Consider the following 72,089-nt stretch of genomic DNA (forward strand, 5'->3'; position numbering starts at 1 on the left):
CATTATGTTCGAACGCTTCCGGCTTCCTGTATGCAGCACCGAGTATCAGTGTTCAGAGCAGGTATGAGTAGAGGCTAATAGGCTGCCTTGACGTTCATTTTTTAGATTGTTCAAAATAGCACTGCAGAGAATTGCGCGTAGGTGTCAGTCGCCACCTTAAGATGATTAGAGAACAGGTACTGAACACGATTGGGGATGTTCATGGAGATTTTCATGTTTTTTGATGAAAGGCAAGAGTTCCGGATATTTGCTCTTCTGCACAGCTGGTGCGCAGTAATGAATTTTTGGTATTTCAATAAATGTAAATACAATCATAGAAAGCAACGAAATGCCATTGCAAAGACAGCGGCTTCTTCTGAGTCCAGGCTATATACTGTTTATATGGCTTGATTTGAAGGATTCGACGCGGAGCTAATCATTGCCCAGAATTATGAACAACTTAAAAGCACTGTGACCTACAGAAAACCAAGCGAAGCTTCGCTACAAAAACATTCCCTCTCTGCCTTTGGCCCTCCTGAGATTTTGAACAGCAGTCTCTAAAACACACATGAACCCGAACTACCTCCAGCAGCCACAACCTTCATTTTTCTTGCAGCATATTTTCGCTGCATCTATGCATCTATCACAGCACATTTATGCTTCTATACAGCGCGGCTGCTGTCACGGGATCATCAACCTACAGAACACAGCGCGCCCATGCAGCCGATGACCGATGAACACGATTGTGTGTCGCTGAAAGGCATCCATAACAACTGTTCCCCTACAAAAATAGACTCGACTGACCTTTCAAGCATGCTTTAAACTTGCCTCCAATACACCGCTAATGCCAAGAGTCGGCTGAAAAAGCACCCTGGCGCACGCGGCCGCAACAATGAAATGTAGGACCCTGCTAAGAAAGGGATAGCGGCGGATGCTCTGCAGCTGATGTACGAAAAGCAGAAGCCTCCCATGCGTTTTTAGAACAATCCATCGCATCCGAATTCGAAGGAAAAATATCCGAGTTTTCTTAATAGGCTGTCGACTGTGCTCGGGCAGCAAGGAAATCAATTCTTTGCTATTCTTTGCTATTCTTTGCTATTCTTTGCCGCAGAATTGGCAAGCGCCAAAAAAGAAGAACAGTGTGCATTCTTGACCTTCCGGACAAGGGAAGTAAAGAGAACATATCGGACAGCTAAACCAGTTCTTCTCAATTGGAATTTATTTCAGCATATAGAAGACTGAACATTTTTACATTGAAGGAAGTCTCAAAGCCGGTTCATATTCCTCCAATGTACCCTATAACTCATGGCTGCAACTTCCTTCTGCATTTTCGTCCCCATGGGTTCAAATGCGCTAAAAGGAACACTTGCAAGGATTCCTTATACCATGTGATCCGGCCTCGCAAAACCAGAGTCCGCGGTCTACTAAGCAGAACCTACTGATAAACGTTCTCCTACACAATAGCGGCGACTGCCCAGAAACTGGTGAAAGGTTAATGGTGAAACAGGTGAAATCGCTCAAAAGCTGAAGATATATATATCATTCGCCCAATCTATAAAAAAATGTTCCAAGCAGGGCGCGAATTATTATAGAACAATTGCTACATTACGAACTGTAAGCCATGAACTTTACACCTTGTTCCTCAGATTATGGTGCTGTTCCGTGGGAGATTTTGTGCCCAGAACCCGACCCAGTGTGGTTTCGGTCTTGGGCGTAGGCCTATAACTCGCCTTAATGATTGCCTTCATTTAATAAACAAATACTCTGATGACGACGTATAGTATTAGGCCTTTTTCAGGCCTAACCAAGGCGTTCAGTTCTGCTGAATATGAAATTATGCTTTAAAAACTCCGATACTTCACATGAAGTGGCCGCATAAAAAATTCCACACAAGCTACTTCTACAACCGCCTCCATGTTATGAGACTCGGAAAATCTCCCAATTTCGCTGATTTATATTATGGTTTTCCACACGGGTAAGCCATCGGCGAACTACTACAGAGGATGACGCCAGTATGGGGCTGAGTAACCTACTGAAGGTATTGTAATCATCTGGCGAGATGCAATGTTACCTCAAACTTCACGAGTCCATGTGCTCAGAATTTCTGAAAGCCACAAGTGTGTTACAGGAGCAGAAATCGCGAACATATTGTCAGAGAGCCACGGTGGACCCGACGATCAAAAGATCTTAAGACAAGGAAACAAGAATCTCAGGTCGAATAACTGCACGACCAATCACGGATCTGTCACAAACGGATCTAGTAACCCCACTCCTCTCCTATTGGTCAGTGTGTCCGCCAGGCCGTGGAAACCTATAGAAGCCGATATTTGTGGCCGTTTTTGAGTTTGTGCCCCTTCCACAACGTGGCCCCTAGAAGTGTTCTACAGGCTCCATTATGAAAGTAATGCCCACTTTCTGGGATAAACAGATTTATTCACCCGATCGGTACAAATTGTTAAAATTCTTAAAAATATTCTCCCCCTGCATCAATACACGCATCTACCACGCCTGGAAGGCACCCTGAAAGTCATCGACGGGATAGTCTCTCAGGGACGCTGTAACATGCTTTTGGATGTTTTTCACGCTCTCCCAATGCTTTCCTTTCAGCGTTCCTTTCAGTCGGGGAAACAACAAAAAATACTCGCTTCAAGCCCAGTCCGGACTGTAAGGGAGGGGGGTGACCACCAGCGTGTTGCTCTGGCCCAGAAGTTGGTAACGATGAAGGACCTGTGGCTGGGGGCATTGTCATGGTGGAGTTTGACCGCGTCTTCGATGCCAGCACTCATGAGGGGGACCCGGCGTTTTAAACTCTTGAGGACCTCCAGGTAAAAGGCTGAGTTGATAGTTTCTCTTTGCGGTACAAGCTAAAAATGGATGATACCTCGTTCGTCAAAGGAAATGAGCATCGTTTTTTGCGAGACTTGCTCATTCGTGCTTTTTTGGGGCGGGGAGATGAATTTGTGCGCCACTCGCTGCTCTGTCTTTTCAATTCTCGGTTATACTCCAATATCAGGATTCTTCTCCGGTTACGACAGAGTTAAGAAAGTCCGGCTCATTTTGAATCAGCTCGAACAATTCTTTCCAGCGCAAAACTCGAAGTTTTTGCTGCTAATCCGTCAACAATTTCGGCCGAAGCTTCGTGCAGACCTTGCGCATATGCACATCCTCGTTCACTATCCCATGTACCGCAAATGTGGACATTTATGAAGTAATGCACCTATCTTGCGACTACCTTGGGCAGGGCAGTAAAACTTTTCAGGAAATGTGCCGAGAGTTCTGCCCTGCGAACGCAGCCGGTCGCCAGTTTACTCCGAGCAGTATGAGCAGTTTATTCCCCTAGTTTACTTCGAGCAACGTTCGCTTGAACAGCGATACGCTGTCAAGTTTTGCATAAAGCTTGGAAAGAATGCAACCGAAGTATCCCAGATGCCTCAAGAGGCCTTCAAAGACGAGTGCATTTCAAGGTCACAGTCCAGGAGGTGGCACAAGGCCTTCAAGAAGGGCCACGAGGAGGTCGCCCATGAACCCCGTTCTGGACGCCAAACAACAGCTAGAACCAACGAAAACGTGTATCGTGTGCGCGAAGTTTTTGCGTTATGACTGTTGATTCAGCATCCAGCAAATGCAGACATCCTACACACGTCCACATTTGCGGTACATGGGATAGCGACCAAGGATCTGCAAATGGGCAAGGTCGGCATGAAGCTTGTGCCGAAAGTGTGGACAGATATCATAAAAAAATTCGAGTTTTGTGCTACCAAGAATTGTCGGATTTGATTCAAAATGATCCGGACTCTCTTAACTCTGTCGCAACCAGAGACAATTCCTGATGTTTGGGTACAACTTATAATCGAGAAGACAGAGCAGCGATAGGCACACAAAATTATCTCCCCGCCCTAAAAAAAGCGCGAATGAGCGAGTCTCGCATCAAAGCGATGCTCATTGTCTTATTTGACACCCGACGAATCATCCATTTTGACTTTGTACCGGACGGAGGAACTGTCAACTCAGCCTTTTACCTGGAGGTGCTGAAGAGGTTGAAAAGCCGTCTCCCGCGCATGAGTTCTGGCATCAAAGACACGGTCAAGCTCCACTATGACAATACCCCCAGCCGCACGTCCTTCATCGTTAACAACTTCTCGCCCGGAGCAACGCCCCACTGGTCACCCATCCCCCTTACAGTTCCGACTTGGTTCCATGCGAGTTCATTTTTTTTTCTTTCCCCGAATGAAGATAGCCCTGAAAGGAAAGCATCCAAAAGCATGTTACACCGTTCCTCAGAGACATTCCTGTCGAGGACTTTCAAGGTGCCTTCCAGGCGTGGCAGATATGTCTGCGCAAGTGTATTGATGCAAGGGGACAGTATTTTTGAAACGTTTAAACATTTGTACAGGTCCGGGCAGTAAATCTATTTTTTCCAGGAAATCAGCATTAATTCCACAATGGACCTGTGTGACGCTCACCGAGGGCGCATTGTGTGAGGGGCACAAATTCAAACACGGCTACAAAGCCCGGCTTCTATTGGTTGCCACGACCTGGCGGAGAGGTCGACCAATGGGAGTGGAGTTACTGCATCCGTTTGTGACAGGCCTGTGATTTGCCGTGTCGTAATTCGGCCTGAGATCCTTATCTCCTTGTTTGAGTGGTCTTGTAATCGTGAGGGACGCAATGGCTCTCTTACATTATGTGCGCGATTGTAGCCTTCACAAATTATCAGACTATGGCCTCGTGAAATTTGAGGCATCATTGCGTCTCGCCAGATGTTTACAATACCTCCTGTAGATTCGTCAGCACCATACAGCCGCCATCCTCCGTGGCCTAAGCGGTCATCCTTGTAACGTCTATAATCTTTGGTCACAAAAGTTTTCAAGCAGCTTTCTTACCGACATGAAAGAAGAGGGTAAGAATTCTTCGAAACACGAGAATGGCCATTCTGAATTCTGGAAGAAGCAATGACAAAATGTCCATAAACAAGTTCAAGCTCACCCGATTCCAAAAACGCCTACTTGCCGAAAGCAATGCATGGAGCGGCAGCACAAGCACTTTGAATTCGATAACGAATTCAGAAGTGACGGCGGAGTTTTCTTATTGTTTGGGTTGTTAGGCGTCTCCGAGCATGAATATATGCATGGCTGGTCGCCTGGTGAGCATTTTAATATTTCCGTATAGAGTTTCGGACAACTTTGCAAGCGAATAAATCTTTACAAAGACCAATCTCTCGCAAAATGTCTTAGTCTTGGGCTGAAAAGGAAGTTATCGATTCTGATATTGCAAGATTTTAACACTTCACTGTACAAAAAATAAACCTCTCCCAATATTAATTTAGCACCGCTCTCTGGTTATGATTTCTACATAAAGACGGATACATTCACTGACCGCGAAGTTTAAACAGAAACCGTTCACTGAGTTTTCACGAATCCGTTTTGGGTCGCCACGAAAAAATATGGACTTAAGATTCGTTTGTTGGTTCGTTTGAGAAAAAGAAACAGACAGGTGCAATGAGGCCCGAGACAGCACTTTAAAACAATAAGGAAAGGAAATATTTGTGTGATTGTGCCGGCCGCTGCTTTGAAACCAAATCATGCGTTATAAAAATTTTATAGTCATGAAAAGAAATTTGCACAAATTGTTCAAAATGAAGCTTATCTAGTTTGTTTTCATAACGTACAGGCGCGGCCATAAGTAAACGGAGCACGCTATTGCGTTCGAAGTGCAATCACGCTTTCTCCATTGGTAATGACGAAGCGTTGTTTATCTACAAGAAAGCCCACCAACCTCCTCCACCAGCATGCGCGTACCACTGCTGGAAATTTCAATTATGTGACGCGTGAAAAATATTCGAAGAAAGTTGCGTGCTCCGTTTACTTTTGTTCACGCCTGTACTCCTCAGCAATTGGCACGTTCAAGTTTCCATATCTTAAAGCCTAAAACTGACAAAAGTTGGCTATATCGCCCCAAAACACATGAGCTTTCGGGAAGCTTCCAGGCAAAGAAACCTACCGAGAGCGCATATATATATATATATATATATATAATGCCACGCGCCTAACGCGCCGCGCGGCCTCCGCGCTGAGTCGAAGACGACGACGAAGCGGCGGTGGGCTCTCGTGGCGCGCTGTTCTGTTCTGTGTCGTGGAAGCTGGCTCGATAATTAAAAAGAAGGCTCCCGGTCTTGGGTTCTCTCCGACGTCTACCTTCACGGCTCCTCTGGTCGTGACACTGGTGGAGGTGCGGCCGATGCTCCCTACTCCTGAGGACGACTCGACGCGTCCGCCTCTTGTGACCACCCCTGTCCATCGTGCCAGCCGGAGGATCCGCGGCCTGTCCCCCGAGGCCCTTCCTATTGTCAGCGCGCCTTCAACTACCACTCCACTCATGGCGACGCCACTGCCCGCCTTGCCTACGACTGTCCCTGCAGCCAGCCCCACCTATCTCACCCTTCAGACTCCACGCACGCCTAAGCCCTTTCATGGCGACCTGTTTGAAGATGCCGAAGACTGGTTGGCTCACTACGAACGGGTCGCGACCTTTAACTGCTGGGACAACGCTACAAAGCTGCGTAACGTTTACTTCAGCCTTGAAGACTCTGCACGAACGTGGTTCGAAAACCATGAGACTACTTTCTCTACGTGGCCGGACTTTCGACGTCAGCTCCTGAGTACGTACGCCAACAGCGACCGCCGGGAGAGCGCAGAGCGTGCACTGTCCTCTCGAATTCAGCTCCCCAATGAGGGTGTTGCCATGTACGTCGAGGATGTGAAGCGCGCTGTTCTGTTCTGTGTCGTGGAAGCTGGCTCGATAATTAAAAAGAAGGCTCCCGGTCTTGGGTTCTCTCCGACGTCTACCTTCACGGCTGCTCTGGTCGTGACACTATATATATATATATATATATATATATATATATACATACATATATTACGATGAAAAAACTTGCTCGACTGCTGATAACATAAGGAGAGAGTTGAAGTACACTTCTTAGAGAAACATTTATTTACCGACGGTTTCGGACGGTGGGCCGTCCTTCATCAGGGTAAGGTTGTTTGTGACCTTAACAACCTTACCCTGATGAAGGACGGTCCACCGTCCGAAACCGTCGGTAAATAAATGTTTCTCTAAGAAGTGTACTTCAACTCTTTCCTCATATATATATATATAGTTGTAGCAGTTCTTGTCGTTCATTGTGCCTGGAAGACTTGTAGAAGAAGGGGTCACAACTATGCAATTATCTTCATTTAATACCGACAGTTTCGAACGGAGGACCGTCCTTCCTCAGGGTATACACCCTGAGGAAGGACGGTCCTCCGTTCGAAACAGTCGGTATTAAATGAAGATAATTGCAAAGTTATGACCCCTTTATATATATATATATATATATATATATATATATATATATATATATATATATATATATATATATATATATATATATATATATATATAGCGAAGTATATGCTTCGTTAAAGGAAACATATTCGACTCGACGTTTCGATCGGAAGACCGATCTTCTTCAGGAAGATCGGTCTTTCGATCGAAACGTCGAGCCGAATAAATATGTTTCCTTTAACGAAGTGTATACTTCGCTATATACTCTTGTAAGCAGTCAAGCACTTCACGCTTTCGCAACCTATATATATATATAGCCGTACAGCGAAAGGCAACTTTCTCCTGGAATGTTGCCTTCTCGCTGTGCGGCTGCCAGGCGCTTCGCGCGTGTCGCCACAATGCGTCTTGAGTGCCATTCTGTAAAGTCTTGTGCAGTAAAGGTTTCTTTTTTTTTGTCACAACCCTGTGGCAGCTGTACGCTGTAGAGGTTCGCGCTTGTCATCGACTTTTCTGTCGTTATCTCCCTCCGAACACCTGCCGCCGTTTCAAGTTGTAACCAACATTTTTTTATTTTTTATTTTTATTTTTATTATTTTTTTCTAAACCTCTCCCCTCACCACTGTTTGTGTTTTTGTTTTGACACTTTTTTCTGTGTTTCGCGGATGCTACAAAAGCTGCTTTTTTCAAATACTGTAATACACTCGAAAAAGGCTGGTCCTCCAGCCGAAACGTCGTGAATTAAATCTTGTTATGTTAATCTTGTTATGCCTCTCAATATTTAGGGCGCCTAACAGTAACAGCTGAAAAGATAACTCTTCAATATTAGTTGGCCAGCCTGATAGTTAGCTATATACTGATGCAATACCTACCGCTCACAGTGCTATGTCGAAAAAACGCTGCTACTCAACACGCCTATTTTTAAAAATTGTGTAGACTTAGGTGGAACACCTTGTATGTACAGAAACAGTAACCGTAACCCAGGAACATACGTCAACGTTTCTTTTTCTCTGCCAAATGACAATTTATTTGTGCACTTATTTTATTACTGAAAGGGAACTAATTAAAGAGCAGAAGAAAAAGCAACCAAATCCAGCTGCTTGGATCCAAACAAGCGACCTCGGAATTTCCCCTCCTGTGCTCTATGCGCTGAGCACATAACTGCTAAAACGTGCTAACTATCAGGCTGATTAACTAATATTGAATAGTTAACTTTTTATCTGTAACTGTTAGGCGCCTTAACCTTTCGACCCTGGTCTGTCAACTGACACCACAACATAAATATTCTGGTCGCGTTTGAGTCATGGACGAAAGTACTATAATTCTTAATAGGATGCATCCTCCCGGATCCCTGTTGCTATCGACATCACTCTGGCTCTGCAGCTATAGACATCGACATCACTCTGCCGATCTAAGGAAAAAGAAGCAGAAGCACGGTAGACATGTAGTGTGGAAGCCGAAGTATTACAAATTTATAAATTTAAGCTCACTAACCATTTCCTCTCTCCCTCTCAGATTTTTACATGCTTCGTGAAACACTTATCCAAGCTCATATTCACGTCGCAAATAATATTGAATGCGTGAGGGCTGAAGGAGAATGTCCTCCTGAAGGAGAATTTCGCGCCCAACACGACTGTGCATCTTCTTATCGGTCCTAAAAATCTCAGAGAAGAAATTGTGCAGGCATGTCATGGTGAGCCGACTGCAGGGCATTTAGGGATTGCTCGCACGTTGCACAACATCCAGGACAAGTACTATTGGCCGCGGCTAGCTGCCGACATTTTCCATTAGGTGAAAACGTGCCGTAGGTGTCAGCGACGGAAAACGCTTCCCATTACACCAGCCAGACTCCTCACCCCCATAACGCCTCCAACTGAGCCCTTTCAGAAAATAGGGATGGGCCTCCCATTCGGACTTTATTATCAGGTAACAAGTGGATCATCGTGGCCACCGACTACCTGACCCGCAACGCCAAAGCAAAAGCGTTGCCTAATGGTACCGCGACAGAAGTTGAAAAATTTTTCGTCGAACGAATTCTCCTGGGACAAGGCGCCCCCAAAGTGCTCATCACAGACAGAGGAACGGCGTTTACAGCGGAGCTGACACAATCCATCATAAACTAGTCAGACAAGCCATCGGAGGACGACTGCCTATCATCCGCACACCAACGAACTCACAGATCGTCTGAACAAGACCATCGCAGACATGCTCTCCATGTACATCAACGCCGAACACAAGACGTGGGACATCCTTCTGCCCTAAGTGATCTTCGCCTATAACAGTCCCGTCCAGGAGACAACTAGGTCTACCCCATTCCAGCTTCTATGCTGTAGGAAGCCGCGACAACGCTCGACACAATGCTCCCGCACGTTTCAGACGAAGACAGCCTCGACGTCACCGCCTACCTTCATCATGCCGAGGAAGCCCGAAGACTTGCGCGGCTTCGCATTAAAGACCAGCAGCACACCTATGCACGACGCTACTATGTGCGCCGACGAGACACACATTACAAGCCAGGTGATAGTGTTCGGATATGGGCGCCATTTCGCAACCTTGGATTGAGTGAAAAGTTGCTGCGATGCTACAGTGGCCCGTACAGGGTTCTCCGCCGCATTGGTGACCATCACTATGAAGTCATCCCCGACGGCACGACCGCATCTCAGCAACGACGCACACGCCCGGAAGTCATACATGCAGTCGTACCTTGTTATCAACGGTAAAGGACTCGAAGTTTGGATTCTACGTGTTTATTTTCATTTTAAGTCATCAAGGCAATGCTTCTTATAGGGGGGCTAATGCCACGTTTCATTGTAGTGTCCGTTCGTTCGCGCTCAAGGCCGCAGGAACGAGACATTATCTTTATTGTTCGTGGAGCGAGAAGCGACCTGACTAAGCTCGATTGATCACAGCCTTGAAGAACTGCATCTACGTTTTTCCAGATTACTGCAGTTGATTTTGACCTTTTTTCTTGAAGTATCCTTGCTGGCTTTAAATTGAGCGATCCAGCGAGCGGCGGGCATTCATAGTTCTACGACGGAAGAGCAGCACGTTTGTTGCTTACGCCGCTGCGTGCTGTATAGTTGTTTTGCGGGCGCAAGTCACCCAAAATAAAACGCTTCGTTTGCAAGCCTTCTTGCTGTCTTCTTGACCGCTGGACTGCCTCACTATAATGTGACAGTATTCAGCAGTATTCAAACCCTTAGTTAGGGCTGAAAAAGATCTAATGTCTTCATCAGGGTATTTGTTTAATAAATGAGGGCACTTCTAAAGGAGAGTTATGTGGGTGAGACCTAGGCGGAAACCGTACTGTGTCGGGTTGAGGACACCAAAATCTCCCTCAAAACGACCCCATAATCTTTTGAACAAAGTGTAAAGTTCATGACTTCCAGTTCGTAATAGAGCAATCATACTTACGAAACACCGCGCTGGCGGACAACGGACGAGAATGGAGGCACCAGGAGACACACAATCCCTTCATTCTCCGCCAGCGCTGTGTTTCATAACAATGCTTTACCAACTCGCCCAGCATCATGCACTGCTATTGCAATCGCTCTACAATTACTTGCGTCCTGTTTGGAGCCTTTTTTAAAGACTCGGCGAATTTTAGATATCTTCATCCTTCTAGTGATTTCCACAGTTTCACAATTCAGATTTCGCCAGTTTCGAGGGAGTCGCCGGTATTGTGTAGGAGAACGTTTTTTAGTGGGTTCTGCTACGTAAATTGCTGACCCTCTTTCTGTCGTAGCTTGACTGCATGGTATAAGGAATCATTGCAAGCGTACCTTTTAGCGCATTTCGATCCATGAAGGGGAAAAGGGAGAAGAAAGTTGTAGCTATGAGTTATAGAGTAGATTGCAAGAGGATGAATCGGCTTTGAGACTTCTTTTACTGCAAAGATGTTCAGCCTTCGCTATGCTAAAGTACATTCTAATACATAAGCACTGGTTAAACTATCCGCTATACTCTATTTACTTCCTTTGTCAGGAAGTTCGTGAACTTACACTGTTTTTTTTTTTACCTCTGGCCAAGTCTGCGGCAAATCAAGGCTTTTCTTGCAGCCCGAGCGCAGTCATCAGCGTATTCAGAACACACCGTTATTTTCCCTTCAAATTCGGATGCTAAGGATTCTCCTAACAACGTATTCTAGGCTTCTGCTGTTCGTACTCCATCTGCAGGGCCTCCGACGCTATTCCTTCATCAGCAGGAGTCGTACCTTCCATTGTTACGGCTGCGTGAGGCGGGGTGATTTTCAGCCGTCCCGTGACATTAGCGGTGGATTGGAGGGAAATGTATAGCATGCCTGAAAGGATAATCGAGTTGGCTTTTGTAGAAGAACAGCTCTTATGCCTGCCTTCCAGCCACCCACAATCGTGTTCATCAGTCACCGGCTGCGTGATCACGCTGCGTTCAGTAGGTTTGTGATCCCGTGACAACAGCCGCTCTGTAGAGAAGCATAGGCGGGCTTCGCGTAAACCGGTACGGCCTACCATAGTCGTTCTATTCGAATGCCTCCAAACAAATTTTCTGGAAGCAGAGCAGCACATCATAAAAGAGTTTGATTTTTTTCGCGCCCTTGCACAATTTTTCAGGCAATTAAGCAGAGTAAGAATGGGAAATAGGGGCTTATGACATATACAGGGCTTTTCACCTATAATTTTACACAATTTTTAAAAATTGGCTTAATCAGTTAGAAGAAAGCTCTTTTCGACAAAGCATTATCAGCGGTGTGGGTAGAAAAAGTCCGGAAGGGAACAGTGAGGGGGTGCTGTATGCCTGAGGGAAGCAAAAAAAAACAAGTTTCCGCGTTGTACTATGTACTGTACATGAGAAAATATTCCATATATTGCACCATTACAAAGGAGTGAATTTATCTGATTATACAACCCTGTACGCCTATATCTTGAAAACTGACAGACGCTTTCATAAGCCTTTGCGACGTCAAGAATGACGGCTAGTGTGCAAAAGCCAAAAGCACTCCGATGTTCAATGTGGCTTACCAAGTCCAAGACGCTATCTTGCGCACATAAACCTTGGCGGAGGCAGTCATACATGTTTGTAGTGCCCTGCGGTCCTCCAGCCACCACGGTAACCGTTCACTTGGCAGATGTTCTAGCAGCTTAGCCACACAGGATGTCACTGACACACGGCGATACGAAGTGAGCTGCGCCATCTGTTCTCCAGGCATCGGTGCTGGGACAACACAAGCTACCTTCCATGACGAGGAGCTTAACCAGTCTCTCAAAGTGTATTGAAACAGTTTAGGAGCACCTTCCTCTGTTCCACAGACAGGTTCCGGAGCATATCGTCGGTGATGTCGTCAAGAAATTATGTGCACCTGCGCCATACAGCCCCGAGCGCTGCCTGGAGCTTTCCAAGCGTCAAGGGGCGTCCATGACAGACGTGCAGGAAGCATGAAGAGGACCGAGGTGAACTGCAGAATTTGCACGTACAGACCGATCTGCCAATTCCTCTTCCCAACACGCAAGGGGTTTCAGCTTGCGTATTGTAAAAGCTTCGAAAGGCTTTCCAGGACAAGATTCTCCACCAAGACTGCCAATGTCTAGCCACATTCTCGTCGCCGATGAGAATACTGTCAAGCTATCACACAAGGAGCTTTTTGTGCGTCGTCAAAGGACCGAATTCAGCCTACTGAAGGCAGTCTTCCAGCCGACACACGCAGTGCCGTTCAGAGGCAATGAATCGTGGCCGTTAGTTCTCGTGTACCCAGCGACAGGCAAAGAGAAATGGCCTCGTACTTCACAACGGTACCGAAAACGACGGCCCAGGACGCACAGCACGAAGAACCAGCTGTACTATTAGACAATCTACCACTACAGTTACATGATGGCTGGCAGGTGGAGAAACTTGGTCTGATATCCTGTGCACGTTGGCGGCCTGGCAATTCTGAGGTATGGGGGATGAGTGAGGAAAAGAGTTTCCATGTAGCTGCATGATATGCCCTACAGAAGCGAGGTTATTTTTGGCAATGCCGTGAAAATATGATGCAAGATAAATGAAGGTTGTGGCTGTAGGAGGTAGTTTGAGGCTAATATCTTCAGGTTCATGTTTGTTTTAGAGACTGCTGATCAAAATCTCAGGAGGGCCAGAGGCAGATTCCCTGTGTTTGTAGCGAGGTAGCTTTGGTTGTCTTCAGGTCAGACTGCTTTTAAGTTGTTTCTCATTCTGCACATTCGTTACCGCCGTGCGCCGCCGCGGTGGCTCAGTGGTTATGGTGCTCAACTGCTGACCCGAAAGACGCGGTTTCGATCCCGGCCGCGGCCGCTAGAATTTCTTTGGAGGAGAAATTCTAGAGGCCCGTGTACTGTGCGATGTCAGTGCACGTTAAAGAACCCCAGATGGTCGAAATTCCCGGAGCCCTCCACTACGGCGTCTCTCATAGCCTTAGTCGCTTTTGGACGTTAAACCCCATAAACCAACCAATCATTACCGCCGTGCAGAATCTTTCAAATCAAGACATATTAAGAGCTTCTATGTCTGGTCTCAGAAGTAGCCACTGTGTTTTTAATGGCATTCAGTTGCCTTCAATGACTTTAGCTACCTTTATTGAAAACCGTCCATTGATTAACGAACGCCACCTCTGCAGATAAGCAAATAGCTGTAACTCCAGCCCTTCATCAAAAAACATGAATAACTCCATGAACATCCCGAATCGCATTCAGGACCCGTTCTTTATTCATCATGTGGTGGCGACTAATACCTACGCGTAATTCTCTGCAGTGCTATTTTAAAAAAACTAAAAATGAGCGTCATGGCAGCCGATTAATCTCTACTTATATCTGCTCTAAACACTGATGCTGGGTGCTGTATATGAAAATTCGGAAGTGTTCGAACTTAATGCATATGCTCCGCTCGACTACCTGTCTTGTCCTAAAATGAGAGGCTCAAAGAAAGCAGAAGTCCCCTTGAAGCATTAGTATTTTGCTTGTCGAGGATAACTTAGCGGAGAAAGTCACTTGCACACTATAACGTCGCGGAGTGTGGAAGAGAGAGAGATAGAAACAAACTTTGCGTTTAACGTACTCTTCGGCTGCTTATGATGAAAATATTACCGGTGTTTAGCGATTAAATCTGGCTGCGAGCACAGTCTGCCGTAGCCAAAAGCGAAAGCCGTAAGCAAATTTAGGAAACATGGTCAGAATCGTTATTAACAAATAAGCTCCAAGTGTAAGAAGTCCTCACCCATTTCAAAATCCGTTTAAGAAAAAAGAATGGTTAGACGCGATTCACTGCGGCGCAACTAAAGAGCACATATAGGCTAAACACTCAGCGGGCTTCCAAATGACTGTGCTGGTCAGAAATAAGTCAGACTTTTCAATATATGAAGACAAGATGAGGAAAGTGAGGCCGAGCGCCAATTGTTTTTGTGTTCTTTTATCATCCCACACATGTGTGATCCTGTCCTTTAGGTCGCTATGACTTCCGTTGCTAATATTAAAGGTTCTCGTGGCATTCCTGAGAGGTTATCACATGCAAGGAGTTGTGAAACGATGCGGCAATCTTTGAGCCCAGTTTTAATCATGATAATTCGAGAACTATGATCTACTGATTCGAAAGACGTTGCTTTGCTTTAAGACCCCAGAACTTAAGACATTTAACCGAGTTCCCTGTCTTATGGATGCTTGCACATTTATGTGGAGCTCAGGTCATAGAGCACAGCACGCGAAATTCCGAGGTCGCTTGGTTGGATCTAACTGTGCTGGATTTCGTCGGTTTCTCTTCTGCTCTGTAATCACGTACGTTTGAGGCGTAAAATAATTACACAAATAATTTGACATTTGATGGAGAAAACGAAACATTGACATATGTTCCTTGGTTCCGGTCACTGTCTCTGTACATACAAGGTGTTTCATCTAGAACTTTACGCAATATTCAAAAATATTGTAAGATAAAGATTTAAGATAAACATATTTTAGATATATAGTAACAAGAGCGGCTTTTTTCAACATAGCATTGTGAGTGAGAGGTAATGTATCAGAATACAAGTAAAACGTGCTAGCTATCAAGCTGATTAACCAATATTGAGTAGTTAACTTCTGGGCATAACTGCAAAGCGCCTTAAATATTAAGAGGCATGTAGCCAACCGTAAGCAATATCCATAAATGTTTATGGAATTTCCAAAATTCATTTACCCTCGGCGCTGTGGCCCAACAAATGTTGCCTACTTCAGCGAGTGACATGCGGTGGGGAAGTTACTTTCAACAGGATAGTTAAGCGGGCGAGTTGGTGATACATTATGCAATAAAACACAACGCTTGTTCCTGTGTATTCTTCGTCTCGTCCCCGTTTGTTCGCGCTGTTTTTTTGCATGAAGTTACTTTACCTGGAAGCTTCTCGAAAGCGCATTTGTATCAGTGCTATGTAACCAAAATGTTTCGGGCCACAGTGCAGAGCGTAACCGCGCTTTCGGAATTTTAAAATCTGATATGGATATTACTTAACGTGGGCCATACGCCTCTCAGTAACTAAGAAGCCTAAAAGTTTTTGTTAAAAAGTTTACTTAATCTTAACTAACCACCCAGCTAGTTAACATGTCTTAGCTCTATGCTCACGTACTACACCGCTGACAATGATTTGCCGAAAAAAAACCCGTTCTAACTGTGAATCCTATTTTTTTAAATTTTTAGACACTTATGTCAAAAACCCTCTATATGTCATAACCCTTATTTCGCATGCTTTCGCTGCTTAATTGCTTAAAAATTATTTTACAAGAGCAAAAAATCGCACTTCTTTATCAGTTGCAGTTCTGATTCCACAAAAATTCTTTGAGACATTCTTATAGAATGGTTGCGTTACATCGGACCGGTTTGCGCGGAGCTCATTTGTGCTTCTATACAGAGCGGCTGCTGTCACGGGATCATCAACCTGCTGAATGCAGCGTGCTTACGCAGCCGATGACTGATGAACACGATTATGGGTAGCTTAAAGGCATCCATAGCAGCTGTTCCTCTATAAAATCTCGCTCTATTGACCTTTCAAGCATGCGTTAAATTTTCCTTCCGATACACCATTCATGTCAAGCGTCGGCTGAAAAAGCACCCTGGCGCACGCGGCCTTGAAAACAAAAATTCCTTCCCTAAAACGGGAACCAAATAATGACGAAGTTGGAAGTTCAAGAGAGAATTTAGCGATAACTTCTTGAGATTTCGCTGTACCTCACTGAGGGTGCTTTTAAAGCACCTCACCCCCATTCCAAGAGTGCCGCTGTACAACTCCACTTCGGAGAGATTCAAGGCAAAGGTTATCCGCGATGGTTGTCCTCGGGAACGTAGAATAAGCTGAACATCAAGACGTTTTGGATTGCGGGACGGAATATTATAGCTACAACGATTATCAGTAGTATCATTACGCTCCACAGTGACGAGCTTCTGCAACCTCATAGCATTGGTGTTGCTCAAGCGCATGGCTTTCGCGGAAATTCGAAGCATTGTTCATAGTTGCGCGGCATCTTGAGATATTTTGTTGTCAGGGAATGTAATTCGGGTTTCTTAACTCGAGGTTCTGAGATTTCTTAACACGGGTTTCTTAACTCTGTAACTCGAGGTTCTTCACTCTTAAGATGACTTTCGTCAAAGAAAGTTTAAAGGCCGCAGAAAATTCCAGCCTACGAGATGAAACTTGTCATGAAATTGAAAAATTAGGCCTGTCCAAATCTATTTTTCTTCAGCCAAACGTCAGTGATGTGGGCTTAGTTTGTTTCTCTTGATTTATTCTGTGAACATAGCGTGGTGTTATGTTGGTCGGCCTATAAATAGGCTACTGCCTTAGTCAATCTTATTCTGTTCACAGGCAAAGAGGTATAAACAACGGGACCTCTTGTGCTCTAGAAGGAAAAGTTTGCTTGATCGCCTCGTAAACTTCCAACTTAATCCAGAGCAGTGGTGAGCACATTTCTTGTCTACCTGTCGATGACGCCCACATGAACTTATCGCCTCCTAAGCGCTATGTCCGCTCAGAATTATTAATATCGAATTGGTCGAAACAGCACTGTCAAATGATTATATGTGCCTATCTTTTTAAGAGGTTCGGAGATAAACAACAAATACGTTATATTATGTATGGTCCCATATGAGCCTAAAATTAAAATTTTACATTTTTTGGATTTGGATTTATGGGGTTTAACGTCCCAAAGCGACTAAGGCTATGAGAGACACCGTAGTGGAGGGCTCCGGAAATTTCGACCACCTGGGGTTCTTTAACGTGCACTGACATCGCACAGTACACGGGCCTCGAATTTCTCCTCCAAAGAAATTCAGCCGCCGCGGCCGGGATCGAACCCGCGTCTTTCGGGCCAGTAGCCGAGCACCATAGCCACTGAACCACCGCGCCGGCAATTTTTTATTGTTTCTGCTTAACTCATTATTTGAAGTAAAAGTCTTGGGCACACCTGACGTCCGCCTTACGGGTATGAAGCGACTTCTTTAGTGTGCTCATTATCGTAATGTCAAATTAGTGGCACATTCAAAGATAAGGAAGTAAATGAAAAATATCGGACAGTCCGAACAAAATAATTTTACCAAAGAATGCAGGTGCAACAAATAACATGAAAATCCGTGCAGCCATTGTTACAGTATGCTTACTACGAACAGGGCAGTGAAGTCAAAAAACACTTTTCAGAAACCTGACACTTTCACGGAGATTTGCGCTCCATTTCTTACTAATAGCGTAACAAAATATTTTTTAAAATCACCTTGGGCTTTACTGGCTGTCCTATATATGTGCAGTAAAGGAATCTACAGTGTATAACAGTGCAGATCAGGAAGTTCGATGACTAAAGGCTACGGCTCTTCATCTGCTTTCAGGTGCTATAACAAGAAAGCGTAGTAACGGGCGTACGATAAGTGAAGGGGTCAGAAGGTACGAAGTATCTTAACAGGATCTTATCGCCCACCGAAGCCATGAAGGGCCACGACATTGTACGGAAGTATTCGACAGCGATTTGAACAGTTATCGGAAATCGACAATGTCGTGTTCCTGTTTCCGTTCTCAACGCAGCTGCTAACTGCTTTAAGCGCGAGTATGCCTAGTAATCCCCTTATATAATGGTTCACAGGCGCATTTGAAGTGACGTTAAGGTTTCCCTCTTCGAGCCCGTTTCTGTCGTGATCAGTGGCAAAAAACAGTGAAAACTGTAGCGACCTCGGCAAATGACATCCTTCGTTAGGCACATTTGCTTCAGGCTACGGTGGGAACGTTATTATTTAGAGAGACCCGTGCTCTCGTAACGGCACTGCGCTCAATATTTGTACAGAAAGAAGATGTTGAGGAACCTTACGGCTCTAAGGAGAAGCGCCAATCATTTTGTCGGGACGGCTCCTATTACGGTATTTTTTGTGCAAATGGGAAAAAAATAACAAAAACTTGGCTGTCTCCAGTAGCACAAATGGGGCTCTGAATTGCGGGCCCTCGTGAGCCCGGAACGGGCTCCCCATGGTTGCCAGACGTGGGATATGTGCGGGATTTGCAACTCGGCATCGCGCGCGACCCTCAAGGGCAGCCCAGTGGGCTTGGTAGATACACCAGAAGGGAACCTCTACATTCTGCACGCATAAAAACGATAAATGGGTCCTTGCTGGGTCCTGTGTGGGACCCAGATGGGCAGTAACAGGCTTCTCAGGGGGGCCTGCAGTGGGGCTTAGGTGGCAGTGCCACGGGGACCCACATGGGCTAACCCAAGGATACCCACATGGGCTACCCATACAAGGCCCGTGCTGGCTAGGCCATGCAAGGCCCACAACCAACATGGTCCACTTTCGCTACCCAACTGGTTTTGTTGGACAATCGCTCCCCTGCCCCATTTTCTCTCCCGATTAGATGCGACTATTGCTACGTGAAGCAGTCATTCTCCTCCCGATTATAGCCCCCTCGATGCGCGCTATCATTTCCCCATCGGACCAGAAACACGAGCTCTGGTGACTTTTATTGGAAAGTCGCAGGTATTAAGCGACACCGTAAGGATCTCGTTCTCCTCGGCGTCACCCATCAGAGAATTTCCGCAATTTCTGTAACCAGAAAAGAGAACAACGAAGTAGCGAGCATTTGGGTTCGAACTCAGCGCCACTGCATCAGGTGGGCAAGCAACACATATGCAACGAAGGGTTTTTTTTTTTATTATTGCCCGTAGGCCCCGAAAGGTCGTTGGTTCAGAAGTATTTGAGGGGCACCCAGTGAACGCGTTGTGGAGTGTGTGGCTTGGTGATATATGTTTGAGATAAGTTCTGATCTTATAATAATTAAAAAAAGAAATATTAATATCCTAACTATGCATCACAAATTGCACGGAATGAAAAGGAGGTGTTATGGTGTTTCACTGTACTTCCGTACACTGTATGCCGTGGATCGTAACCTAGATAGTGATTGATGATTTGTAATCGACGATCGTGATCGTTAATGTGCTTTCGAACTGGTAATCGCTAAGAAATAAGGAAATAAATTTAAAAATTAGAAAAAGGAGGCGCTCGTCCAGATAGTACAAAACCTCTGCAAGCAACGCGGGTGCTCTCACGCTTTTTAAGCGATACGTGCCTATAATGTTAGCATGTGTGCCTTGTCTTTTTTCATCTCCCTCATCCCATCATCATCATCCCCCACCGTGACCCTCTTTTTTCTCCTCTTCCTGTCTCCGAGTGTCGAGTAGCAGGCCAGTTATTCATTTTTGTGGCCAACGTCTCTGTCTTTCCTGTCATTAAGCCATCTCTCTTTCTTGGTGGAGCGGGACTGGGCGCTGCTACGTGATGGAGTTTTGGAGCAGAAGCATCACAACAACTACGTGTGCCGACGCAAGCCAGTTATGTGCCCCTTTGCCTGCACCCGTCGTTTGCCCTGGCGCTGTTTTGCAGGGGACCCGGCGATTTTTACCGGGTGCGATGACCACAACGTGGAGGATTGGCTGGTTTCCAACGAGCCGGCAAGAGGCCACAGCCGCTTGGGGGTGAATGAAGCTAAACAACGTGGTGTTTTTACCTGTCTTACGTGGCCAGCCTATGGATACCTTTAAACATGCCTTTTCAGATATCTTCGGGCGTGCTGCCGTAAGCAAGCTGTGCGTCGAGCAGCGCACGCGAATAACAACCCAGCTGTAGGCTGAATCGTTCACCAGTTACAACAACGCCGTTATCAACCTTTGTACACGGCTGGACTCCTCTATAATCAAGGCGGACCATATCGAGCACGTCCTGAGAGACATCGAAGCTGATGCAATTCAGATGCTTATCGCCTGGAGCCATACCACTCCTGCATACATGTTCACCTTGTGCCAGAGCTATGATTGGCGCCGCACGCAGCGCATTTTGGTGCCATTGCCTTCCGTGCAGCCTGACTCGCTTTCCAGCGTCGCTGTAGCTGGCTCTAACAGCTCGCTGCTTGACCACATCAAAGACTTTGTGCATGAGGAGGTGGCAAGACATTTGTCACTTCACGGCGTTCCTGGACATCCCTCCAACCTGGCTCTGACCCTTCAAAATGTGATTCTCGAGCGAATCTCTAAAGCGCTGGTACCTACCTGTTCGTCCGAAAGCTCCTGCTGCAGCCCCGTTCCCATACGGCGACGCCTTCCGAAGGCCAAGGGTCGGCGCGTTTGACTCGTTCTATCGTCCTACGCGGCCTCTTGCCCTTCCAACCCAGCCGCTCGCTACTCATGTGAACCCTTGGCGTTCCCGTGAGAAACTTCTGATTTGTTATGCATGTGGTGTCCCAGGTAACTTTGCGCATCTTTGTCGTCGCCTTGTGCGACGACCCGGCAACCTACTTCTACGTGGCGCCATAGTCCCCACCGCGTCCACCTTCTCCTGAGTAGCTTGATGTCTCCGATCACCGCTCGTATGCTAGCCATTGTTCACCATCCCCACGACGCCGCTCGGTTTCGCCGCTGCGTCGCATACCCGTACTTTTCTACAGACTACGCCAAGTGACGACGCTGATATCTGGATTTTTGTTTCATACAGTAAATGCGCAGCAAACCTCTCCTTTGACCACCTGCATATCAAGGGTGATCGTTCATGGTTCGTTACATACTCTCGAATTCGTCGTTCTCTCATCATGCTCGCATGGCATCAATTTAGGTTGGGACTTTCTGTCCCACCATGAAGTCCTCATCGGCTGCTGTCGTGCAGAGCTGGAACATCTCCCGTGCAGCGCTGCCTCGCGTGATGCTTCTTCTTCGTGGAACAAACTGTCTGTGGCTGACGCCGCCGATATTCCTCCGTACTCACCTTTCTACATTCCTGCCTCACTGCACCTGATGCTCCTCATGCACCGTCGTGTTTTCAACATCTGGCGTCTTCATCTCAAGTGACGGTCTGCCTCTGCCATTCGCTGTGCTCACTTTCCAAGACGGATGACTCATGATACCGGTCTCGAATAATATTCTGAAGCCTTGCTTATCTCTCCCTGCAGGATGCCTTGTCCATTTTCAGCGCATCAACCCCTTGTTCGCACCCGACCGTTGCACCGACTCCTGTTCTCTACGTACGTACCAATACTGTGACTTCGCTCGCATCCCTCGCTCGGGACACAGTCGGTGCCTTTGCCGACTCCATCGACGCCAGTCTTGCCATACCGCAGCGCGACGACCATCTTAACTTACTGGACAAGTATCGCTCTTCTTTCGACTAGCTCAAAGCCGACTGGGTGGCACGTCTACCGTCGCCCACTAGATCGACACCGCAGCCCAAATGCCGTTGCGCCAGTGCCCGTATCCCGTTGCGGAGGCCGAACGACAGATTACTGACAATAAGTGGATGAAACCCTTCAGCGACGCGTAATTCAACCTTATAGTAGCCCGTGCGCCTCTCCTGTCGTCCTAGTGAAGAAAAAAGATGGCACATTATAGTTTTCTGTGGATTATCGCGACCGTAACAAGATCATCCGCAAAGCCGTTTGTCCGCTGCCTCGAATCAATGACGCCCTTAACTCTTTATAGGGCACAGAATTCTTTTCATTTTCTGACCTCAGATAGGGATATTGGCAGGTTCCTGTGGCGGAGGCTCATCATTCTAAGACAGCTTTTGTGACACCAGACGGCCTGCACGAATTTCACGTCATGTCTTTCGGCCTTTCTAGTGCCTCAGAGACTTTCGACTGCATTCTAGACTTTTTTTGCTCGACCTGAAGTGAAAAACGTATCTCTGCTACTTAGACGACATTATCGTCTCTCCAGATTCCGAGATGCATTTTCTTTGCTTGGAGCACGTGTTGACTAGATTAAGTGAAGCGGAGCTCAAACTTAATCGCAAAAAGTGTTGTTTTGACGCCGCCAACTGACAATGTCCGTTCATGTCGCCGCTAAATACGGCGTGTTACCTGGCGCAGGCAAACTTCATGCCGTCGCTGAGTTCCCCAAGCTGTCAACACTGAAGGAACTTCGAAGCTTTCTCGGCCTGTGTTCTTGCTTCGGACGTTTCGCCCGAAACTTTACCTCTATGGCGTTGGCCTCGATGCCGTACTTAAGAAACGTAGACCCAGAATTGAAGAGTGTGGCATTGCTTACGCGAGCCGTGTCCTGTCAAACCGGAAGCTAACTACTACGTTACCGGGAGAGAATACTTGGCCATCGTTTGGGCGACCAGAAAGTTCCACCCTTACGTTTACTACCGCCCTTTCAACGCCGTCACGGACCATCATTCCCTGTATTGGCTAGTCTCCTTGAACGACCCTTCAAGCCGCCTCACTCGCTGGGCCCTACGCCTAAAAGATTACGATATCCGTGTCATCTGTCGCTCAGGCCGAAACCACAGCGACGCCGTTGCTTTGTGCCGATCTCCAATGCCACCTGCGGATGTCTGCCATTGAAAAGTCAGTTACGCTTCGCTATCGTTTCCAAAAGATACCGTGGGCAGCGAGTAACTGAAGGTCACCTCGATATCTTATCTGGTATTTTTCGGCAGCACCCGTGCCTCGTGCCCTACGCTGCCAGGCTGCTCACTTCTTCATTCGTGATGGTCTCCTGTACTGCCGCAATTTCGTCTCTACCAGCCGGAAGTGGTTGCTTGTCATCCCAGCCCTTTTACGGTCGACAATATACGCCCAATTTCGCAATTACGCGCAGTCCGCTCATGCCCGTGCCTTTAAAACATACACATGACGTCGTGGCAGATGTTATTGGCGCGGTACGTTCACCTACGTCATCAATTACGTGTTCTCGTGCCCATCGTCTCAACCACACAAGCACAGCCCTCACCACTCAGTTGGGCTTATGCAGCCTCTCCCTTGCCCTTCCCGGCATTTTGGCCGCATTGGAATTGACCTCTACGAACCGCTTCTTTACACTGCTGTTGACAATCGCTGGTTTATTATAGATGTATGCGGAATGATTTGCTTACTTGAATCAGAGTTGTTGCTCCTCGAGTCATTGAGTTAGTCATTAAATTTTGTGACACAGCTTTCGAGAACTTGAGAGCCGGCATACCCGAGGGGTCAGGCAATATGAGCATAGTGACATTGAGCTCATATGTCCATCTAAGACGTGCACGTAAGCACATGAGAGTCATGACTATAGGAATTTCAATTGAATGTACAAAACAAGAGCAACTTAGAGGTGCACGTTAGTTAGAATGAAAACCTGAGTGAAAGTGATATCTATAAGAAATTAAAATATTGCCTCTGAAAATTCACCTAGCTATCTAAACGATGGAAAACAATTCAATATGAGCATACCGTGCAACCAAAAATGAACATCCACACTGTTGAACTAGCGGCAAAGAGAGAGGCATCAAAGCCAGTTATTTCAAATTCGTTGCTGGTTAGGGTAACGAAAATTTCCTCTTCTCCTCAGGTAGAGTAAGGCGGCGCGTAGTGCAAGAGCATATGTCTGTTTCTTGCCTGCAAGCCCTAAGGAAATATACTGATGGCCAATTAAAGCAACTTTGCGGCACCCATTACTTTGTTTCAAATTATAAATCCTGTTTGAAGCCTGCGACCTATTACCTATATTTAAATTAAAACAACGAAATGCTAAACAAACGTTCATTAAATAAATTGGGTTCCGCAATGTACCAGCCATCTGAAATGGTTTTCCTGCCTGTTTTATATATAGTGTTCAGTCTATGGACTGCAGAGGCTTGAGAAAAATTTTGCATCCTAGACGTTGTTTGTTACTGGTTCTAATACTTTGGGATTGACAAGTGCAGCCCGCGATGTTCATTGTGCTAGTGATTGACTTGTGCAGCCCTTTATGCACCATTTACACAGGTGGCTGTGAAAGGCTGTTCGTCTTCTGATCTCAGGATCATCTTGATAGTCGCCCCTCAGTGAACTCCAAAATGGTGCGTATAGGAAAGGTGAGCACATCCTCCGTTCCCATACTATGGTAAGAGAGTGCTCTCTCATTCTGTATTTTTCTAATCGCTACAAATAGGAAACCATTAATTACTGCACCCAGTGATCCAGCAAACCATCCTATCGTTTTCATGAGTAAACTCTCTTATGCGCAAAGTATTTCTGTTGCTGATTGAGCGCAGTCGTGAAATTTATTTGAGACGTCTTATTCTCCCTTTCTCTACTTGCAGCTTTCCGAACAGTTCTTGAATTTTCGGTTACGTGTCTCAAGGCAGACATACACTAGTCAACACACTTGATCGAATAGAATGCGGACAGGCTCTCGGGGGAACTATATATCGAATCGCATGTAATTCGCCATCATGCCGGTCGTCCCATTCGCAGCTTCTTGCGGCATTATTAGGCGCTCTACCATTAAGTGAGTACATTTGAGCGACAGTTAAGAGGGCAACCGGGAATTCGCATAGGGTCTATCAGAGTCAAATGAATTCACTAAACGATCCACTCTCGCAAAATAAATGCTGTTAACAACACGGAGTAACAGCGAAATTCTCAAGGAAAAGTACCTCTCCGCGCAAATCTCGCAAGCTTGGTACATAAAGTGCTCATGTTATCGCACTCTTACAGGAGTGTAAAAGCGCAATTGTGATTACAACGGAACCCTCGGTTGTGAAATGTTTTCATTGCAAAAGTGACCCTCTTAAGCAGCGTTCACGCTGGCACATATTTTAAAAGCTACATTATTTTATGCTGCTAGAAGAGTACTGCAGTTCCGTGTTCAACTTTTACGTTTAATGGTAGTAAAATTGCCATTTCCTAAGTATCTCATTTAACTTCCAGGTCACAAACACACTTTGCATTTTTGTGGTCAGCGCTGCTTATGCACGACTACTTGCATTGGGTAAGCATGCCTCATTCAATACATTCATACGCCTTGGGCGCTTTACCTTTACTGTTATGTTCTTGGTGTATTTTTGAAATTTGATTTTATTGGCTTTCGATTAGTGCTTGGGCCTACATTCTTGAAGACTTCAGAGGTTCAAAAGACTCTGCATTCTAGTGTGATACTAAATCTTGTGTGCTATATAACTAATGGGAAATAAGTTTTTACAGCTCTGCCTGGTCCTTCTCCTGCTTACGTGTGAAGATGGTTCAAGCGAATGCGCAAACTGCATTTGTCTACGCAGCACAAGCTGCGGAACACCCGGTAGTGTAGCGAAAGCTACATTGGTCACCAACTTGCGATTTCGCTGTGGAGGTGCTCCGGGGAGGCACAGAGACCGACCTTGAGCCGTTGCCTAGCAACCGCAGCAGCTGGCGGACGCCGCGCGCTCGCCGCGGAGCTGCCGCCGCCCGCCGTTTGCTATGACGTCACACCGCTTGGCCCGTCGTTGCGTTCGCCTCCGCTCGCTTCGCCAGCTGTGTCGCTTGACTCCTTTCGCTTCGTCTATCCTGGCGTAGCCGAGCTAAGCCACTGCCAATTTTCATGGCGCTGACTATCGCGACCTCGATTCTAGACAGAATTATACTTATTTTTATTGCCGAAGTAAGTCCAGTGTTTGCTCTTTATATCAAACAAAACATGCATCGCTTATCACTGCCCCAGGAAGTCACTGTTCTTAGAAGGGTTCATAAATCACCTAGCATTTCATAGACCGAGAGACAGAGAGAAACATTTATATTTTAGCATTTAAAAGCTCCCAATTTATTCATTTATGGATATCCTCGGGCCAAAGGTATTTATGAAGGGAGTGGTTATAAATAACACAAAGAGAACAAAAACAAAAATGCAACATACAATAGTCATGATCCCGGTTGTACAATTTAGTAAAAGAAATAAGCAGAAGTTGCAAGCCAAAGATAAAAGAACAAAGTGAAGTAACAAAGGTAAAGGAAGCTAATGGAGAATAATAAGTATTTGTTGTGAACCTTAGAATGCAATGTTTGCTTAACTCTTACGGAAGATTAGGTTGTCTTCAATGCTAGCTGTCGATTCTTGAAGGTGGTTCCAGTCTGCTGGTGTGCGGGAAATGAACGACTGTGAACAAGCTTTTCTTTAGTATGATTTTATGCGGACTTCGTAAGCGTGATTCAGCCGTGGCGAGTTGAAAGACGTAGGAGGTATGATTTAATCGCGCAGATTGAGGGAATTGTGAAACATTTTATGAAATAAAGCTAACCGTTAAAACTTACGATGGGAGGCTTAAGGTGCAAGCTTAAGAGTGTTTTTCATGGCGGTGAATCTGGCAGTACAATTAAAATTAAGGAGGATGAAACGGGTGGCTTTATTTTGCACGAGCCCAGGCGCATTTATCAAATTTCTGTGGCTGGGGTCCCAGACTGCAGACGCGTATAGTACCTTGCTATGGACAAGAGTTTTATGTAACAACTTTTTTGGAGGTACGTTAATGGGAGAAATTGCGGCGTAGGTTGCATAGCATGCTATTGGCGTGGCTAATTAATGTGTTCGTATGGAGCAGCCAAGTTCGACAGGAAGATATATGAACTTAGTGGTGGCGATATGACGTGACTGATGCGAGTGTAGTATTCCGGTAACATGCTCCGGTCGTAGATGATGTGCGGGAGTCACCTAAATCTTTCCGTTGAGAACAAATAAGCTGCATTACCCACAAGTTGAACATTGCTGATATAGAGGAGCGATCATTTCGTAGACCACACATGTCGTTAATGTCGTCAATTTCACGAAAAATTACGGAGTCACCAGAAAATAAGTGTATGTAGAGGATACGCAACTAGGTAGGTGCATAATACAAATAAGAAATAAAAAATATTGGCAGAGGCTTAGCTTGGTTAACCCGGTAGGTTGCAAAAGCAAACGAGGCCTTGGTCCAAACACCTTATATATACACATCCACACGTAATCTTCTCTCAGAGAGAGGAAGGAGAGAGAGCAGCGGCGTGGTTACCCTGGGACTGCGGCGACGAGCCGAGCTTGTCTCCGGTTTTCTCTGCGCTTGGTGTGACGTCATTACTGGGGTCGCCTAAAGGATAAAAGTGGTTAACGCCGGGACCACGCTGACGGCTCAAAACATAGCGTTGTATTGCTTTCGCAATAAAAGAGGACCTCACACCCATCCCTGTGGCACTCCAGAATGGACGGGGGTAAATGGGGAGGAAGCATTGTTAGGAGTTACGAATTTAGTTCTGTTACAAAAGAAATATTCTAGCCAGGAAAAAAGCCTGCCATCAAAGTTAAGTTATCTGAGCTTACAATAGTAATTTATGGCATACCTTTTTGAAGGCGTTTGCGTAGTCGAGAAAGATGCAGTCAGCTAGTGAGCTGCGATCAAAGATTACTTTAAGTTTGTGTGTGAATCATGCTGAGTTTCGTAATATAGTCGTTCACGGAATCCGTGTTGTGTGTCCTAATATGAATTACATTCCAAGAAGTTCGCCATTTCATTGTATAATACGTGCTCTAATATTTTACATGGAATGCTTGTTAAAGATATGTGCCTCTAATTGAGAGTTGAATTCATGTTGTGTAAATGAGGGGTGAATTCTTGTGTGAGGGATGAATTCTTGGAATATCGTAGAAACCAGCAGTGAGCAGTAAGTTTCAGAAACCTTTAGGAATATCTAGATAAGTGAATACCTGGACAGTGACATGGTTTAACGGAGTCAATCGTCTTGTTTATACCACTAGCTTTAATGTGGTTTGGGTCCATGGATGTGTAGTTATGACTCTGCGCTTGAGAAAAAAAGTAGCGTTAGTGCAGTGAACAAAATTATTACAGAAGGTAGAGTACAATACAACTAGGCATTCTGTGTCAGGGATGGCAAGGCCATTCTCGCCTAATAAGTATATGATATCTTTACGGTTGGGGTTAAGTACGCGCGAAAACCTTTTAGGATCGGTAGAAAGAACGATAGGAAGTGTGTTTTGAAGAAATTTATTTTGGTACTTTCAGTGCAGTTACGTAATTTTCCTTAGCGTCCCTGTAAGCCTCCCATCCTTCTTTATTACGAGACCTTTTGGGAACTCTGTAAAAACGCTTTCTTTAACGGCTATTTGCTTAATGTAGGAGTAGTATCACGGCACCCTACAGTGGGGAGCGATTTTCCGCAATGGTATATATGTTATATATATGTTATATATGGTATATCTGTTAGTTCTTTAACCTTACCAACAAATATATCCCAGTTAATACCGACAGAGCGGACATTAAACTCATCGCAAAAAAAAAACGATAAAATCGAGAAGTTCCTTTTTACGGCCTTAAAATTAGCTTTTTTTTTATTCGAGCTGTTTGCCATCAGGCATAATGAAAAAGGAAAGAAAGTTATAAAAAGGAGTGCAAACAAGCCTCGCTTAAAAAGCGGCAAAAGTTCGTGATATAGCGATTATCTAGAGTCCACTTGGTATAATTGTCTGCAACGTCCCATCGCAGGCCAACCTTTCTTAGTAAACGTCGTCTCACGGAAGCTGTAGCCGGGCAAGTCCACAGCAAGTGTTTTTCATCACACTGGTCGGGCGCAGCACCACAATGGGGACAGTTGTCTGTCACTTCGAAACGTTTGTCACGCCACCGATGACGCACAGAAGGAGTCAGAGCCGCTCCTGCCCGAATCCGGCGCACAGATACCTCCTCCGCCCGAGTGAGACTCCGGGGGAGAGGGTACGAACACGGAGGAATTAGAGCGCGTGTTCGCTGACGCAAAGACTGTTTCTCGGAAACATGGGACAGGAACGGATCTGAGGGAAGAGGGGAAGGTGGCGGGATATCGGATGTGTCAAGGTGTGTGATTGCATCCACATGGATATTATGCGGATCCTGGGCATGCCCGCGAGTCCAGTGTATACGCATAGGACAGGGGTATTTTGTGCAAAGTTGGTGAATGGATTGTGTAACTTGGAATGTGCGCCGGACAGCCTTAAGCTGCTTAAGGGCGGCAAGGGAGTCGGTGTAAATGTGTACAATATCGAAAGCAGGTACGAGTGGAAGGGAAGCAATGGCATTGTGTATCGCCTCAAGCTCCAAGGCCAGGGGGGAGCAAGTATCCGTGCTATATGTAGCACGGGAGTTGAGATCAGGATGTGAGGGACTGTAAACAGCAGTAACTCCCTGCACTGCTGTGTGTGATGCATCGGTGTATATTATGCACCCTGAAGGAAGATGGGCGGCTGATATCGGCGTCGAAGCAGAGGGGCGATTGTCTGTGAGCTGACAGTATGACCATGGAGAAAGAGTCTGTAAACGATGAAGCTGAAGCGACATCTTGCGTGCTCTGTTTGCCTCACGCTGGTCGATAAGTTCACTCAATGTATTAAGTTGAGCGTACTCTTGCAGAATGGGTATGGGTGTGATACGCGGAAGATAAGTTATGGCGCGCATAGCCTCCCGATTGATTGATTCAAGGGAGTCCCACTGTCGGCGGGTGAGGCGATGAAATTGCGCTTGGTACACTATCCGCGGCTGAAGGATGGAGCGCACGATCTGACGGGCAGTATGAAAACACGCTCCGCCAGAGCGCATAGCTATGCGTCGAATCAGACCGAGAGTAGCGTGAGCCGATTTACGGGTCGCGTTTAGCCACGGAGTCCCAGTCCGTGATGTATGAAGTAGAAGACCTAGAACACGCACACTTTCAACTTGAGGAATTGGAGAATTATCTACCGTGAAGGTAAAAGGTGCTGCTTTCCGTAAGCCACTTCTGTCGCCAATGCGAATGAAACAAGATTTATTACACGAGAGGGTCAGACCCAAAGGGGATAGTCGTGATGTTAAGGCATCCAGCGCTTGCTGAAGCGCCGACTGTTGCACAGACGCATCTGGATGACTGTTGCACAGACGCATCTGGATGACAAGACCACAAGGTTATGTCATCGGCGTACGCAAGGACGCGCACAGAAGGAATTTTCTCTAGGGCTCGGACAAGAGGTATAAAAGTTACATTAAATAATGTGGGGGCGAGGACGGAGCCCTGGGGTACACCGCGGTTGGAGGTAAAGTGACCAAAAGGCTTCCCATGGATACGTACACTGAAGGTTCTGTTTGTTAAAAATGAGTGAATTGAAAGGAGAAAGCGATGCGGGAGAAAGAGATCTTGAAGGGTGCCAAGAATAGAAGAGTGTAGGACGTTGTCATATGCCTTTGTGATGTCAGTAGCGATCACCGTACGAACAAGATGACTATGGGGAGAATGGTTTAGTGCGTCCGCAGCCAAAACAGCCAGACCGTCTTCTGTTCCAATGTGAGGGCGGAACCCAATTTGAGATTCTGGATAACAATCATTCGATTCCAGCCACTACGACAAGCGAGCTGCTAGAATGTGTTCATATAGCTTGCAGATAGTAGGCGTAAGTGAAATAGGGCGGAGGGCCGAAAGAGAAACCGGCGGCTGACCTGATTTGGGGATTGGGACAACGATGGAATGTTTCCACTCTGCAGGAGTAACTCCAGAATGCCACACCTCATTGAATGTATCAAGGAGGGAATATAGACCAGGTCCTTCCAAGTTGCGAAACAACGAGTTAGGTACACCATCTTGCCCGGGAGCAGTGCTTGTTTTGAGGCGATCTATGGAGGCCAGCAATTCTGCCATGGTAAAATCTGAAGTAACCTCATCAGGGGGCTCAGAAACCGATAATATGGGAGAAGGGGTAGGGAGGCAGTCATGATGTGGGAAAAACTGACGGGCTGCTTGTTGTGTGAATGAAGTTTCATCCACATTCAGAGCCAAGCGATTGCTTTCGGTATAATCAGCTACTTGAGAGGTGCGTTCCATGGCGTGAAATACCCGCCAAAGATGTCTATTACCCTGTGTAAAGGAGAGGCGGGCACACCATGCAGCCCAGCGTTGTCTGCTAAGACGCTTTGAGTAGCGCCGCGCACGTGCAGTAGCCCGATGAAGAGCTGGAAGAGCTGAAGGGTCGTCGGGATTACGAAAAGCATAATGATCCGCCCTGCGGCGAAGAGCCCAGAGATTAAGGAGATGCATGTCCGGGTTCGGATCATCCTCATTTACAGTAGTGGCGAATGTATGAGTCAACAAAACAGCTGAGAGGGTAGACAGAACAGTAGATGGGTTCAGCGTAGACAACCTATTATCTGCGCGTACGGAATCCCATGATGTAAAAAGCACGCTGCGGCGTATTTTCCGGAGACGCGAAGTTGTGATGGAGATTAAAATAGGGCTGTTATCACTGCCCCAAGTGTCTGGTTCAACATTCCACCGAGGGTAGCCGGGTCCTAACCACCAAGACAAATCAGGCGAATACGGACCACCCCGACGGCGCGTTGAAGTTTGCGGTTGATTTAGTAGTTGAAATGAATGATCTAGAAAGGTGCCATGAATGTGAGCACCCCGGGAGGAATCCAAAGGGTAGCCCCACGATGTGTGAGCGCCGTTGAAATCTCCGCCAACTAAAAAACGGGTGCCCGAGTAGTTATTACGGAGAAAACGAATCCAACCTAGGTTGGGAGACACTGTTCCCGGACGACCATAGAAAGATACAAGTATCAGTGGTGTATGTGCAGGTTTTGCGAGAAGGCCAACGACCTCCTGGCGAGTGTTGCACCACCGTGAAAGATCGATCGGTGTATGGGTAACAGAACGAAGAACATAAATTGCACATTTAAGGGATGGAGGGAGGAAGCGATGCAGCGGCGATCAGGGATGGAAGGAGAATGGTACGCGCAGAAACCAGAGAGGCGAGGAAGGGAATTGTGCTCTTGAAGAAGGAAGGCCCAGGCCTTGAGTTTGCCGTCACGCAGGCGGATGTTCACTTCAGATGACTTACTGGCAAAGCCACGGCAGTTCCATTGCACCACCAGAGATGATGCACTAGCCATGGCGAGGCCGAAGAGCTTCAACGATCAGGGTGGTCAACTCCTGCATGATTGCCATTATTTTTTCCACTGCCGGGGAGTGCACATTAGATGGGACCTCGGCGCCGTTATGTGGTTCAGTGCTGTTTGGAGGTGATTCGTGAGGAGGTAGCTCGTTCGCTATGTTTCTTCGAGATGGCTGTGAGCGCCGCTGTTCTCGACGCTTAGTGAGATCCTCTAAGTGGCGACGAGCCTCTGCGATGGCATTGTCGAGAGCGGTGTCTTCATCTGTGGTGTCCGTGGCTTTACGTGTTGATGTGGGCTTCCTTCCTCGACGGTGAACAGCTTGTGCGTAGGAAAGTGGCTGAGCAGGCACGTTGATAGTCGGGAAGTCAGGTGTAGGAAGTGCAGGGAAGTCGTCTTCAGCACATGCTAGAGCAGCGAAGCGATTGCTTGTGCTGATGACAGTGCTCTCGGACGGCTTGTTCGACTTCTTTGCCTTCTTCTTTGGACAATTAGGAGAACGAATGTCGTGGCCTGGTAATTTGCAAAGGGCACAAAGGCCTGCTGTCTGGTCCATATCGGCCACTGCTGCAGGATTGGGGCAGGTAGTCTGCATATGCCCTTCTGCAGTGGTAGCAAAAGATACGGCGTGGACGGAAGGGCTGCGGCTTGACAATGGCGCCGTAATAGGTCATGTAGTCTGGTAGATTGGACGGGCCTTGAAGGGTGAGGAGGTACGTGCCCCGGCGCCCCATAGGCCGGGCATGGTGTACTGTGTGTGTAGAACAACGGATATTTGTTCTCACTTCCTGGGGAGGGCTAGTGCTGTCGATGTGTATATAGACGATGCATCGGAGGGTGTCAGGCCCGGATGCATAATAGACTTGTACGGGAACATGTTTGCTTGAGTCCAAGGGGACCTGCGTCACACTGCACATTTTCTCAGCGGCGGCTAAGGTTGGTAGGTTCACTGTGATAGTGTTGGAAGGACGATGCACATCAAATCCACAATAGTTAGACTGAGCCGAGAACGTGATCAATAGTGGCCTGAACATAACGGGGAGGGATGGCAGTAATGTCAAACCGCAATGTAGGCTTGATGGTGACGCGGAACAGTTTTGGGGTCGGTAGAAGCGCACCTGAGGCGCTACTCACCGGTGGTGTCAGTTGAGGTGGCAGGGGCTCAGTCGGTTCAATCTGTACGGGTGGCCATGGTAAGGAAGACGCAACTGGTTCTACAGGCGCAGTTCCTTGCGGTAGCTGACGAGGTGTCACGGGCTCAACCGGTACAGTTGACCTTGGAAGGGGAGACGAAACTGCAGCCACGGGAACAGTTCCTTGTGGCAATGCGAGAGACACGGGGGCGGTGGTGCAGTCCACGTCGCAAGTCGCAGAATCGGAAGACGCTCCAGCGGGCAACTCTGTAGCCGCCGAGTCATGCACTGACGTGGAGGCAGCAGGCGGCCGCGTGGCCGCCACCAATGACGCTGAATCCATGCCACAGGCGCGCAGCGCGGCCTCGCTCAGCAGCGCCGAGCTAAGCCCAGCTTGCGCCTGGGGTTGTCGGTTATGTTTTCGTACTTGAGATGTCGCCCACCTTGCCGGAAATCTGTGCAGAGGGGTGTCCTTGACCTCCGGTGGTACAGAAGGCAGTTCGTAGCCTCCAGAAGATGTCCGTGAACAAGAGAAACGAGAATGAAACACGGAGCTCAGAACAAACACGTCTCTTCTTCTTCTTCTTCTTCACCTCTTTATAATGGCACATACCCACGTGGGGGGATTGGCCAAGGAGTAGTGGTATACATAAGAAAATTTTTATAGGATTAAACGTGAATTTTGAAAAATGTATTCATGAAAAACGACAGAAGAATATTTGAAGTGAAATAACAAAGAACATTTTGGCGAGAATAATAATAATTAAAAAAAGAAAAAAACTCCGAGACTTTTAAAGGAGTTAGCAAATCAACCTACCAGTTGCAATTATGTAATCAAGTAGATTCCCACAAATTGAACTCAAATCAAATCCTTTGGCGCTCGCTCCGAACGATAACAACACTGGCATAAATAACGGGAGCCCTAACCTGGAGAGAGGGACCTCCAGGTAAATCTTTCTCTGAAGTGCGAACTTTGGGCAGTAGAGCAGGAAATGATCCACAGATTCAACGACCCCGCATGAGTCACATAGGTTTGTTGGAGACCACCCACATCTGCATAGGTATAAATTTAAACTGGGAATCCTGCACCGCAGTCGCGTCATTGATACCTCACACTGCCTGGTTTTACACGAACGGACGTTCCATTTATACGCTAAGTGCTGATAATCAGCAGTATTTAGTAGGGGATCGCGTAACCTGGCTGATATGTGTTGGAACCGCTGAAACCTGGAGATCACCAGCAGACTGAAATTCGGGACGGGATGCGTTACTGGCCCGTCAAGAGCTGACCTTGCTAAATAATCAGCCACCTCGTTGGAATGAATGCCTGCATGACCAGGAACCCAGACAAAACGGACCTCCTTTAAAGTGGACGGGACAAAAAATCGCAGGAAGCGGTACAAAAAATCTTTTTGGGAAGTTTCAAGGGAGACTAAAACTGACAAACAATCAGCCAGGATGATAACGTGAGATACATGACACGGAAAACGTCTCAGCTCGGGCTTCTTCTTCTTCCTCCGCCACATTTTTCTAAAATTAGCTTTTGATAGCCGTGGATGTGTGTAAGAATCTTCTCATCTTATGGAACGACAGCGCAAATGTCAAATGAGAGGAATAGATGGTTGCTGAGACCAGGTAAGCGCGTAATTTTTGGGGCCATACAGAGCTGGGTAGTCAATATTTATTCAAAGGTGTTTACGGTGGTATTAGTAATTCTTATCGAATGGAACACTAGGTAGGAAAAGAAAAAAGTGCAACACAGGTTCACAAAATCGGTGCTTAAAATAGAGGAGGGGAACTATAACCTTTATTTTCATCGTCATAAGTAGCAGATGGTGTGGGTTATAAACCCATCAAGTGGCCATGAGCCCGTGGCGTTCGGTGGCTTCTAAAGTTCTTGTCACAACTTGGATCTGTGTGTCCGAGTTGTAACTGAACAATGCGGCCTCCCACCGGTCTGGATTCGAGAGCTGCAAACCTCGAGGAGGGGTGTCCTGAGGGCAAGCCCACAGTATGTGGGGTAGAGTGGCATGATTGGCACATAGTTTAGAGGAAGGGGAGTAGACTCTAGGGTATATGGGGCATATACCGCGGGGTTGAGGAAGGTGTTCGTTAGTAGTTGCCTCCACACAACCTCTTGGGGTTTGGTGAGACAAATATGTGAGGGGGGAATATAGAAGTCTACCTAAGCTGTAGAGCATGGTTATGTCATGAAATGTAACCATACGACCTCTCGTCGTGCGTAGGACGGCCGACATCACATCCCGGTCGACGAATCCTCAGGCATGATTGTGGGCCGCCTCGTTCCCTGGATGGGATGAGTGCGCAAGGACCCAGATCAATTCGATCGGGCGGAGTTGGAGGTTGGCGGAGTGGAGGAGATATAGGGTGTCAAAGTAGATCTGGCCTTTGGCGAAATTACGAATCGCAGATCTAGAGTCGCTGAAGGTGGTTTATCCAGGGGTGGAGACCATCGCCAAGGCTATGGCTGCCTCCTCGGCCTCATCAGGTGGTTTGACGGGAATGGTGGATGCAACCAACGGCCGTATACAGTAGTTTACAACCGCTAGAAAAAAAGCATCGCGAATGAGTATTCGGCGGCGTCGACGTAAAACGCTGTGCGATCTGTTAAGCACTGTTTGTGCAGAGACTTAGCCCTGTCCTTGCGGCCTTGTCCCTCGTCCTTGTCCCTGTCCTACATGATACTCTGGGTGCATGTTTTTAGGTAGAGGGCGAAAGATAAGGTTACTGTGGATATGGGACGGAAGCGGAGCCTTGTCCGCGAGTGTCCTTTCGAAGCTTCTTCCAAATTTGTCGAGTGTATGACGTCCCGTGGAGGTGCGGGTGAGACTGGAAACTGAGATATGAGATGAGCTTCTGAGAACTCCATCACAGTGCTGTAGAACCCTAATGCCAATAGTTTATATGCGGGGTCCGGTATGGAAGATGTAGAGCCGACTTGCATGCTTGTCTAATAAGGCAGTCAACGCGGTCTCGTTCCTGGCAGCTAACGCAAAGGTAAGGGAGGGTATATGTGAGGCGACTGATAACAAACGCCTGAACAAGACGTCGGAGGTCAGCTTCTCGCATGCCTCTACATTTATTAGCAATGCGAAGAATTAGACGAATGGTCAGCGAGACAGAGACTGTGTTCAGCCAGAGTGTCGGTGTTTTTCCGATTGATCTGGATGAGAAACCCCAATATCCTAATGGTGGATACTTCGCGTTTGGGTGGACCACTAGCAGTAATGCCGTGGTCGCCTACAACGAATGACCAAAATGCCAGCAACGCCCTGTAGTATCATGCGAGGGGACTCCGACAGTCGTGGCTCTTACCATCCCCATATGTTAGTTTCGTTAACGTAAGTGGTATTGTAAATAAGCGTGATATAGTTAATTCCGTAGCTGACAGCTGTAACCCAGATATCATTACACTTATTGAAACATGGCCTGATTCTATTATTCGTAATATCGAAATTTGCCACGCCTCATCTCGATACACGTTCTATCGCTGCGACCCTTGTTTTCGAGGCATGCTATCGCCGTCCCAGTCATTGTGCAAACTTCTTCGACGATCTACACGACGCGAAAAATGCTGTTTGCACACGATACCCTTTAGCGCTAATTTGCAGACTTGGTGATTTCAATTGCCCCCAAAAAATGTTGGTATTTTCCTATCCCTGTTCACTACCCTTCTGCTAATTGCTTGATTTGCCTCGTTTCCTTTTCTTTTCATATTTCGCGCTGCAGAAATATGGAGTCGACCAACTCACACATTTTTTTTCCTCCAGTAGATATCACACTTTCGACGGATGCAACACTGAGCATCACGAAACCCTCGATGTCCAGGATGAAGAACTAAGCGTCCCATCCCGCTCAAGCCTCATGGTTGCTATAGCTGCCAGAGATGCAAACAGCACCGACCACCATCAAGGGGAACTTTGAACTGCTTGTGGACCGAGGAACAGGTATAAAAAGAGGAGCAGCTTGTTTCCCGAATGGCCGAGCGGAATTGATCCTGACGATCTCTCACGAAAAATACCGACAGCTTCAAGAAGAAACGACCACTGCTGTCCTGGAAGACACAGTCGGTGTCGGGACACATTGACCCTCTCTGATCTACCAGAAAAGACCAGCATGCAGTAGATCAGACGTCCTTCGGCATAAGCCTAACGCATTCCCTGCATCAAAAACATCACGCATGCATTCTACACCAATGATGTAGCGACTGCTTTTCGGCTCCTTCGATGGTTGGAGAAACAGCCGCTGCTAAATATAGAATAAGCACCGACGAAAACGCCGTTCCTGGCCTCCAATGCCCACCCGTGAATCGCCGCGAGAACACGACGCCATTTGGCTGCAAGCCCACGAAATGTCGCGCCGAGACACAATCCAATCATAGAAAAGCCCGGTTGTTCTGCTAAGGATGAATCGTGGTATGGTTATTTTCTGCGTTATTTGCAGTCGCGTGATGAAGACAACCAAGAAGAATGCCCGGAGGCGCAAAAAAAAGCTCTGGAAATAATCTTTGCATTATGCGCGCTCTATTGGTGATTTATAACAGCGTGGTCGCAAACTACCAAACCCTTGACGTGTCTGACTGGCTCCTTCTAATGGAAAGCGCAGGAGGCTCAAGATCTCACAGAACTTCAACGCCATTTTCAAGAGCCATCAGCCCTTGCGCACTCGGCTGAAGCTATGAAACTGAGGTGCATACGTTCCTAAAAAATTTAGGCCTCGGCGCCGTGCTTGTCCAAAGGAAGAAAGCCATAAAGCGACTCATCGCCTTCCCGACCGCAACACAATCAAAAACAGAGAACAAATAAACGAAAAAAAGACTGTCTCGCGATAATATAACCACATAAGTATACCGCCCATACAGGAGCCAAATACCTTTCAAGGATCGGAGTATCACGCCCTGTGCTAGCTTGTCAACCTGAAGGACCTCTGGGACCCATTCGCTCACTGGAGCTCATGACTCGAACACTTTGACGTAACTGTCGTTTCCAAGTGTGGGCACAAGCTCTGTGCCGATGCCTACCGTTGGATGACTATGCCTTCCTGCGACATATCAGCTCACGCATTTTCGTGCAGGAAAGGCGCTCGGTCGGGGCCTAAAAAGCCTCACCGATTACTAGGAAGACAAAGCTTCTTAAGCCCTAGCGTCAATCAAGCGTGGATTATTCCTCCTCCCTAAAAAATGGGGTCCTCGCGAAGAGCTTCGCACGGAGTATAGGTCAAAGTTGCTTCCCTTACAGTTGCGCCTGCACTCTTGAGGATAAAATTTTCCAGGCTCCACATGATGAGCTGGATGCCCTGCGCCAAACATAGGAGGAATGTTAGGCCTCACTCATCTGCCTGTCGATTGCATTATGTAAAAATCTGCCGTGGCAGACATCACGGAAAAGAAAAATAGTACATCAATGCAGCACTTCAGTGCGCCCTTCTTTGCTTCGCGCTGTTATGACTGGCTGACTTTCCAGTCGCTTAACTGCGATGCAGGTATCGATGATGACCTTAAGTAAGAAGCGAACGATCGTACGTGCGCTCGTGAGCTGGCATAGGCATAACCTGAAACGTGAGGATTTAGGATAATAGCTAAGTAACAAACCTCCAACTCTGGGGCATCTGTTTAGTTTTTTTTTTTATGTGACTGTACGATAAAGAGCTGTGACCTGTTTTCCTTTGGCCTCAGAGAATGTGTCACGGTCAAGTAAAACGCGAAGGAATCTAGAGTGCCTGGAATCGACGCCCAGCGATGACATCTGAGGGAGAGCTCAGTGGGCTATTCGCGTACGCGGTACAGAAACAAGTGGCGGGTGACGCCGCGAATATTGCAATCGTAGCAGCCGACCTCCAACAGGCACGGAAAGTGGTTCGGCAGTAAATAACTTGCGGCCACACGACTATGAGAGAAATTTTTCAGATTTCGGAGTAGAGTTCTCCCCGTTTACCAGCACGGAAATGGGAGACTGGCCATGAATAGCCATAATTGGAGCCAGGCTTTCGTGATTCCTTCAGACATGACCCCGCATTAAATGATATAGGTCTTCTAGCAGAACGTTTTGTGGGGCTAGTTGGTCCATTGTGACATTAGTGAAAACAGCGCGAAAGAAGAAGCCCGAAGGCGAAACGAGGAAGCGCTCTTTCCTGTAACTTCCTCGCTTCGCCTTCGGGCTTCTTCTTTCGCGCTGTTTTCACTAATGTGATATAAGTCTTCCTCGACGAAATAACAATAAAAACGTTTTGTATAGGCACAGAAGAAATAGACACTCACAATACACTCCTAGAATATTCACTTCTAGAAAGTTTTGTTTATAATAAAATAAATGTGCAGTGGTGCATGGAAAGCAATATTTTTTTGCCGTTAGAAACCTGTGAAGGAGGCACGTAATTGCATTATGGGAATAACACTTCTGGAAAAACTTCTCGGGCGTCAGTTAATGGTTCAGGGCAATATTCTCTGCTTTGACACCAGTAGGCGAGCGGGGCAACATGCGATGAGACATACTTGTTTCTCATGGTCGGACGCGACGCCGGATTAGTGCGAAACGTGTCGCTTACGGACATGTGCTGTGCAATGGTACCGAAGGTAGCTCAAAAATTCATGTCATCCTCAGTCACTGGAACGACAAACTCGGTGTGTCCGGCACGTCACCCGACTATCACTGTAGCGTGGATGACTCAGTACTTAAATTCTCCTCTGATTACAGAATATGATATCAGGAACTTGTTGCGGGGACTCCTTGCCGGAGATAACACCCAGTTCTTAAGACCCGCACTAGGAGCTAAACAAGCAGTACTCTTCACAGTTCCTTTTCTCTCTCTCTCTCTCTCCGAGTTTGTGTCACAAGCCACGTAAGGCGACCGCCTATGAATCTTATACAGAACACTAAAATGAAAACTTAGGAAAGAGAACCCTTGGGTAAAATGCGTTTTTGTATATAATCGGTGCTCTCTCATCTTGCATGCGCATTTAAACCAGCTGATATTAGTGTAGGCGTCCACGCTACCGCCGTCTTGGGGCCGTTTTTTCTAACATCCAGTAACAGCCCTCCTTTCAAGCCTCATTACACCTCGTGGCTATGGTGATGGCGCTAAAAATTTTGCCGACCACATTAATGTTGTGACATTTGCATTTGAGGTGCATCTTTAATGCTTAAAGGCTGGTGTCACTGAGGCATGTTTGCATAAATGAAGCATAAATATGGTTTCTGCATTTCTATCTTTTCGCGCGAAAATTGTCGCTCATACAATACTATCAGCATAGTTTATTTTAGAAATATCTTCTCTTTGAGAATTATTATGGCATGTTGCTCAGTTCAGTTATTACTAAATGCTAGTCACACTTAAGCAATTTATTCTATTAGACAGAGTATTGTGACGCTGCTCTATTTTTTGTGCCAGAGTGCAAAATAGCTGCTGCTATGAAACGCTTGTAATCACTATCACTGTTGTCCTCAACATTTCCTGAGGTCTTATACCAGGCTCTTAATACCTCTGCAACAAAAAGTGAGCTTCCCTGAAGCTGCATGAATCAACTTCCTGTCTCTGACGTGGTTCATTGCGCTGTTCTAAAATCGCAAATATCCACTAGACCGCACTGCTACCTTTGTAAATTATGCTCACTGAAGTCCGCGAGAGAGAGACGCTGTTTAAGGAACCATAGGGAATTTAGCTGGAGTTAAGATGTTGTTGATTGCAACACTTTGTTGGAAAGAGATTTTAGAAGAAGGAGGATGAAATACCGAGGCAATGCCTATATAGCCCCATGGATTACATTTGTCTAGGTGGTGGCTATCCAGGCATATTGTTCTCTGAGTTATAAGAAACATATTTTTAAGTGTGGCATACTAACTACACATTATTCTCTAAATAAACGTCACTTGGGCATTACACTGGCGTAGGTTTGTTCTTCTAACGACACCCTGTAAATATTAGTCGAAATCAATAAACCTTACATCATAATGAGAAACAGCCCTCAAACTAATGAAAAGGAAATAAATTGTTTCAATTGTTTTATTTCTGCGCATTTCTTCTGCTTAAAGCTTTAAGTGATCGCATCGAAGGTGTTATAAATAAGTAACCTTTTGGGCACTCAAGTTTACAAAACGATGTGTGATGTCTTGGCATCAGTTATTTAACATTTTCCAGAGCATGTGACAGCATAAGTCAATTGGACCTCTTTTCAGATCTTCAATTTCTTAAAAGGTTCATTTGTGTTGGTTTCTGAAATTCTTGACGCCATTCCACATCTCGCCGCGAATGTTTTTTTTTTCATTTTATTGTGCACACTCACGTCAATGTATCCACTTTTTGCATTTGCATGCATCTTCATGAAATAAAGACAAATTTGATTTCTGGCAAACCCGTAACGGGGAACTGAAAGATTCCTCCAGGAATAGACCCTTAGCAAAACATAAAAAAAGTTTACGTTCAAAAGAAAACTCCTTGTTTTTCGGGAAGTGAAAAGCTTTTGTTTCGCGAAAAGCCTTTTCGGGCTTTACCAGGGACAGAATATAATTAGTGCATACTTGATACCGTGCTGTTTCAGCGAGTGACGACCTGTGCTACTCTTCCAGATGTTAATGATTTTGATATCGTAAATGAAACTTTTAAAATAATGAACATTTTGTGAATTAAGCAAAATCTGGATTTAGTCCAGTTCTTCATCATGCCAAATACGAAATAAAAAGGGAAAGGGTGTGTAGTAACTACAGTACAAAACAGGCAACAAGATTTCTTTATAGGTGACTGCAAACAGCACTGAGCGAAATTGTAGGTATATGTACAGAATCATATTTCATGCTCAGATTGGTTCGAAGTCGCCGCGTATAATTTTACACAGTTTTAAATCGCTGCTAGAACGACAGTGCTGTAGACAAATTTATCGTGAAGGAAACTGAGCAGCAGCAAGATCAAATACGCATTGGCCACAAATCAACCCGAATGCACAACATGCAGTTCATACCTTTCCAACTGGATGAAAAGCAGAAAATACCACAGCCATCGTTAGTCTTGGATATCGACATTATAATGCATTTTTATGCTCAAATATTTCAGATTCTGGAGCGCTGAAAAATTTTTCCAAACTTTTTTGAAAGAAACGCATGACAGTACTGTTTAAGCGCCTTGCTTTTTTCGCTCTAGTAATTTGGAGATAATTGGCCCTTGCTTTGAACAGACGCTGACACGAAGTGTTCAGAAGCTCTTAATGGCTCGACTTTGTCCACGCATAAGGTAACCAACGAAAATTTAGACAGTTTTCTCGCCTTCCACAGGCTGAGAAAAATAAATGTTTCTTTTTTTTTTGCAGACGATCAAAATTTTGCTCCTGACCGGTGTACATCGCACCTTATGAAGAAACCACAACTGGAGAGCCAGTTCCTATTCCCATCGGATTTGTTTAACGCCTACGCACACAATGTATCGAAGAGCAATTTTTCTGACATTCTGCACTCAATCTTTACAGATTTTGAAAGTAATTCAACTGAAGATGATGTTGCATGGCTTTTTGATATCTTTGACACTGACTGTGACGAAGTGATATCCTCATCCGAGTCAAAAAGAATGTGGGAAGAGTGGATTGATGTGATACTTTGCCCAAGTATGGCCATTATAATTGTAGATGTGCAAAATGATTTTATTAATGGAAGTCTGTCCGTCAGAAATGAATCCGACAATCGATACCCTGAGCTCATTGTTCCCGTCATTAACAACATTACGGACGGTTTTCCGTGGGAACTGGTCGTATATACGCAAGACTGGCATCCAGAAAATCATATTTCATTCATCGAGAACAAATACAACCGCACGTTTCATAATAGTAGCAAATTGACCCCTGAAGAGGCTAATGTATTTGACACAGTGGTGTTTGATAGCAACAGAACTGACTCTGGTACTATGGAGCAAATTCTATGGCCCAAACATTGTGTTCAGAATACTTGGGGGGCAGAACTACACGAGGAATTGAAGGTCATCAACGATTCCATAACAATACTCAAAGGAACGGACCCAGAGGTGGACAGTTATTCTGCATTCTGGGATAACCAAAAACTCAACCACACAGAACTTCATGCTAAACTAAAGGCCCGAAACATAACAGACGTTGTAATATGTGGAATAGCATATGATGTTTGCGTGAAGGCTACAGCAATGCATGCTATGGAGTTAGGTTACCGGACCATATTACTTGATGACGCATCCTGTGGTACTAGCTCAACAAACACAAATGTGGCGAAATCTTTGTTGCTTGAAAACAACTGCATGGTTCAGAACAGCTCAGAGGTTAAAAAAATTCTTACGGGAGAATCTAGGCCGCTGCAGCTGGGGCTTCAGCTTGCTGTGTCCATAGCCCGCAAAAACCTGCTTTCGACATCGAGGAGCTGATGCTCCTCGTAATATATTAGGGCTCGTTGGTTTACTTGCACGCTTCAAAGTGCCTTCACCCATCTTTCCCTCAACCTGCCCTTTGCAGCTGAGCCTGCCTTTGCATAAAACTGCACCGATGTCGACTTTTTAGCAGAGTTTTCGCACGTGGCACGGTATGCTGAAAATTAGAGAGATGTGGGAGAGGCCTTTGCCCTGCTGTGGGCGCAGTAAGGCTGGTGATGATGATTATTGAGACTTATCCGAGGAACACCGAAAATCTAAAGACGCGCATAAGCCGCGAAATGTATGAAAAAAGCAGAGGCGTATACATTTAGAGAGCTCTAATATAGCATCCATTTTGCGCCTCGTTTGCTGGTGCCTGGAGGCGTAATAAATCGCAACTTTTTTAGCGTGTTAAAACGAAATTTGTGTGCGGCTTCGCGATGCTGCACTTTCATGCGCCAACTTCAACAGTCTGTGGCATAATTTGTCGACTTTTGTCAGGCCATCGAACTGGTTTTTAAATTTTCAGGCGTGTTTCCAGCCTACGTCGTTGTTATCTACGTTGGCGAAGCAATCATTTGCGCTTGTGTAACCTTTCATCTCTTTTGCGAAACAATGGGCAGGGTATTACCGCCCAGACGCCACTCTTCCGTATTTATGCCTTCTGCCTCTGCCGTGCATATATGTTTATTTTTATTGCTTAAGAACTTTCCAGCCCAACTACTCGCAGGGACCCAAAGCGCCCTGAATATAACTGGCTGACAGTAAAGCCAAACGTCACCGTCATCAAGAGACAGGTGACATGTTCTTATGAGCAACGGTGTTTCTAATTCGTTTCCAATTAGGCTTCACCTCAACTCATCGCTTGCCGCATAAAATTTTGTTTTCCAACTTTCCCTACCAGGTGTACGACAGCTATTGCGTAGGTGTCTATTACAATACCGTTCTACATCAATGTAATAACCAGCCACTCCACGTACACGGCAGGGTGACGGCTTCTCCCATATTGCTCAAATCAACCATGTCCTGTTCTAGGCATTGCTTCATCTGCCCTCGTTATTTTTTGCCGGCCACTGCTACGCTTGATTCTTCTTGAAATGCAGTTCCTTACCTTAGGCAACCATCGGGTATCTTACTTTGACATTACATGCCATGCCCAAGACCAATTCGTACTCTAGATTTCGATTTGAATACCATCAACTCGCATTTGTTCCGTGAACCGCTCATCTCTCGCCCTCTCTCTTAACATTATACCCATGGTTTTCGTGTTTATAGCTAGCGGCGTTGTTCGTAATTTATGTCTTGTCTACAATGTTGGAAAAAAAAACAGCATATGACTTTCTGTTCTACTCTTTCCAATTCAGTACACCCGCCAATCCCTTCCCGGCCTCCAAAATTGCCTTCTTGTTTTTCTCTCCTCAATGAATAACTCAGTTTTCTGCTGAAGGAATACTACCCTCTCTCTCCCTCGTAATACTCCCACTCTCTTTATCTTCTTCCATCTGTAGGCGCGCTCATGAATCCAATTTGCAGCATTTTCGTCGGCTTTGTGGTTTCAAGCCTACGGGTGATCACCGCTAGGAAACGTGCGCAACCTGTTTTTTTTTTCCGGGCAATCGCTAGCGAGGCGCACATTTGGGCTGTATGACGAAATGCGCTCCCACTACTCTTCTCTGGGTAAATTCGGCCTTACGATCCATAGATGTTGCAAATAGTTGGCTTAGGCAACGGGACCCCTTTACCGAATTAATTAAGCAGGGTGTTTCACCTAGGCTGCGCAAGCCTTGAAACGCTAGAAGAAGTTCTCAACAGAGTGCTGAGTTTTAGGGGCCGTCTTCACCAGGTGCGCACATTTTTGCATACGCCTAAATTTTGAATTAACAAACGCAAAATGGCAGTCTTCTAGCGTGTCCTGGCTATAGATTTCCACGTACACATAGTAAAAAGATGCAGATCTTTGTTGTTTTTCTACAGATACAATATCGGGATCAGCAACGAATCTCTTACTATACCACAACAATGCTCACAGGATTGTTCTCAGAGATAAGCGAATACAAATACCTTGGCCTATGGATTACTAACATCCTCTCGTGGAACAATCGTACCGACATTGTCACAGCTAATAGCCTTCTTAAACTTTTCTTCTTAAGTCGCTCTCTAAAATTTTCTCCGCTTGCTTTGAGTTTTCGCCCCTACAATTCGATCCTTCGTCCAATACTAGAATATGCGATAGCCGTATGGGATTCCTTTACTGAAAAAAAAATATCATTAAATTAAACAAAGTTTAAAAAAATGTACGTAAGGATTCTTACAACACTCCTTACGGGTGCCCTTTCATCACTGAGCTCCTCGAGAGAACAGAGTTGCCATCCGTGACAAAAAGTAACCGAACATGCCTCTTAGAATTTCTGTTTCAGTTTATAACGGCACAGTATAACATTGAAACATCGCGTCCTCCCTTTTTCCGCTGGTTATGCTACACAACAATGACACTTGCTGAAAATAGCGCCAACAACTACGACACAGAAATGATTTAATTCTCAGTTTTTTTCTTACATGTATTAATGAATGGAATAATCTAGCTTAACAATCACATTGTAACCCAAGGTTAATTGACAGTATTTGACGCGCATTTTTCTTTATGTAGCGAGTGATTTTATTGTGTACTCTCATCCTTGCTCCTTGTGCAATGTGTCTCATTTCAGCAATTGCTAGTCTTTCCATGTCGCGAGTGACCTCATCTGTCCTATGCTATGTTCAGCCATATTTTTTACATTTTGTCTCCTATTTGATTTTCTATGCTGTATTTTGTACATATCGTTTTTGTATTTGATTTTGTATCGACCCTACTAAGGCCTTGGATTCAAGACTGCAGTATCAATAAATACATAAATGGTTCCCTTCTTCAAGCTTCACAAAATACGTGTAATATCTACCGTGGTGGCTCACCGTCTTCCGCACTTGGCTTCTGATGCAAATTCAGGGTTTTCAATCAACCGCGGCCTGCGTAATTATATGGCGACAAAAAATTGTAAAAGTTCCACGTGCTCTGCGATGTGAACGCACGACAACAAAATCAAAATGGCCGAAATTATTTCGAAACCCTTCTCTACGCCACCTGTTTCGTTGAATGCGCCGCACTGCGGTGTAAACCACGCAATTCGATCAACAAATGTTAATAATTTGATTTTTAAGGAATGGAAATCTGCCCCACATTTCGGTGCACACCTGAACCACGCCGTAAGGAAAGAGATAAAGGAAGAGGTGAAAGTAGAAGGGAAGAATGATGTGCCGTAGTGGAAAGGCTCCGGAAATATTTGAACCACCTACGGGATCTTCAACGTGCGCTGACATTGAACAGCACATAGGCGCATTTTTGCGCTTCGCCTCCGATGAAACACGGCCGCCACGGCCGGGTTGGAACCCACGAACTTTGGCTCAGTAGCCAAGCGCCCTAACCACTGCGCTCACCGCGGCGGCTCGAAATGTTCGGAGATTCTAAAATGTAATTATGCGCTTCTGTGTCGCCGCCATCACGCGCATCCAGATGTGAGAACGAACGCTATATGTAGCAACGCTGAACCGGCCCCGGGAATAGGACGGGTTGTGCGTTGAGTAGTGGCAGTTCATTTCGTTATAATCATCTTGCGTCTGCTGAAGGCCGACAATGACGTCGCCGTTACAAGTCATGGCAGATATAATTCCGTGCAGTCGACCGTGGTAGCGCCTATTGCCAATATTATGACTCAGTCGCAAGGAGGAATATTCCGCCCTCTTTGATGAACCAGCATCGTGAAGTATTGCTTGCAAATTCGTGGAACATGGTTGATGTATGTTTGCGGATGATTGTGTGATGTACAAAGAAATCAATAGCTCTGCCGATCAAATACTGCTTAACAAATCCCTGCTGTACATATCGGAATGGTGCGACAACTGGCAGATGGCCCTCAACCTGGAGAAAACCGTCTGCATGACCGTCACAAGAAAGAAACAACCATTAAACTTCACTTATGGAATTAAACAGAAGTCCCTTACAAAAGTAGAGCAATTCAAGTATCTTGGTGTGATTATTAGCTCCGATCTACGTTGGAACAAGCACGTGACACACATTGCCACAAAGGCACATTCCGCGCTTTATACCGTAAGGCGTTCCCTTCGACTTGCTTCACCTGAAACAAAACTGTTAGCCTACATTTCACTTGTCCGCTCAGTTATAGAATACAGTATTATTGCCTGGTTGCCCTACACTAAACAATATATTGATAGATTAGAAAGTGTTCAGCGAAAAGCTGTCCGCTTCATTTATAACAAATACAGTCGCCATGACTCTCCCTCACTGCTTTTACAAAAAGCCGGCCTATCTACAATTCACACACGAGCTAGACTTTTGCGGCTTAAGTTCTTGTTCCTCCTCTTGAATAACGACACAAAACTTGATAAAACTAGATACCTGCTTACGCCTAATACACGTGTCACAAGAACAAAACATGAAAAACATCTATCTGAATATAGATACCACAGTGATGCATTCAAATTTTCATACTTCCCGCATGTAATCCGTGAGTGGAATATGTTGCCTTCTGAAATTGTAAGCCAGCTCACTCCTGAAGCATTCGTGTCGAAGGTAGCAAACCACTTTCAGAACGGTTAACATTGTCACCATGTGTAATTTACCATGTTTCTTTCTATGAGAGTGAAAAGTTTCTTCTCTGCAGTCTTTTATTGTGTACTTTTTCATGCATATGTGCACCCAATCCTGTTACGGCCTCAAAGAGAGGCCAACAGTATGTAATAAATAAATAAATAAAATAAATTTTACCAGCGTGCATTTCAGGAGTCTAATACCCTGGCGCGGAAAGTTAGTCTCATGAAAGTTTTTACATCTCTCAGGGTTACTTTTGAGCTAAGAAATGTATAAGCAATGCTGAACTTTATATCTAAGCAATTGAAATGATGATTTATCGATTCTCTGCACAACGCCCTCTCGAAATTTTCCCTGTAAAATAAATCATAAGAAACTTGGATTGGTTTGGTTTATTGGGGTTTAACGTCCCAAAGCAACTGAGGCTATGAGAGACGCCGTAGTGAAGGGCTCCGGAAATTTCGACCACCTGGGGTTCTTTAACGTGCACTGACATCGCACAGCACACGGGCCTCTAGAATTTCGCCTTCAAGAAATTCAGCCGCCGAGGCCGGGATCGAACCCGCGCCTTTCGGGTCAGCAGCCGAGCGCCGTAACCGCTGAGCCACCGCTAAGAAACTTGGAAACTTCACCTGTGTTAACTCTTCAATCACCCGAAATTTTAATATATGCTTACCTGGCCAAAACAAGGACCTAGAACCCTGCTCTGAACAAGTTTTCGTAGATACCGTTACCGCTTTTTATCTCCTCAGAAGTTGGCTCCAACGTCCTGTTTAAGAAAAAAATTTTGTCTCACGTTGCTTTTTACTGCAGTCGAAAGTTGTGTCGGCCTACTTCAAAATTTCAAGCGCTGTTCTGATACAGAGAATTTCACTTGAAAATCACTAATGGAGACAATTTTATGTAGTGCCCCGTGTAAAGAAACTATGATGATGATGGTGATGATGAATTTTTATGACACGGGGAGTCAATAGCCAAACAGCGCCGTTGCACAAGGTTGTTTTTATATACCCAAGGGGGGGGGGGGGGGGGTCAAAGACCTACTTTCCAAGTAGTTCACCCTAAAGAAGCCGAGCGCCAGGCAGGGGAAAGCTGTTACCCCTTGTATCACCGGTGGGCACTCGGCGGCACTGGAAGGTCGAACACCGCACCTCGCGCATGGGAGGCGGGTGCTCAAGCGACTAGGAATCGCTACGGTCGTACAACGAATGAATTGCATATGGTATGCGTATCTGTATAAACAACCTAATTTTAAAACTAAACGCACGATAAGAATCAATAATAGGAAGTAGGTAACGATTACCAAAATTGCTATCGCCAGGGAAGAACTAGGAACTAGGCAAAATGAATTAGCACTGCAAAGATAAGAGTGTCGCAAGGATCATGTTCACAGGAAATACCATGTGTGGTAAGAGTACAGGAAACAGCACGATTGAACGGAATGACTATAACTGTGCCCACAGGCCGCAGGCTGTAAAACGAAAAAAAAAAACATGTTGTTCCTGCACGGCTTATGCAAATGCCGCAGACGAAGCCTTATTCCGCCTTCATTCTCGCCCATGGACCGACCTCACCGCCTCTAGCGTGGCTTGAACAGTAACAACTTCACAGCAAGGCCTGAAACCAACCTCGCACTGTAGTGCTCAGTGTCTGCCTTCAACTCCACCAGCTTCGCTCAGTGTGGCGTCATCATTGAAGAAACACTGGACTAACATTAGGAAATCAACGCCAGAGCACTCTTTAACTTTGATTTGCAATTTTGTAACGCATGCAACTTTCCTTTTCTAGCAATAGACTTTTGCGTGTATTCGCCACAAAAAGATTGTGTTGTTCTCTTCATGTTACTCATTTTCTAGTCGGATGTTAGTTCTGTTCGCGTTCCACGTATTTTGCCTTTAGACATGTGGGAATGCGTATTTGCGCCACCTTGCTCTCTCTCATTGTTCGAACCCTTTTCATTTCACACGATGTAAATAAAGCGGTCATTTCAACACGGCCGTGACTTTATTTTTATGAAATAGGTATAGTTCACTATGTGAGGGATGGCCACGACTGTCAAAAGGTTATGGCTTCCATAATTTGTTTAATCTGATCGGTTATGAAGGTGTACACATTAAGGTGGTAGGTCATTGGAGTTCATAGATGATTGCACCAATAAGTCATTAGAACCTTTGGTGCTCGCTGGGGGAAGATAGGGTTGTGCCAGGGCTTACTTTATGGAGGCGGTTTTGTACCGAAAGGTGGAAGTTAAGTCGACACTATAAATAAATCAGAGAGCTGTTGGGAAATCAGCACTCCGTAGTTATGACAAAACAACAAACGATTTATTATAGAGTGTTATAGACTAGGCATCATTCGAAGCACGGGATCGCCAGGATAAAATAATGTATCAAGAAAGCCTCATGAAATTGAGGGAAATTAAACGGCTACAGCTAATGTATTCGAATACTTATACAGAAAGAGCATTAAATGAAAGTGGCGGAATAGGACTAGGAATATAACTAGTAATCATGCAGGAAAAATGCAAAAAATAAGCATCTTTAAGCTACTGGTAAAAAGCGCGTAAGGTAAAAGTGGGCAACTTCTGAGGAAAAGGAACAGAAGTGCAAGATGCCGGGCTAGTTGGTAATCCATGATGAAGTAACAGCGCAAGGAACGGGACGAAAACACGAAGGAAGAAGACACAGACACGGGCGCCCGTGTCTGTGTCTTCTTCCTTCGTGTTTTCGTCCCGTTCCTTGCGCTGTTACTTCATCAAAAGGAACAGAATCTAGAACTATACAGACACTGGAAAAGGCAGATGAGGAAGGAATCGTTCTCTCATGGCTAAGGAAGCAGTGCCGTATTCTTTGAATATAGATCAAGGTGTCTTACAACGCCAAGTTGGAAAAATTTAACCACGAAGACAACACGTGTGCACTATGTCCTACATCTGTAGGAACAACCGAATATCTTATGCTAGAATTTAGCGTTATTCATCCGGAAGTCGACGCAGGCACAGTCACTCTCCCTGAGGCCCAATGGTTTTGAGTGGTTATATCAAAGTATATGTGGTAGAAGTTAACAAAAGTTATTGGACGATTGGTTACTGAAATAGAGAGAGGTGACATTTCACTAGTAGTAAAGTATTAAAAATTGTATCCAAAGAAAATGGCGAATACAGAGCGCAGGATTAAAAGCTGTATCTAAACGAAATGGCGAATTTGTATACAGATAGGTTACACCGTTAGCACCTATCAACATCATCATCATCATCAGCCTGACTACACCCACTGCAGGGCAAAGGCCTCTCCCATGTCTCTCCAATTAACCCTGTTCTTTGTCAGTTGCGGCCACTGTATCCCCGCAAACTTCTTAATCTCATCCGCCCACCTTTGTGCCTTCCCCTGCTACGTTTGTTTTCTCTTGGAATCCACTCCGTTACCCTTAAGGACCAGCGGTTATCTTGCCTTCGCATTACATGCCCTGCCCAAGCCCATTTCTTCCTCTTGATTTCAACTAAGATGTAATTAACCCGCGTTTGTTCCCTCACCCATTCCGCCCTCTTCCGATCTCTTAACGTTACACCTATCATTTTCCTTTCCATAGCTCGCTGCGTTGTTCTTAACTTAATCTGAACCCTCTTTGTTAGCCGCCACGTTTCTGCCCCATAGGCGAGTACCGGTAGGATACAGCTGTTGTATACTTTTCTCTTCAGGAATATTGGTAAGCTACCATTCATGATCTGAGAGAACCTGCCATATCCGCTCCACCCCATTCTTATTCTTCTAGTTATTTCCCTCTCATGATCCGGATCTGCGGTCACTACCTGCCCTAAGTAGACATATTAGCACCTATAAAACAATATAAAAAATGAAAGCCCAGGAGTCTGGCAACTGTCAGCCCCCTGTGAAAAGGGGATGCTCCTATTTATCGTGGATCCCACAGCGACGATGTTCTGGTGATAGGAATGATGCTCCTACAGATGAACGACAAAACTCGATGAATGAAAACAAGTGCAATCGAAAAAATGTAGACCGTTAGCTCTACTGCTCGCGTTTCGAGCCTCCGAGTTACGCAACGAGATTCTATTCCCGTTGTTGAAATAATGACCGAGATGGTTACATAATTGAATAAAATAATAACAGGCGGCGCGTGATGCCCTAACACCGCAACTTGAAACCAAATTATGTTGTTCCGGTGTATAAATCCCGTTCTTGCAGGCGTCAAAGTCCGGAAACTTAGTCCCGACATTCGTGTAAAATTTGTCGGCCAAACGTCTGTCGTATAATGTTCAGGATGGTATCATAAGAGTCGGCGTATTAGCCGCCGCGGTGGCTCAGTGGTTGTGGCACTCGGCTGCTGACCCGAAAGACGCGGGTTCGGTTACGGCCATGGCTGTCAAATTTCGGTGGAGGCGAAATTCTAGAGGCCCGTGTACTGTGCAATGTCAGTGCACGTTACGCAACCCCAGGTGGCCGGAAGTTTTGGAGCCCTTCAGTACGGCGTCCCTAATAGCATGAGTAGCTTAGGGACGTTAATCCCCATAAACCAAACCGATTGGGCATTTCGTGCCGCATAAACTTGCTAGTTTCGTTAGAACCTAGCTCGCGGCAGGTATTCGAACTGGCGACCTATGTTAGGTGTGTTAATGCTCCGTATTCGATCGCTGCCTCAGGGTAGGTTCATTTCTTTTGTCGTGTGTCGAGGTAGTGTATAGAGTTTCTGGATTTTAAAGGAGACATATTAGTATAACATGAGTATTGTAATAACTGCAGCAGACAGCGTGATTTTGCGCGATAGCTTCCAGCCGCGTTCAGGCTAAAGTCGCAGCCAACATAATTGTGGTACTTATCACATTCTGCGTGGCAGCTAAAATTTCTGTTTCCATAGATAAAACCGCCTATGTCCGCACTGAGCACATTGGTAAGGTACTTTTTCTAAGGCCGACGAATCACCGGCGCCAGTTATGGTTCTCCACATGTTCTTCTATCTGTCTGCACGTGGTAGAAGCTTCCCAGACAAGCATCTGGTTACAGGCTTACACCTATTAGTTTGCATCATCCGAATGCAATGACTGCTCCAGTAGTTCCCCAGAACGCACGATTAAATAGCGTTACAAAGCAAAGAACACCAATCGAGTCAAACGTTCAGCCCCGGAAAGCACCACCCGTCCCCTTTTCAATGTTCCTTCTTTCCCTCGGAGATGGCTGCGAATCACCATTTCACGCACACTCCCGCCACTCTGGTGACACCATCGCACGGCTGGGCCTCATCTGCGCGTTCTCCAATCATTGGAAGTCTCAGAAGAATTCTTATTGTCGCTTGCATCTCCAACAACGTTGGGTGCGCACCTTTATGTATCGCACCCGCGCAAGGACATCGGTAATAAAGGAGTAATTACTCATTGGCATCCACCCGAGCGCAGCCCTACGGCTACAATGGAAAGCCATACAGCTTTCTCAGAAACTTCGCAGTTAAAGAAAAATTCATCCTGGTCCGTTGTTCGAACCCGGGACCACTGCTTCACCGGAGCAGTCGCTCTGCAAATTGAGCTAACCGGGGCAGCAAGCTTATTGTAGGACGAGAGCGAATTTATCAATAACTCTAAGTGGGAACTGTGTTCGTCAAATCTTTAGGGGAATCCCCCTAGGTGGAGTAGATTTGTAATAAGGGAGTGATTACTCATTGGCATTGACCCGAGCATTCAACTGCGCGGGACCAACAATATTTCTTTTAGTCTCCGGAGACGACCAGCCACTGTCCACTTACCGCCGCCATGTGTAGATGGCCTATCAGTTGTTTCGTAGTGACAAGGTAGGTGGCTGTCCTCGCGCAGTGCTGTCCAGACAATGGCCCTTCTGCGAACTCTGCTGCTGCAGTTCGCTCACACAAGCGTGCGTCGCTCCCACGTCCTCTGCTGACCGGCCGTACCCGAGAGGAACGTTCTGCCATTGTACCAAGGCCGCCTCGAGGAAACCGTTCGTTTCCACTCCTCATGCGACCTTGCGGTAGGCGTCGAGCAAAACACCTCCCCACGGACTGTGTTGCATGGCCTTCCTGACATGAAACACAACGCATATATGGACTGCTTGACAAGCCAAAGCTCCGAAAATATGTAGCATCCGATGATCCCCGAACACGCACGTGAAGTCAAAGACTTTTTTTTTCTTTCCTATCTTTGAACTACAGCCCCTTTCAACGCTTCATATGTGCAATGATTATTCTTTCAGCCGCGCCGGAAGCGGCCGCATTCCGACTACCCTTAAAGCGGTCCCGGCCTCATAACAATCGACATAGCTAATCTGCCCTTCTCTATCTATGGCTTCTGCGTGTGTCTGGGAAATGCTTACAAAGGCTAGGTAAAACAGAGAGGCTGTCGTGAGTTTTGAGCAGAACGAATTTCCAGTCCCAACGGCGCCGGCTATCCTTTGCTTCACCCTTTGTCGCATGAGGCAATACGGGGTCCACTCCGAGCGTCTTTTCCTCCCATTCAGTTTCTCGAAATGAGTGGCGCTCGATTTCTGCCCAACAGGTCTTAACCACTTCAAGTTGAGCACTCACGTTCTCCGCAACATAGCACACCAACTTATCTCTACACGTTTCATTTTCGGGCTACGTGCTGTTTTCTCAGCCCAATCAGGTGCCGCGTATCTCGCATTTCTCTGTTTCTTCTCGAGCCGTAAGTTCTTCGCATTTTCTGCTTGCAGTTTCAGGCTCTAAATCTCTTTGTTTTCTTTTCTGATACGAAGTCCGGGTACGGTTATTTTTGCGTTTCGCAGTATCCGTGATCGCATTTTTAGAAATGGTCATTTCTGCCACTCCAGCCAGAATCTTACTTCGGAGACTTCCCGTCCATGCCGCGCCGGTTATAAATACGCCCAAAGGGCCGTCTGCGTGCTTTTCCTGAGCAGCAAGAGCTCTTTCTGCATGTTGCTGCCTGTCATGAGAATTATCTTCCTTTGACTCATCATCGGCCTTCTCCTCAACCTCGCAGTCCATCACCGGAATTTCCTTAAAGTCTAATTATCTGTTACCGAAGACTTGGTTACCTCACTGATTTGCGGACAGGCCTCGCTCATTTCGTCTTGGCCACCGCTCATTTTTTTTTTTGGCCGCCTTCCTCGGGCGTGATCTGTTTTGCCCCGCTTACCTCGCCTGCTGTCCGCTCGTCCCCGTCACATTTCCCACAAACTGACCTCGACCTCCGAGTCAAGAAATATCTATAAATCGCAGCTCCCCGTCCTTTGATGCGACCAGGCGCTCGTCACCGGCCTCCAAGGCGTTTCGTCGTCTCCTTCGCTCGAGACGCAACATTTCTGTTTCGAATACATACCCTTGGGCTTCACTCAAAACTTGCGCAAATTTCAATCTGAATTCCAGCAGCCTAGCCTGCTGCTCCAACGCCATCTGTGATGAAGCATTACAGTGGCCTCTTTCCGCACTGGTCATGAACGCCAGATCCCTTTTACCCGCCCCATCCGCTGCCAACTCCCCCGTTCTGGTTTCCCTTGCGCTAACGCTCCTTAAATCCTAAAACTTTGATATCCCATCCATGCGCCAGCAACAGAACAATAACTCACCTAGGTACCGAAGTCTTTCAGCTTTGCTGTCGGTGCCACACCTGCAACAGATTTGCCAGCAGGTCTGCTGGGTGTCACGGTAGGCATCGACGTCGCTTCCTTCATCCCTCTCATCGTTATCGCTTGTCCCCGGCGAAGTTCTTCCTCTCAGTCTAAACAGATTCTGCTCGACTGCGCCAGTTATAGTTCTCTACACGTTCTATCACTCAAAACATAGAAGCTTCCCTGACAAGCTTTGGTTATAGGTCAAAATTTATTCCTTTGCATCATCTGAATCACAAGTCCGCTCCCCTAGTCCCCCCAAACGCATGATCAAATACTATTACAAAACGAAGAACAATAGGATCCGATGTTCAACCAAGGGGCGGCGCCACCCGCCGCCTTGGCAATGTTCCTTCTTGTCCTCAGAGACGGCCGCGAGTCATCGTCGGGCACACATTGTAGTCGCTCTGTTGGCACCTTCGCGCAGCTGGGCCTCATCTTCGTGTCCTCCAATTCTTGGAAGTCTCAGCAGAATTTTTGTCGCCGCTTGCCGTCTCTACCAAGGGTGGGTTCACACCTCTGTGTATCGCATCCACGCAAGGACATCAGCGTTGTTGCCTTCACTGAACTTGCAGTCCGGCGCCACCCGGGCGAAGCACATCCACCAAGCCAGCGGCCTTCGCGCGTGAAGCTCCGATCCGCGGCTCCATCCGGCAGAAGGCGATGGGGGTGTTCCGGAACTGCTCGACATCAGCACTAATCTCCATAGTGTCCTGCGACGACCCGTCACTCTCCATTTGCCACCCCCATGTGCAGGTGCCCTGTCAGTTGTGTCGTTGTGCCAAAGCAGGTGGCTATCCTCGTACAGTATAGGTAATGGCCCTGCTTCGAACGTTGCTGCCGTAGTTCGCTCACACGAGCGTGAATCGCCACTACGTCCTCTCCTGACCGGCCGTACCCGAGAGCGAGTGTTCTGCCATTGCACCAAGGCGGCCTAGAGGAAACCGCCCATTTCTTCGCTTCACGCGACTTTGCGGTAGGCGTCGAGCATATACAGCGCCGGTTAGCAAGCGACTGATGGCGTACGGCGACGCTCATCAAGCTCAAAATGAGGTATTAAGCCCTGGTCACAGAGCATGTCGCACTTCTTCAGTCGGTAGCTCATTACGGCGCGGTGAAGAGGCTTCCGTACTGAGCATCATCAAGACACCAGACAGAACGCAATCACAATGGCAGAACCCACAGACACGCTACCACAGGAAAATACACTGCAGCTTCCAGCGGCGGATGACATTGGATAGCGTCACTGGGAAAAGTCGGGAGCCCGCCAACATGTGCGCCGACGCTGGCAGTAAACGGTGAGTAGGGTCTTTCGTCAAAAGAGCGTTAAAGGGGCACCAAGTGAAAGCGATGAGGTGGGTTTCCCTTAATGACGAGGACCTGAGATGCGTACTGATGTTCTTTCAATAAACTAAAAAATAAAACGAAATATAGATACGCTGATTAGGCGTGAGAAATTGCGTGCAATGAAAAGGCTGCATGAGAGGTTGGGTTTGCGTATAGATGGGTGGGTGGGAGGGTGGTTGAGTGGGTGGGTGGGTGTTGGTGGACGAACGAACGGCCGGACGGACGGACAACGAGCCCATTGCAGCAGATCGTCATCGAGAACTCCGCCTTTAAACCAAGCAGACGTCTGTAAAGAGGTAAGTACTACAGGCAAACCGACCACATAGCCAAATAGGCCAAATCAAAACCCTGTGAACCGGCTCTGCTTCTGTGGTTGAACAGTTTTTTGTGGGATCCATTACGGCTGCGCCACACCCTCGAGCGTAAACTCGAAGTGCACCTCACGGGTTGAAGAAAAGCGTATATTAGTAAAGAGCAGGCTTTAACACAGAAGGATACCGATCAAGGCGAAGGTTACGGAAGCCATTTAATCTTAAACTGTAGTCAGACATGCCACGGGATGAAAACTATTTACCATTCACATACCGACGGTAGCACAACACCCAGATAACGCCATTTTAGCTTGTTTATTTAATCCGGGTAGCTATCCCTGCCTTCTACGCTTTGCTTCATAGCGAAACCGCCGCAGCCAGAGCCAATGTCGCAATTTTCGAGACGCTTTGTTCTGCCGCCTTGAGGACAAGAATACTGAGAGCTTGTTCTGCTACACGCGAGGACCAGGAACACAAATGTGCTCAACGCTACAGCTCATGACGACGCGGCTCCGTATTTTTAAGCCAATCGGAAGATTGATTGTGAGGGCACTAATCCTTGGACTGAGGCTTGCAGATAGTTATTTAGGGTGCATATTTGACTGTAAGCACACTGACGGTTAGGATTACTATTATGTGAAGTCTTACCAGATGAAGCCACACCGCTCCAGGAGCGCCGCACGCGCCCAGAAGTAGCGCAGGGCGCGCGCCTGGAATCGTATTCTACGCCGTTGGTAACTAGACTTTCTATTCCTCTGACAGGTCGAGTGTATCAGTTTTAGAAAGATGCATTGCCGCGAAGGCTTGTTATTTTTTCTCGATGTTTTATCACCTGACGAACGATTTTATCATTCTGTGTTTTTACTTTCTTTCGTCAGCACTAAACACATAACCTACCCTTAACTGTGCAGTGTGATAGCGTTTGAAATCCGTCCCGTGCAAGTACACCTTATCTCTCGAATTTGGTCATGCCCCCATGCTCTTACATGCGGAATTGTTCATTCCCGGCTTTACTTTCATAAATCGCCTACAGGCACAGTGGTGCAGTGGTTAAGCTGTGGGCCACTGCTCCGGCGAATGACTGTTTCAGGCACAGCCACCGGCGGGACATGTAAGAACCAGGTTGCACTTTTGGAGCAAACCGTAGCGACCTGTCACTAACTGACCTGCCACATGTAATGGTGGCAGGACAATCCAGCGAGCATGTTGCCACCTGCCATAGTGGCCCGGTTGTGATGGCCTCACAAGGTCACTAACCTAAGGGGTAGGTGGGCCGCCAGCTTTCCCGCACATAATACTCGGCTGCTGGTACGGAAGAGAGGTGTTGGATCTCGACCGGTGCGGCCGGATTTCGATGGAGGCGACAGGCTAGAGGCCCGTGTGCTGTGCGATGCAAAAAGAACTCTAGGTAGTCGAATTTATCCTGAGCCCTCCATTAGGGCATCCCTCCTAGCGTAAGTCGATTTGGGACGTTAAACCCCATAAAACAAACAGTTTTCAGCGTAACAGTTTTTTGCTCTGCTGCCGTCACATACAGCAGGATTCGGTAGCACACAGGGCGCGTAAAGGTGAGAGCGTTCAATGCTATCATGGTGTGGCGAACTGACGAGAACTAGGTGTGGGATACTGGATCAATAAAGATACTGCTGGGAATAGAGAGAAATTGTACAGCATTTACGAGACGGTGGCAGTTATCAGAGTAGTCTAAATAAGGGGTACAAGTTGGATGTTATACAGAACTACGCTCCACGTCCATTCATGGTAAACAGATAGCTTAAGCCTTCTACGAATACAGAATAAAAAAATTGCATAAAAGCGCAGTATACCGTACTCAATGTGCACCTTAATTCCAACGTAGGCTGCAAGTGTCCAGGAGATGAGGCGATGGGAAACTGAATCATACGTGCTGCGAACAGCTGGGTGGAGTTATTGGTAGAGTTTCCACAGCGATATAGTCTGAGCATTATGATTAGCTTCTTCAGAAAAATTGAGAATCGAAAGTGGAAGTAAAGGAGCCCAATTAGCGTGACTAAAAGTGAAATTGGTCTTATTGTACACGTTTACTGACATCACACGGGTTCTGCGCGCGCTTGGTGAACCAGGATGTTATGATCACAGGATGGTAAGATCTCAAATTACCTTACACATGAACGGAAAAGAAGAAAAGTAAGCTATATAACAGGTAGCGTAAAAAAACGAGATTAATTTAGGACCACGCGGAACAAAACATACTCCGTTATGAGCCACAACGGCGGCCATTGTGTTCAAACAATGCGTCACAACCTCGCAGATAATATTACGGAGTTATCCAAAGCCATTTGGTGGCGGATTAGCTAAACAGGGTACTGGTGAGCTCTTCTAGAAGATGACAGATTGCGTTAGGAAATACCAGTGCATGGAGCCATCTCCCCCACAGATATAAAAGAATTAGCAGAGCTTTTAAATTCATTCCGCTAACGCCCCCGTCTTAGGGGATAGTGTTACTTAGAGAAATCAGCATACTGTAAATACATATAGCCTGGAATCGGTCAAGAGGCAACTAGGCGTAAGCAAACGGCAAATTTACCTGCAAAGAGGCAACGTAGGCACAATGATTGCGGATATGGATTATTTAGTTCGGGTAGCCGCGGAGTTCTACATAGATTATAGAGTAGCTAATAATCGCGGCGATAATGACTCAGGCAGGTGTCTAGCGGCATTGGCCATCACGCAGCTCAGGAAACAGGAATTATAAAAACCGTTACAGGCAAAGCCAACGGGCAAAGCTGCTAATGAAGATTAGTCGAAATCCTGTCATCGTCTACGCCAGTTGAGATCCTGTCTCGACTGCGCCAGTTGAGTTTCCCCTTCAGGTGAAGATGTAGGGAAACACTTGATGATGATGAATAGGTGGTTCGGAGTCGCAAACAGTCACATTACTCGATGGCGGGACAAGAAGGTTAACTATTTATTTACACAAAATAAACGAGAAGAAACAAGCAAGGAGAAAAGTATTTACAAGATGACTGAAACGTTAATGACACGAAATCAGCCCCACTTAACCGGGAGCGTTCCGTTTTAAGCCTTCGGTCCCCGCCCTTGACGGTGACAGCAAACAATCACAAAAGAGGTGGCACTTCTCGCCAATCGACGCACAGGGAAAGGAAAACAAAGCCTCCGTCAGCCAATCAAACACCTAGGAAAGGTGAGGTTCCGAGCACACACACAAAATGAGCTCAACTCGCCGCGTCCCGAACCTCCGCCTTCCTCTTCGTTTCCCCTCCCACACACGTGCATACGAGACGCACGTTTGCCACAGGAACAATCACTGGATATTCCTTATTATAAAAAGAAAAGGAAAGGCTGTCGCCGAGGGGTCCAGCGTCCAATAACAACTAACACGAGAACGAGCATTCTGACGACGGCGCCGCCAGCAGCAAAAGAGCAGCCAGCGACATGCGTCGCGTCGTGCGTCCGCGGTTCCATGCACTGTGGTAGAGGCTGGATGGCACAGCAGAAAGTTCAGCGAACTTAACACCTCCCACCCAAGAACGTCACACGAACACTTGTTATCAGTGGGACATTATAGTTCAACCAGTGTCCCAAAATAAATCCACATGCGCACATGCACCTGTGTGCCAACTGTCTAGCCAGTCCACCAACACGCACACATGCGCGCACACAGCGGTTATCTCAACCCGCACACACAGAAGGTAAGGACACCAGTCAGCACATTCCAGAACTTGTCATGCCCGTTCTCTACATGCTATCTGCCAGGGTGGCCCGTAACCCTCAATTCCCACTGTGACTAGAAAGGGTTCCGTGTTCTTCAGCCGCGCCCTGCGGGGTCGCAGACCAAGAGTGGCTTCAGCCGCCGAGACCCGACAAAAGCCGAAGTGCTTAAGTGCGCGTTCACAAATTCGGGCTCTAGACGCCACGCGGCAAACATTCGTTCCACACCCCGGCCGCGCGTCTCCAACAGCCGCGTCTCCTGAACAGGACTTGACGGCCGCGCGTCTCCACGCTCCTCGTAACGATATATCGTCTCGCTGCTCCACCTTAAAATCTTGAGCCCTGGATGTAGTTTCTGACAATACTCGTCCCTGCCCCTACAGCAAAAGCTGAGGCAACTATCGACTCCGCATTATCTTCCTCCTCGAACTCGAGTGTAGCCTCTGTTTTGTCCTCATCCACCCCGTGTGTAGAGCTCAGCTCTTGTTCGAAAATAGCTCTCTCTTCTGGCACAGCACACAACATTAGGATCCGCTGACTAGCTTCAGCAGCTTTCAAAGCTGTAGACATCGGAACACGCATTAGATCTGCGTCCGCTACATGGAGAACCACTCCTTCCGCTGCAGCCGGTAAGAAAGGGCATGGCCTGTTGAGGGCACATAAAGGCCACATGAAGAGGTTTCTTTAGTAGTTGAACCATCGGTGAAGATATGGGTGTGCTGCCTATATTCCTCCGTTAAGTAGGCGAGAGTAGTTTGCAGAAGCGCTGCCTGTGGCATGCGGCTCTTTGCATTCACACCTGGAACAAACTTCTTCACCTTTAGAGGAGAGAGTGTCCATGGAGGAAAGGCCAGAGGTAGTAGTTTCTGTGGCTGATTAATAGTAGGGATGGGCAGGAGCTGCACTGCCTGGCCAAAGCTAGAGTTGCTGTGAGTTAGGTGGACACGGTGCAGGAAGTGCTTCTTCCCTTGAAGAACGTGGCGAAGATGGGTACGCATAGTTTCCTGGGCGGCAATCACCTCTAGTGGGAGACATCCTGCCTCCGCTACTGTTCCTGATGCAGAGGAACCCTTTGGGAGGCCAAGGCATATTCGCAGGCAGTTGTTCCGTGCGGCAACGAGAGACTTTTTGCTTGATGTAGATAATCTTTGAAACACTGGTAGACAGTAGCGCAAGGTTCCTTCAACGTAGGCTTTTTGAAGCAGAAGCATTGATCGGCAGCTGAGCTTCACGGCATTAAGGAAGCTGTTTCTTACATCCTGCGCCGAACCGCCGACCGTTGGGTTATCTTCACCGATTCGAAAGCATCTCTCCAGATCCTGGCCAACCTGCTGAAGAAAACGAATCACCAGCCAGTTTCCCTGGACATCGGATATCTACATCATTTAGCTATTGCCGCAGGCCACTGCATAACATTTCAGTGGGTACCTGCTCACTGTGGCATTCAGGCTAATGAAAAAGCAGATGAAGCGGCCCGTAAGGGCCATCAACATCGGAGATACATTAGAAATTTTTTTACGAAATCTGATGCGTCCCAGGTGGCCAAAAGTTTTGCTTCCGAAGAAATGTATCGGCTTTGGAGTTTGCCGACATATCAGTACCAATTTCTGCACTCAATCGACCCACATCTTAGATCAAGACTCTCACCCAGAATTCCTCGACATCTGGAAACACTTTATCATCGACTTCGTCTTAATGCTGCATATACAAACGGCTTACGATACCGTTTTAGACAAATGGACAGTCCGCACTGTGACAACTGTGCCGCGATAGAAACTGAGGAGCATATCTTGCTTGAGTGCCCTGCATATGCTAACGAGCGTGCGTACTATGAACATTGCATGCAGAAACTCTGCTCAGTGCCCCTTACAATGGACAAAGTTTTAGGTCCCTTAGCCTGCCGTAGGCAACAGAGACTTGCAATGACTTTTCTATTCACATATTTAAAAGACATTGGTCATCTCGATAAGCTTTAAATTCACTTGCACGTCATCTTCATGCATTCTTCATGCAGTGAACTTCGTCAGCCCATTTGACGGACTATGCACTCCATCACTCCATAGGTTACATCAATACTCGCCATTGCATCCTTAGTACCCATTTCATGGCCGCATTTTATCTTCGTTTTTTTTTTACCTCTTCCACTCTGCTCTCCTTCTGTCTTTATCTCCCAAATTCCCCTCCCTACGCAGAGTAGCATGCCAGCGATTTTTAAAACGCCGGCTAAATTCTCTGCTCTTCCTTAAAGAGTCTCTCTCTCTCTCTCACTCCTTCCTGTTTTATTTCATCGGTGCACTCACCCATAGAAGCAGATTGAATTGTTTCTCCTGATAGCGTTTTTCGCTATCAGGAGCTGATTTCGGTCCTGATTTCCTGATTTCGGTCCCCGAATCCACACAGGTTTCAGTACTCTGATCTTTGGTATGCAAGTCGCCGCATGCCTGGTCCTCCGCCTTATCTGATTGACTGATCTTATTAGCAATCATCTTCGATTGGGAACGTAGCTGGTCAGGCACCAGCATCTCCATATGGGTTACTAGTTTGCACACCTCTCTCCTCACAGCCGGAACATTTCGTGCCGCCGCGGTGGCTCAGTGGTTATGGTGCTCGGCTGCTGACCCAAAAGACGCGGGTTCGATCCCGGCCGCGGCGGCTGGAATTTCTTTGGAGGAGAAATTCTAGAGGCCCGTGTACTGTGCGATGTCAGTGCACGTTAAAGAACCCCAGGTGGTCGAAATTTCCGGAGCCCTTCACTACGGCGTCTCTCATAGCCTTAGTCGCTTTGTGACGTTAAACCCCATAAACCAACCAACCAACATTTCGTTCTCGCTTCGAGTTCGGACACTCAGTCATTAAATGCCCAAATTCCATGCAGTGAAAACATTGAACTTCAGCAAATAACACCTCGCTATCAGCTTTGCTCCCTTTCTTAATTTCATCGGCATTTGTGCAAGCTTGATCTTTTCCAGCTCAATTTGGAGCTTTAACTTTTCAATTTCACACAATTGAACCTTATGCTCCTTTTCTACAAGCAAGGCTTGTGTCATATTTCCTAGTGCCTGTTCTGTCGCTGGCACTTGCTCTGCTGACGCAGGTTGCCTGTTAGGCTCTAGACCATTCCCTGCAGCGTCCATCACTGTATCAGTCATTGCATCTACCTGTAGCTTACAATCACTATACAGACATGGCAAATTCGGAGAAAGCAGGAAGGTGTCTTACCTCCCTCGATGCTCCGTCGACCGCATTGCTGCCGCACTTAGCGTGATGACAGCGGACTCCCGGGATTGTAGACGCACACGGGTGCGTCCCACAGCAGCTCACTGCCTTGGAACTCGCTTCACTTGGTCGCCTGGTTCTTGCTCTGAACCTTTCGATGTGGACGCCTAGTTCCTTTCAGCAACTTGCTCTCTCGAACCCTCGACGATTTGTCTTCGCCCAGCTTCTTCAGCTCCTCGCCGACTTGAGCTTCCGGCGTCCTCTCGAACTCGACCTGCGTTCTTGAAGTGTCTCGACGTGTGTTCCACGGGGCAGCTTCGCGTTTCCTCCTCTAGGACGTGCTACTCTGTAGCTTGTCCACCGACTTGCTCTTCTCACCTTCCGTCCAATACCTCGAGTAGCAAGACGTTGCGATCCTGCGCCAGTTGAAATCCTGTCATCGTCTACGCCACTCGAGATCCTGTCTCGACTGCGCCAGTTGAGTTTCCCCTTCAGGTGGAGATGTAGGGAAACACATTATCATGAAGAATAGATGGTTCGGAGTCGCAAACAGTCACCTTACTCGATGGCGGGACAAGAAGGTTAACTATTTATTTACACAAAAAAAACGAGAAGAAACAATCAAGGAGAAAAGTATTTACAAGATCACTGAAACGTTAATGACACGAAATCAGCCCCACTTAACCGGGAGCGTTCCGTTTTAAGCCTTCTGTCTCCGCCCTTGACGGGGGCAGCAACCAATCACAAAACAGGTGACACTTCTCGCCAATCGACGCCCAGGGAAAGGAAAACAAAGCCTCCGTCAGCCAATCAAATAGCTAGGAAAGGAGAGGTTCCGAGCACACACACAAAATGCGCTCAACTCGCCGCGTCCCGAACCTCCGCCTTCCTCTTCGTTTCCCCTCCCGCACACGTGCATACGAGACGCACGTATGTCACAGGAACAATCACTGGATATTCCTTATCATAAAAAGAAAAGGAAAGGCTGTCGCCGATGGGTCCAGCGTCCAGTAACAACTAACACGAGAAGGAGTGTTCTGACGAAGGCGCCGCCAGCAACAACAGGCAGCCAGCGACATGCGTCCCGTCGTGCGTCGCGTCGTGCGTTCCCGGTGCGTCCGTCATGTGTCCGCGGTTCCATGCACTGTGGTAGAGGCTGGATGGCACCGCAGAAAGTTCAGCGAACTGAACAGGATTCCTAGCAGCAAATCTGTTGAATGGGATGAAGACCGGGCAGCAAACCTAACCAGCTATATAAGGAACGCTTCATGACGTCTAACATGCCGGTATATTTGTAGAACAATAAAATTATCTGAATTAAGGAGTAAGGGGACGTTAGAGATTTTAAAAAATCCAGACCAACCAATTTACCGGCAGTTGCCCACAGGGTATACAATAAGGCATTGAGTAGCATATTTCCAGCAGCCTTAGACTTTACTTGACGGAAGTAAGAAACTAGCTTCTAGAAAGACTACTCCAAAATAGTCCATATACACGCCACCAGCCAGGTGATGGAGAAATACGCAGAATACTACAAGACCAAACCAATAACCTTCGCAGATTAGAGAAAGGAATTTGACTCAGTCGAAACGTTGACACTGTAGAAGGAATTGCGGAACCAAGATGTTGAACAGGAATTTGTAATTGTGCTCAAAATTATCAATACCGGTTTTATAACCCCTATAGCCCTTGATAGGCAAGGTTATAATATCAGAATCGAGAAGGCAGTCAGGCAGGACGACACGATCTGTTCAGTGCTATGCACCTCGTTGTTTTTGGATATGAAAATGAAACTTAATTTCTCTCTCACACACTGCAGGGTTTTACTGGAAACAGGCGACACTAAGTAAAAGCAGCTAAGGACAGTTTGAGATCGCACCAAGTGCTCTAGGCACTAGGAGCTACAGGAGGTTTTTAAGTTTTTATTCTTACAGGACGTATTAAATTATCTGAATTTCGAATAATGCAGGACAAAAATGTTGAAAAACTTATTCATCTGCGATTCGCTTCTCACGTGTTCTTGCTTAGTAATTGAGAAGAATTACAAAGCATGACCGCCAAGGCAGAAAGGGAAAGAATAGCCGTGTGTCTAAAAAATATTGTTTAAGACAATAAAGTAATGCTGAAAGACTCTAGGAAAGAACAGCAGTTTAGGATACGTAACGAAGCGTGTGAAGTGGTATGTGGTTCATGTACTTAGTGCTGCTCACGACCGCACACCCGGACCAGAATTATGAATTAACTAGAGAAATAAGAATGGATAACGGGGCATATCGGGAAACGTACAAGACTCGATATGAATGTAATTTATTTTGAAAAATGGCAGCGTTTTCTTTCACTGGCGTAATATGAAGTAGGTTTCATTCAACTGAGCACCAAAGTTGCTACAAAAGCTGTTTGTTTAAGGAGGTTGCCGAAGTTCCATTGTCCTGTCAAAGTGATAGTCGGTTGATGCGGTCGCGGTTCCTACAGATACATTTCCCTTACGGCCAGTTTTTCTTCCTTCTTGGTTTGTACGACATGCAGGTGTTATCCTGAACTCAAAAGAGGAGCTATTTCGAGACCTTTAATAGCGGGTATTAGGATATTTATCCAAAGTAATATAGTCCCTTGGGGACCAGCCGAAAACAGTGAAAGGGTGAAAGAATGGGAAGACGGCGAGGGTCCGTGTCATCTTCTCTTTCATTGGTTCTTTGCCTGTTGTGCACTGGTCCTCAAAATGAACTATTTCCAACTCGCCGAATATAACCTGCTGTTAATTTAGTGTCCTGTATTTCTAATTTAATAATGATCCTACGAGCGCAGTCAAGCTCTCCCGCTCTCCCGACTGAAGTCCTCCGCTGAAGCCACAAAAAAAAACCGTTTGTCGGTGACATATTTGGTGGAGCAGCTGGGTAGCCTCCCGTGTACACGGAATGCGAGGACACTTTTGACGCCTGTTCTCAAATACGCTAGGGCTCCTGATCACGTGGGCTAGGGCTCCTGATCAGCAGAAAAACACTTCTGCAGAAAACTTCGTTAAGGATTTTAGTCGAGCCAATGATGTGGAAATAATAGACTATTTGGATACTCACCTTTGTTTTCCGGTGACTAACGTTGAAAGCGCATGGCAGTTGTTTCGTAATACAGTCACATACTGTGTAGAAAATTTTATTCCATCAAAAAAAGTGTGTAAACGTCGCTCAAACCCATGGATTACGAGAGAGATAATTCACTGTGGGCGCAAAATAAAACGAATGCGGAAGAAAGCTAAGACAGAAAGTGAGCGGCTAAAACTTCTGAAGAACAATTTATTGACAATGATTAAGCAAGCCAGAAATAATTTTTTCAGTTACAGGTTGGAGGAGTTTATTAAAAGTGACCCTTCAAAATTCTGGCGATTTCTTGGGCAAACTAAAACAGACCTTTCGAAAATAAAGGTCGATGACAGAACACTGACTGACCCTTGTAGCATAGCAGAAAGTTTTAATCGCTACTTTCAAAGTGCATTCTCGGAACCGGATGAATTTGTGCATAGATCACCCGCATCTGTTTCTTCACAAGAAATTGTAATCAAGCGCGAGGGTGTTCTGGCGATGGTTTTGAATGTCAATACCAGGAAATCTGGTGGACCTGATGGCATTCCTAATTTGTTTCTGAGACGCTATGCAGAGCAGGTTTCTGGATTCTTTACGGATCTTTTTAACTTATCAGTGGGTTCATGTGATATACCAGATGACTGTCGAAAGGCACGCATTGTACCTATACATAAAAAAGGGAGTCGCCTCTTAGTAACGAACTATCGCCCAGTTTCTATCACTAGTCAATGTTGTAAGTTGCTGGAGCATGTTATAGCAAGTTACCTTCAGAAATTCCTTGCTGAGCAAAACACACTTTCCGCTTACCAGCATGGTTTTAGAAAAGGCCTGTCTACTGTCACACAGTTGGTCTCAACAGTTCATGAATTTTTGAGTGTTCTTGACACTTCTGGCCAGTTAGATGTGTTGTTTTTAGATTTCTGCAAGGCCTTTGACAAAGTGCCTCATGGTAAATTATTGTTCAAGTTGCAGCGCCTTGGTCTTCCGTCTGACATAATAGGATGGATTTATGCTTATCTTAGAGACAGACAACAATTTGTTCAAATTAAAAATTACTCATCCGGCATGCTTTCTGTTACCTCCGGAGTTCCCCAGGGAAGTGTTCTGGGACCATTGTTATTTTTACTTTATATAAATGATCTAGTAGATGATTTACCAAATGATGTTTCAATCAGGTTATTCGCAGACGATTGTTTTGTTTTTAAAAAGATCTCGAGCACGGAAGACCACACTTCTCTACAGGCTGCCTTGAATGCTATTGATCTTTGGTGTCAAGAGTGGGGCATGGAATTAAACGGGGAAAAAACTGTTCTGCTCCGCGTTACAAGAAAGAAACACCCCAGCATATTCACATACGAAATAGGCAAGACTGTGATCTCTGTAGTTGATAAATATAAGTATCTAGGAATAACCCTCACAAATAATCTATCCTGGTCCATTCATATCACAGATATTTGTGCTTCCGCTTTTCAAAATTTATGCTTTTTGAAACGAAAGCTTAAAAATGCTCCCGTCAGAACAAAACATTTAGCCTACAACACATGTATAAGATCGAGACCGGAATACGCGTCGGTGCTGTGGGATCCCTACACCAAGAAGGACATAGAAAAATTGGAACGCATTCAAAGAAAAGCAGTGAGGTTTATATTTGGAAAATATAGAAGACTAGATTCTCCTTCACTACTCATGCAAGAACATAAAATTCCAACATTAGCAATACGCCGGAAAATAAATCGACTTCTGCTCCTTCATAAATTTTTGTCAAGTAAAGTCCCGTTTAAACTTCCAGACGGCATTCAGAAAGCTACCACCAGGCGAACAAGGCACACTACACAATACACACTGGCTCCGATTTTTGCAAAAACCAATTCTTACCAGAACAGTTTTTTCCCCAAAACAGTGAATGAATGGAACAAACTACCACCGAGCATTTTTGAATCGAACAACTTTCTATCAGAACTGGAATGTCTTTTTTTTCCCAAGTAGAGGCGCCTTGATTTGCACCGTATTCTTGCACTGTACCATGTAATTTTCTCACTCTCTCTATATTAATGCCCCTTTACGTTGTATTCATTTGTTGCCAGACTTACTAGTGTTGAATTTCTGGACATTTTTCTTTTGTTTTTGTAGCCTTCTTACTTTGCATTGTTTGTGAAATGCCCCTCCTGCTAGGGCCAAAGCATTGGCCTGCAGTATGGTTAAATAAATAAATAAACGCGTCGACACAACACCCGTCCACAAAGCGAGCCGCCGTCTCCGAGACCTACAACCGGAGTTCGGTCAACTGACAGCGCCGGTAAGAGCGGTAAGAGCCATGACATCCACAGTGGCTAGCCAGACAACTCACCATTCCTAAAATGCCCAGCCCTTCGTCCTGCACGCACCTCGGTCAAGGCACCGTTCCACGGGGACCGGTTCGAGGACGTCGAAGGCTGGTTGACCAGCTTTGACCGAGTGGCGGGGTTCAATGAGTGGGACAGCGAGTGCAAATTGCGCAACGTCTACTTTGCGCTGCAGGACTCGCCCAAAACATGCTCCGAGAATCACGAAGCATCCTTTACCACCTGAGAGGTTTTTCGTCGAGAGCTGCTAGCGAAATTTACCACCAGCGAAAGAAAAAACAGGGCTGAGGTCGCCCTGCAGTCAAGATCACAGCAGTCGAACGAGAGCGTCGCGATGTTCATCCAGGACATGACGCGACTGTTGGGCCCGAGCCCAAGAAAGTGCGCCACTTAATGCGCTGTGTAAAAGAGCAGCTGTTTGTGGACAGCTCCATGACCCGCCAAGAACAGCGGCCGACTTTACAAGAGAGACCACGGGTATCGAGCGCTCTCTGCAGGAACGGGGCGCGAACTACGGACGTCAGGCTACCGTAGCGGCCGCTTTCCAGTACACACCTACGTCGCTACCCGCCGAGGAGCTTTGGGAGCTGGTAAGAAGCCTTGTGTGCGAGGAACTGGCAAAACTTCGCTTTGAAGCTCCACAGGCCACCGTCGCTGCCGTAACGGACGTGGTCCGTGACGAAATCCGACGAGCTGTGCAGCCGCCCCCAGCTCCGCACCCGCTGCCCTCCGCTCCTATGCCAGTGCCATCTCTGCAGTACCCAACCGCAGCAGTACCCTCCGTGCCGCAGGAGTCCAGGCCCCCCATGAGCAAAGCGCAAGTGTGGTGTACGCCACATAATCGGCCGCTCCGTTACCACTGCACGGAGCCCGGCCATATCCTCCGTCACTGCCCCTACCGCAGAATGGGTTGAAGGGGCTTTTCACCTGACGCACCTCGACCGCGCTACGGTGAAAAACCACGGGATATCGAGCTGTACCTGTCTGATAATGTGCAGTCCTCGACCTCGCAGCGACGCCAGTCCCGATCGCCATCCCCAAGGCGGTTTCCTTCGCCCGGCCGCCCGTCATCCTCTGGCCAGTTCAGAGGTGCGGCCCCACATCGGGAAAACTGAAGACGGCGTCCTCCGGGCGTAGAGCCGCCGGTACTGGAACGTGTCAAGAGCCTCCACCCAAAGATTCGCCGCAACGCTCCGGCCCACAACGACCTTACCCGACGACCTCAACGACGCGCTGCGACCGACTGGTTTCCGCCGAAATTCCGGTATCCGCCGGCAACTATGACGTTACCGCACTCCTGGATACCGGCGCCGATTTTTCTGTAATGAGCAGTCGGTTAGCCACGGCCCTGAGGAAGGTTCTAACCGCTTGGTCTGGGCCGCTGATCCGGACAGCTGGTGGCCATGTTGTAACTCCGATTGGTGCCTGCACTTTTTTTTTTTAATGCGATGTTTATTGCCTCAGGGCATAAAACGGCATGTAATGATAAATGAGGATGCCTAAATAAATGAGTAAAGGTTCGCTGATCTAATGAAATCGAGCAGTGAACGATGATGAGGTCCTTGTGTCCAAGCGGTGTATGAAGCACTGTTATCGGGCGAAAGACCCGCTGCCGCCAGGTGCCGAATTCTTGTAGGCTTCAGCGCCGGGCAAAGCCACAGCAGGTGGTGAATGTCGGCCTCAAGATTTCTGTTCTTGCAGACTGGACACCCGGGGCGGGGAAATACACCTTCGAATTGCGGCCACTTTCGTGTAACGGCCGGAGTGCCTGCACTTCGCGAATGCAGACCCGTGGTGTTCTGGTTGCTTTGTTGTGTTACCCGAGTGCTCCAAGGACCTCATACTCGGTTTGGATTTCCTTCAGGAGTACGGTGCCGTCATCAACCTTCAGGAGCTAATCGTGTCGTTTTCCACCCAAGGCCC

The 72,089-nt window shown here is 46.6% G+C and overlaps 1 protein-coding gene across 1 annotated transcript; it reads left to right on the top strand.

Annotated features, from left to right (window-relative positions):
* Nucleotides 1–37,449: 37,449 nt before the first annotated feature.
* On the top strand, nt 37,450–43,931 carry LOC149370201 (uncharacterized). Its single transcript, XM_089577220.1, has 2 exons — nt 37,450–37,510; nt 42,859–43,931. Exons 1-2 carry the CDS (start codon nt 37,450–37,452, stop codon nt 43,929–43,931), a joined length of 1,134 nt encoding a protein of 377 aa, XP_089433346.1.
* The last annotated feature ends 28,158 nt before the right edge of the window (nt 43,932–72,089 follow it).

Source organism: Amblyomma mixtum, chromosome 1 (assembly GCF_055824585.1).
Source record: "Amblyomma mixtum isolate Tamu chromosome 1, ASM5582458v1, whole genome shotgun sequence".
Lineage (NCBI taxonomy): Eukaryota > Metazoa > Arthropoda > Arachnida > Ixodida > Ixodidae > Amblyomma > Amblyomma mixtum.

Bases quoted from the DNA above. Each gene is read 5' to 3' on its own strand.
- LOC149370201 (XM_089577220.1), top strand. From the start codon at position 37,450: ATGCAAACAGCACCGACCACCATCAAGGGGAACTTTGAACTGCTTGTG. The intron at 37,511-42,858 runs GTATAAAAAGAG...TTTTTTTTGCAG, and splicing joins GCTTGTGGACCGAGGAACAG to ACGATCAAAATTTTGCTCCT.